This window comes from Hemiscyllium ocellatum, chromosome 47 (assembly GCF_020745735.1).
Source record: "Hemiscyllium ocellatum isolate sHemOce1 chromosome 47, sHemOce1.pat.X.cur, whole genome shotgun sequence".
In the NCBI taxonomy this organism is placed as follows: Eukaryota; Metazoa; Chordata; class Chondrichthyes; order Orectolobiformes; family Hemiscylliidae; genus Hemiscyllium; species Hemiscyllium ocellatum.
Genome location: NC_083447.1, coordinates 2,523,775 through 2,595,704, shown reverse-complemented (window position 1 = coordinate 2,595,704; position 71,930 = coordinate 2,523,775). Strand labels below are relative to the sequence as shown.

Below are 71,930 nucleotides of genomic sequence, written 5' to 3'. Positions count from 1 at the left end.
TGTGGCCACAAGGGCGCGCGCTACTCCTCGAGCCTGGCTCAGACCATTCACGGACTCAGGAGGAGGGGAGGATCAAGTACGGCTCTTTTCAATTATCCCGCTGTTCAATCCAGCATGCGCTTCGAATACATCTGCAATCGGGGAAGAAGCTGTCACATCCAACGTCGGCACCTCAAAAAGAACTAACTTCTTCACATTACGTGCGGCAATAGGTAAAAACGTCGTTTGCACACCCCCACCCTTTTGATGTGATAATGGAGAGGCTTGGCCGCGTGACGCTTCCACCGCGAGGAGGACGCGATAACCTTCCGCCATTTATCGACGTCTTTAATTCGCCACCACACCATCGCCCCTAGTGTTCCCCCTCCCCAATCCCACTTTCCCACCCACCCCCGGCCCCGAAACATACTGCCGGCTACTTCGAGATTCGACGCAGGTGCGATTGGAGAGGTTTGGGGGTCGATATTGGAAGCGCGGAGGGAGCGGGTGGCGGCGGTGGGCGCCAAAGTGTGAGGCGGCGCGGGCCGGAGGCGTCGAAAGAAAATCAGGAGGTGAGGCCCTTCACCCCCCCCCTTTCCCCCAGCCCCACATATTCACTCAAAATCATTTCACTATCCCCCCCCAAATCGCACCAATACACCCCAAACTTTCCCCAAATCACCCCAGTATCCCCAAACATTATCCCAGTGTCGCTTCAATACTCCCCCAAATCATTCCAATGTCCCCAAGTTGCCCCAATACTCGCCCAAACTTACACCAATCCTCTCCAGAATCATGCCAATACTCACCCCAATATTTCACCAAATCACTCAATACTCACCAAAACCATCCCAATACTCTCTGGAATATACACTAAGTTGCCCCAATATCCCCCCAAATTGCCTCAACACTTCAGATCGCTCCAATGTCCCCCAAATTGCCCCAATACTCTGCCAAAATCACTCCAAAGCCCTCCAAAATAGTGCTAGTGCCCCCCAAAATCATCCCAATAGCCTCTAAATCATCCCAATACTCTCCCAAAATAACATCAATATCTCCAAATCACCCCAATATGCCCTCCAAATTATCCCAGTGCCCCCCTCAAAGTCACTCCATACTCACCCCAATACCTCCAAAAATAACTCCAATATCCCCTAAAAGTCCCTCCAATACCCCCACAACCCCTCCCAATACCACACCCACATCCATACTTCCTCCAGCACCTCCTCATATCTACCCCCCCCCAAACAAATATCACCCCTACCTCCTGTGCCTCTCACACTGCAAAACTACTTGCATTCCCACTTAGAAATGGGAAAGGTGGAAGGGAAAAGAGAGACGGAGAATGGGGGGGGGAGATGCAGTGGTGAGTTTACAGAGAGAGAGTGATGAAAGTTATTTACAGTAATGGGAAGGAGGAGTGAGAAGAATGGAAGAGGAGATTTGGGTTGGGAGGAGGATATGGGAGGTGATATTGAGAGGTGGGAGATGTTAAAGGGGGGCAGAGAGGAATTGTAAGGACTGAAGGTGGGGAAGAAGGAATAAAAGGGGATGAATTGAAAGCAAAAAGAATGGAGAATGCATACAGTTGTAAAAAAATAATGTATTTTAGTTTCACTGAGTAACTTTGAAAGTTAAATGACTTGATTTTTCTGAATTTCTATTCAATATTTTTATAATTGGCTAACATTTTACTTTTTATGAGATGCGTACTGCATTCATGTGAGGATTGATTAGCTCAGTTGTCTACATGATTAATGCAGTTCAGAATAAAGCCAATAATGTGGGTTAAACTTGAGAAATTCAGCCAGCCACTTTAAAGGGGATTTAATATTAATCTCATTGGCCTGGGACTCACTGTGACATACGGGCCAAATGAAGCTTTCCTTCCCAAAAGGGCATTTGGCTAACATCTTGGATTTTTATGACAATCTTTAACTTTGTGAATCTTCACCGTTTACCAGCATTTTATTTTCTATTTAATTTTTTAAAGACTGAATTAATATTCTCAAACTGTGAAATTTGATTTGAACCTTCAATTTCTGAATTTGTCGATCTGACAATTGAAATTGCTTGATTTTATTTTTGATTTCTTGCTTGCATAGTTAGTCCATAGCTCTTGCCTTTTGGATTGGCCTTCTCCATCTTTCTCAATTCTCTTTTCTCCTCCCCTACCCCAATTGCCACATCTCCTCACCTCTAACCCTTTCTCAGTTTTCTTTCCTTATCTCTTAAGGTGCTAGTTCTTGGACAGCTAAATGGCTTACCATGATTAATATTTGGTCCTCATGATCTTAGTATCGTCCACATCTGATACCCATAAAATTGCTGTCACTCCGTCTGCAATAGAAATCTGAGTGGAGGCCAGGAGCTTCTTGCTGCCAAAGAATGAACAATATCAAAAGAAGCTCTTTTGCTAAATGGTCACCATGTGCGTTGTGTTTGGGCTCTTCCGTTGGTCAAGACTTTGACCTTTTTCTTATGTAAATTGTTATGTACATTAATCTTGTGAAAACCCCCAATATGTCATAAATGTGAGTTAAATAAGTGGATCAACAGAAAATATGATGAACAGACAGCTTCTCCCCGATGGTACTATGTTGAGGGAAGATCAGCAACAGAGTAATGAGTGAGACCTGTAAACTTAAGCATCAAGCGCCAGGATAATTGTAGTTTTCCTAGTATGGTTTGAGATTACGTGGCTGATAGTACTAAAATTGAAGCTTTCTGAGGTGTCAGTTTTAATTGGATCATTTTTGGGATATAAATATATAAATAAAAACTGCTAAAGAACAATCTTAAAATTAATGTTGTTCATTGAGATGATGGTGGAAGACAAATGAGGTAAAAGTACTTTGACAATGATGCTGTGTAAGGCTGGGCTTTTGATGAATTATGAAGAATTCAGAACTTGCTGCACCCCTAGTTGAGCTGTTCCAGTACAGCTGCAAAGGTGGGTCTACCTGACATGGTGGAAAATTGCCCAGGAATGTCTTGTACTAAAAAACAAAAACAATGAGTTTAGCCAGTCACCATGCCATCAATCTACTCTTGATCATTAGTAAAGTGATGGAAAATGTCATCGACTGTGCTATCAAGCAGCATTTGCTGGCTGGTTCAAACATTAGAAAGAGAGCTGAACTCCAGAGGTGAAGTGAGAGTAACAGCCCTTGACTCACGATAGCATTTGACCTAGTGTGGCATCAAGGAGTCCTAGCAAAGTGGAGTCAAAGGGAGTCAGGGTTGAAGTCATATTGAGCATAAAGGAAGATGGATGTCAGTTATCCAGGCTCCAGGACATCACTGCAAGAGTTCCTCATGGTACTGTCTTTGGCCCAGTTATCATCAGCTGTTTCATCAATGACCTTTTGCACAATTGGTGGGCGGCACGGTGGCACAGTGGTTAGCACTGTTGCCTCACAGTGCCAGAGACCCGGGTTCAATTCCCGCCTCAGGTGACTGACTGTGTGGAGTTTGCACGTTCTCCCTGTGTCTGCGCAGGTTTCCTCTGGGTGTTCTGGTTTCCCCCCAAAGTCCAAAGATGTGCACGTCAGGTGAATTGCCGTGCTAAATTGCCCATAGTGTTAGGTGAAGGGGTAAATGTAGGAGTATGGTGGGTTATGCTTCGGCGAGTCAGTGTGGACTTGTTGGGCCGAAAGGCCTGTTTCCACACTGTAATCTAATCTAACCTAATTTTCAACAGTTCTCATGACTCTTCCGCAATAAGGTGGGTGAACTTGCAGCATGGGGTTTTGATATTGTGCCCATTTAAGAGACATGGGTAGAGTAGGGACAGTAATGGTTGTTGCAGTTTCCGTGATATACATGTTTCAGTAAGAACAGAGAAGATGGTAAAAGAGGTGGGGGTGTGGCATTGTTAGTCAAGTACAGTATTATAGCTGCACAAAGGATATTTGAGGACATGTCAACTAAGGCAGTATGGGCTGAGATTAGAAATAGGAAAGGAGAGGTCAGCCTGTTGGGAGTTTTTTATAGGCCTCTGAATAGTTCCAGAGACATAGAGGAAAGGATAGCAAAGATGATTCTTGATAGGAACAAGAGTGACGGTAGTTGCTATGGGGGAACTTCAACTTTCCAAATATTGACTGGGAATACTATAGTTCAAGTATTTTAGATGGGTCAGTTTTTATCCATTGTGTGCTGGAGGTTTTTCTGACACAGTATGTAGAAAGGCCAACAAGGGGAGAGGCCACATTAGATTTCGTACTGGGTAATGAACCCGGTCAGGTGTTAGATTTGGAGGTAGGTGAGCACTTTGGTGATAATGACCACAATTTAGTTATGTTTACTTTAGTGGTGGAAAAGGATAGGTATACACTGGCGGACAAGAGTGACAGCTGTGGAAAAGGCAATTACGATGCCATCAGACAAGATTTAGGATGCATATGATACTGCAGGGGATGGGCACAATAGAAATGTGGAGCTTATTGTGTGTCCTTGATAAGTATGTATCTGTCAAACAGAAGGTTGTCGAGTGCAGGAGCCGTTGTTTACTAAGGAAGTTGAATCTCTTGTCAAGAGGAAGAAGCAGGTTTATGTTGGGATGAGATGTGAAGGCTCAGTTAGGGTGATTGGGAGTTACAGGGTAGCCAGGATCGACCTGAAGAAAGAGCTACGTCTAGCGAAGAGGGTACATGAGAAGTTGTTGGCAGATAGGATTAGGGAACATCCTAAAGCTTTCTATAGGTATATAAGGGATAAAAGAATGACTGGCCCTAATCTTAAGCTAATCAAGGACAGTGGGAAGTTGCACGTGGATTAAGAGGAAATGGGGAAGCACTAAATGAATGTCTTTGTCTTTTCCCAGTATGAATACTGAGGAAAACTAAAGTTGTCAAGGAGAATATGAGAAACAGATTACAAGATGAGATGGGATTGAGGTTCACAATGAGGAGGTGTTAGAAATTCTGGAAAGTGTGAAAATAGTTATATACCCTGGGCCAGATGAGATTTATCCTAGGATTCTGTGGGAAGCCAGGGAAGAGATTGCCGAGCCTTTGGCTTTGATCTTTATGTCGTCATTGTCTACAGGAATAGTACCAGAAGACTGGCGGATAGCAAGTTGTTCCCTTGTTTGAGAAGTGGCGTAGAGACAACCCTAGTAATTATAGACCAGGGAGTGCTACTTCGGTTGTGGGTGAAGTGGTGGACAAGGCTATATGAGATAGGACTTATAATCATCTTGCTAGGAATAAGTTGATTAGGGATAGTGAGTTCTTTGAGAAGGTGACCAAACAGGTGGATGTGGGTAAAGCAATTGATGTGGTGTATATGGATTTCAGTAAGGCGTTTGATAAGGTTCCCCAAGGTAGGCTATTGCACAAAATACAGAGGCATGGGATTGAGAGCGGTTTGGATCAGAAATTGGCTAGTTGAAAGAAGACAAAGGGTGGTGGTTGATGGGAAATGTTCATCCTGAAGTTCAGTTACTAGTGGTGTACTCATGGATCTATTTTGGGTCCACCGCTGTTTCTTATTTTTATAAACAACCTGGATGAGAGTGTAGGAGGATGGGTTAGTAAATTTGTGGGCGACACCAAGGTTGGGAGAGTTGTGGATAGTGCAGAAGGATGTTGCAGGTTACAGATGGACATAGATAAGCTGCAGAGCTGGGCTGAGAGGTGGCAGATGGAGTTTAATGAGGAAAACTGTGAGGTGATTCAGTTTAGGAGGAGTAACAGGAATACAGTACTGGACGAATGGTAAGATTCTTGGTCGTGTAGGTGAGCAGAGAGATCTCAGTTTCCATGAACATAAATCCCTCCCAGGTTGATAGAGTTGTTCAGAAGGCATATGATGTGTTTTTATTGGTGGAGGGAACCATAAGGTAATGCTGCAGCTGTACAAAACTCTGGTGTGGTGCACCTAGAGTATTGCGTGCAGTTCTGGCCATCACATTACAGGATGGATGTGAAAGCTTTAGGAAGGGTTCAGAGGAGATTAACTAGGATGTTGCCTGGTATGGAAGGAAGGTCTTACGAGGAAAGGTTGAGGGAATTGAAGCTGTTTTCATTGGAGAGAAGAATTAATTGAGATATATAGGATAATCAGAGGGTTAGTTCGGGTGGACAGTAAGAGTTTTTTTCCTTGGATGGTGATGGCTAGCACGAGGGGGCATAGCTTCAAATTGAGGGGTGATAGATATAGGACAGATGTCAGAAGAAGTTTCTTTACTGAGAGGTTGGTTGGGATGTGGAACGCACTGCCTGCAATAGTAGTAGAATTGCCAGCTGTAGGTGTATTTAAATGGTCAGTGGATAGGCATAAGGACTAGATAGGAATAGTGTCGGTTAGATGGATTTCAGATTGCTTTCACAGGATGGCACAACATCAAAGGTCCAAAGGGCCTGTACTGTGCTGTTATATTCTATGTTCTGATACAGGTTGTTTTCTTATAGCGGCGTTTCATCAATGTGATTTGGTTGTAATGCGATTGGTGAATTGGGAAACAATTTTTTAAAGGAGAAAGTGAGGACTGCAGATCCTGGAGATCAGAGCTGAAAATGTGTTGCTGGAAAAGCGCAGCAGGTCAGGCAGCATCCAAGGGGCAGGAGAATCGACATTTCGGGCATGAGCCCTTCTACAGGAATGAGCCTGAAGAAGGGCGCATGCCCGAAACATCGATTCTCCTGCTCCTTGGATGCTGCCTGACCTGCTGCGCCTTTCCAGCAACACATTTTCAACAATTTTCTTAAAAACAGGCTATTATGCGATTCCATCCCCGGTTACCTTAAGTTCACTCTAGGTATTTACTTCAGGTCAAGCAAAAGAGGTTGGATGATAGGGCAGTTTTTTTCTGATTGTATTGTTGATGTTTTCGAGGATGTTTTTAGAAATTATTACAGAAGAAAAGATTTCGATTTCAAGATTCTTCTCAATCTGGCTAATGCAGCATGCCTTCCCCCCACTATTGTTGAACTTTCTAAAAATGTCAAAGTGCTATTTCTACCTCCAAACACAATCTCTCTCTTCAACCCATGGAGTAGGATGCAATAGCAGTTTTTGAAGCTTATTATTTAAGGTGCACATTAAGGAATCTGATTGCAGCTATTGAAGGGGATAATGAAGACAGTATTCTTCACTTTTGGAAGAGCTTTAAGAATGCTATTGACATCATTGTGGAAGCCTGTGATGATGTCAGTGAGGACTGCTTGCATGCATTTTGGTGGAAGCTTCTCGCAAATTTTCTTCATGCTTTTAAAGGTGTTGAACCGTCAGACGAGCTTCCAGCAATCAAAGAACATTGTGTTGCTTTTGCTAAGCAAGTTGGATTTGAAGAAGTGGAGACTCATCTACAACAGCTTGTTGCAGTGGGGAAAGTTGAATGTCGAGATGAAGACAATGAAATCCAGGATGCTGCACCATGAGAACTTTCCACTTTTTTTTCCCCAGAGGGAAGTTGAGAAGCAGTTGCAGCGCTTATAAGACAATGATTACAATACAGAATGCAGCAGGATAGCAGTTTGTGGCTTTAAAGTCTTATCTGTCACCCTATGAACAGTTTCTTCATGAAAGGAGAAAGGTGGCAAAGCAGCAAAAACTAGATGCCTTTTTTAAGCCAACCCCAAAGAATCAGTTGGAAGACCATGAACTATAGCCATCCACTTCTGCATTAAATATTTTCTTTTGTTGTAACCCTGCCAAAACTGCACCTGAAAGTAATGCTGATGACCCTCAGCCCCTGCCTTATTACAGTACTGTAACTCAACAAAATCAGAAGTGTTAAATTTGTTGTATTATTTCATTAAAATATATGATACTAACATTTGCTTAGACTGTGCTGCTGTTTGTGTTGGCTAACTACTATTGCTTTTGTTTTGATTTTTACTGATATATTTGGTGGTTCGCCCCAACTCTGTTTTTCCCATAGCCCCTGTTATTACTGTTGCACAATTTTCTATAACATGAGGTCACACAAGAATGCAACTACTGCTTTAGAGCAAAACGGGTTGTACTGAACAGTCCATGGTCCAAATGCAGAAAGACCTGGACAATGTCCAGGTTTGGTGTGAAAAATGCCAAGTAACATTTGCTCCACATATGCCAGATTATGACCATCTCCAAGAAAAGAGTATGTAACCATTGACCTTTGAAATTCAGTGGCATAACCATCACACATTCCCCCATTATCAACATCCTGATGGTTATCAGAAACTGAACTGGACTAGCTATGTAAATACTGTGGTTACAAAAGCAGATCAGAGGCTTGGAATTGTGCAGTGAGTAACTCATCTCCTGACTCATCAAAACCTCTCCTCCCTATACAATGCACAAGTTGGGAGTGCAATGGAAAACTTACCATTTGTCTGGAAGAATGATGTTCCAGCAACACCACCGGATAAAGAAGCCCATTTGTTTGCCATCATGTTCACCAACATCCATACTCAGTAGCAGCAACAATGTGTACCATCTAGAGCATCAAAAAATTACCAATCCTTCTTTGCCACCTTTTTAAACCAACAAACATTTCTCTGTAGAAGGACAAGGGCAGCAGAACACCACATGCAAGTTACCTTCCAAGCCACTCATCATCCCGAATTGGAAATAAATTGCTGTTCCTTCAGTGTTGTTGAATCAGAATCCTAGAATACCCAATCAAGCAGGTGGTGAACCACAGCAGGTCAACATTGATGATTTGGAGCTGACTGACTGGAGGATGTGGTCTACCTACAGCACATAGACTGCAACAGTTCAAGAAGGCAGCTCACCATCTCAGTGGTAACTAGGGATGGGTGATAAATGCTATGTTGTTCTGTGACACGCATACCCAATGAGTTTTTTTTAAACCAGTGCATAGCATAGTTCGCTACTATTGGAACAGTCTGGGTTTGAAATTCACTTTGGAATGTTCTGTCAAGTGACAAGCTTCAAATGGCAAAACTAATGATGTTTAGATCATGTATACATTTTCCTGGAATGAAGCACAAGTAGATTGTGTCTGACTGATGTTAATGCAGTAGAATTGTTAATGCTCATGCAAAACTAAGTGAAAATCATATGTGAAGAAGGTGTCAAACAATTTATTGAATTATGTCTGCCTTCTAGGATGCACACATTTTCTAAGTAATGAGAATATTATTGAACACTAGTTTTGCTAATGGTTCTGCTATGTTTAGTTGAGAACTTTATTGAGTTTTTTGTATTACTGTTGTTAACCATTTCACTTGTTGGAAGTTGATAATTATAGCCATTAATTTATACTCTAGTTACAGCTCTACTTTTTAAAGTGCCATAATCTAAACCGAGTTTATAGTATAGTAATTATTTTAATTTTAACTACTACACATCTAACCATAGTGATATTTCTGTGGACCACAGATTAATAATTCTTGTGCTTTCTCTAGCACTTAATAGCATTAACAATTCAATCTATGTTATCCAGGATCCATGACCAGTAGCTTGAATATTTACACCCTTTTTCCTCAAGTGGTATTTTGTGTTCCTGGCTCTTGAGTTTTTGACAAATTGCTTATGCATTTCTTGACAGCTGGTTCAAAGCTGCATTTCTAGAAATTAGGTGTGGTTTAGATATGTGTCTTCTCAATAGCAGCTGATTCATGAAGGCTAAAGGAAGAATTTGGACTGGAGAAAAAAATGATATCCATAAGATTGTCTATAGTTGATTCTAATATAGCTCGATAGTTCCGTTCTCATACAATCTTGAGTTATAAGAAAATAATGGGTGTTGAGCTGTTATCGCCGACACAGGTAAGGAAAGTTCGTGTGCTACATTTAGCAGTCTAAATTCTTCAATCGCATTGAACAAACACTCGTTATAACAGAACTGACGTATCTTGAAAACAGTTAAAGATCATTGCTATTTAAGGAAGCTGCATTACAAACCGTTTTTATTTCATTTTCGTATTCTACATATATAAGTGCATCTGAAAGATAAGCTTAAAACATCTTTAGGAACAGGAAATGTGCATTAGTGTAATTATTTCCTTTGAGTGATCAAACCAAAATGCCTGCTTTTTCTGAATATATATCCATGTAGAAATATGTCAGAAATAAGTCAAATCGGAGCCAAGTGTGGGGTCTTGTTATACTAATAATAGCACCCTATACATTGCAAGTCCAGGTAACAAATACAGCTGACATTATGTTGTACTGCAAGGGCAGCTCATTTTATTCATTTGAATGCACTATCTTTGCAGGTGGGTCTCAATGGTGGCACAGTGGTTAGCACTGCTGCCTCACAGCGCCTGAGACCCAGGTTCAATTCCCGACTCAGGCGACTGACTGTGTGGAGTTTGCACGTTCTCCCCGTGTCTGCGTGGGTTTCCTCCGGGTGCTCCGGTTTCCTCCCACAGTCCAAAGATGTGCAGGTCAGGTGAATTGGCCATGCTAAATTGCCCGTAGTGTTAGGTAAGGGGTAAATGTAGGGGTATGGGTGGGTTTCGCTTCGGCGGGTCGGTGTGGACTTGTTGGGCCGAAGGGCCTGTTTCCACACTGTAAGTCTAATCTAGTCTAATCTATCTAAACACACTACAGTTGCAGGTTAAGATACATCCAGCAAAGTGATGGCTAGTTTCATACGTTCTTATTTTTCCCACGGATAGTGTGAAGCAGAAGAATATTTTCCGTCTCTCTCCCTCTTTCTCCCCATCCCTCATTCCTATTCCTGTAACCATCTTAATAGTTGGTTGTGTGCCGCAAGAGACTTTACAGGCTCTCATAGCTGGTATCATTGAAGGAATCACACATGCTACTGATGTGAATTTTAAGCTTGAATCTGAGATCTTGGTTTCAATCACCAAGAATATCTGGAGTGAGGCTCAAATTCTGTAACTTCTGTTTTGGGGATACTATGGTTGAATTAGTAACTAGTCCAACCAAGGGTTAAAACACTTGTAATTGACATTTTTGAAAATGTGGCTAATTAGGAATCCTGATGTAGCTAATTGCATTTCTCACTAAAGAATTATTATTATTAAATCAGGAGGAGTGGGAGCTGATCAAGGGTGAAGTAGTAAAGATACAGCAACAGAGCAGATTGTGGTCAGATGGAACGTAAGAAGAATTTGGAAGTGATGTCCAAGTCAGTGCAGAGAGGAAGGAACTGCAAAACGTGAGGGAACTAAAATTTGGTAGAGAGTTAAGGACTAAGGTAAGGATCTAAGCTTTTAAAGCAAATAGGACTTGTAAAAAATGGAGTGAAAATGGTATAGTTCTAGAGTTCAATTTCTAAAAGTTTAGTTGACACATAAAAGTTAGCATAGCAACCAACATTTGAAAGTCAAAGTTGAATTTTACCAAGGATTGACATTTGGCCCCTTGATTGTCATGGATGCCCTCACCAAGTAAATGAGAAAGGAAGTATCTTAATCAGTAATTGCAGTTGATATTGTCATGTTTTCATCTCCACCATATTACGCAGTATCTGGAGAAAAGTATTGCAGGACAGAAATATGAAGATCAGTTGATCAGTAAATCTGGACTATCAGTTTAAAAAGAGGGAAGAAGATCGTTGGGATTATCGGGAAAGTGAGTCCGTCCAAATACCTGGGGTAGGTGTTGCAGAAGATTGAAGTATGGGAATTAATTAATAGTTTACCTGTAGTTGGAATATTTGTAAGAGTGAGGATTGCAGATGCTGGGAATCAGAGCTTAGAAATGTGTTGCTAGAAAAGCACAGCAGGCCAGGCAGCATCAAAGGAGAAGGAAAATCGACGTTTCGGGCATAAGCCCTTCCTGAAGAAGGGCTTATGCCCGAAACGTCGATTCTTCTTCTCCTTTGATGCTGCCTGACCTGCTGCACTTTTCCAGCAACACATTTTTAAGCTTTAATATTTGTAAGAGTGCACTAAAGTGTGAGAGTGTGTGTGTGTTGCGCGTGCGTGTCAGAAAATCTTGTGATACTTGTGAGACTGACCTTGTTAGATTGTGCAGAAACTTGGCCAACATGAAGAGGAGACTGACTGGATACTTATGAGACGTGGAAGCTCAGATTGATGTGCAGGTGTCAAGAAAGAACAAGATATGGAACCAGTATATCAGATAGTCAGTAGAAATTGTGGAATATTAAAGGAAGTAGCCAAAAATAAATTCTGTTGTGTGGAGGGAGAGCACATAGTGAGATGAGTGTTAGACATGGTACTGTCAGGAAGAAGGAGAAAAGAAGGGTTAAGAACTAATGGGAGCATGGAGAGGCAAGAGACCTAAACAGCTCATCTGGAGATGACAGAAAAGTGATTAGATTAGATTACTTAGTGTGGAAACAGGCCTTTCGGCCCAACAAGTCCACACTGACCCGCTGAAGCGCAACCCACCCAGACCCAGTCCTCTAAACTTACCCCGTCACCTAACACTACGGGCAATTTAGCATGGCCAATTCACCTAACCTGCACATTTTTGGTTTGTGGGAGGAAACCGGAGCACCCGGCGGAAGCCCACGCAGACACGGGGAGAATGTGCAAACTTCACACAGTCAATCGCTTGAGGCGGGAATTGAACCTGGCGCTGTGAGGCAGCAGTGCTAACCACTGTGTGCCACCATGCCGCCCAGTGGGTGACTGACAGAAACTGGAAATGGTAACAACCAGTACCTTAGCAAAGCAGAGTAAACTGGGAGAAGCTGAATGAAAAAGTGTAGTTATTGGTCGCAAAACAAAGGGATGGCAGGGCAGCTCAATTTTGTAGAATGCTTATCTGTTCTATTTGTGAACTCCAGGGTGCTGCAGGAAGTGTCAACAGCTAGAGTCACAATGGTGAATCCATGAGAACGGATTTTGAGTAGTACATTTTTTAGAGAGGTGGCCACCCTTCAGCTGACTGGTATACACGCAAAGAAGCATTATATGACTGCCAAATAGGTACAAGAGATAATACAGGAAACCTTTCATGTGCATCTCATTCTGTAACCAGTTTCATTTCTGTATACCAATGAGAGTGATGGTTTCTTTGGTGAGTGCACCCAGAACCAGGTTCATGGCACCAACGGTAGCTCAATTGTACTCAATTGCTAGAAGATTGGACAAACAATTGTAATAGGGATTATGACCATTGAACAGACCATGCCGTGATTCTAAAAACGTCCAACTGTGGTACCTGCAGGGTAATCTCTCTGCTGTTGGGAAAGTCATCACCGAGATCCTCCTCAACAGTTGCTCCCTGTGACTGAGAAACTCCTCCCAGAGTCGAAGTGTGGCTTTCAGCCACAAAGGGACATACCAGATGTGATTTTCACTGTGACAACTGCAGGAGAAATGCAGAGGGAAGAACCTATCCCTGCACGTGGCCTCCTTTGACCTTACAAAGGCCTTTGACACTGTCAGTCGGGAAGTATTATGGAACATCCTTCTCCACTTTGGTTGCACCACAAAATTTGTCACCATCCTTCGCCTGATCCATGACAAAATGGAAGCTATAGTAATGAGAAATGGCTTCACTACAGACCCATTCCCAGTTCGGATCGGTGTCAAGCAGGGCTGTGTCATTGCTTCAACAATGTTCTTGATCTATCTCAGTGCAATGCTTCATCTCACCTCCGACAAGTTACCTGCTGGAGTGGAGCCAAATTACAGAACCTGAGTGAAATTGTTCAACCTCTGCTGCCTTCAAGTCAAAACCAGAATCACCCCAACCAATGTCATCGAGCAGCAATATGTAGATGATGCTTGTGTATGCGCAGTCTCTGAGGATGTACTCCAGACCATCGTCAGCACCTTTACGCAGGTGTCGAGCATGCACCTGACCCTGAAAATCCACAAAACGAGGGTCCTTCTTCAACCTGACATGGCATTATGGAGCAAATCCCTGATCTTCAAGGCCCATGAGCAGGCCTTAGAGAACGTTGACCACTTCCAATACCTTGGAAGTGTCCTGTTGGCCAGAGCAGCTATTGAAGAGCTCCAGCATTGCCTCCAGTGTGCTATTGCAGCCTTCTGCCACCTGAGGAAAAGGGTGTTCGAGAACAATAACATCAGGTCTGACACCAAGCTCATGGCAAAAATAGCTATGGTGGTTCCTGCCAGCCTATGTTGCTGTAAAACGCAGACTGTCTACAGCAGACACCTCAAAGCACCAGAGCAGCACCACCAATACTGCCCGTGCAAGATCCTGCAAATCCTGGGAAGAAAAATGCAACAACACCAGTGTCCTTGACCAGGTCAAAAAACATTCCCAGCATTGAGGCACTGACCATCCTTGATTGACTGCAAATGGGTTGGACATGTCATCTGCATGACTGACATGAGATTCCCCAAGCAAGTGCTATACTCCCAGCTTTGAAATGACAGGTGATCCCCAGGTAGACAGAGGAAGCGCTTCAATGATACCCTCAAGGTGTCACTGGTGAAGTGTGACACCTGGGAATCACTGACCCAAGGTTGTCCTGAGTGGAGGAGGAACACTCAAAAGTGCCAAGCACTTTGAGATTGCCATGGGAAAAAAATGGAAGCCAAGTGAAAACAGTGAAAGGAGTGTGCTGCCAAACCAATGCCCCACCCACCCCTTCATGTGACTACCACCTGCCCTGAGGATAACAGAACCTGTAGTAGCTGTATCAGCCTGTTCTTATCCTCGGAGAGAATATTTCTTGGCTGTGAGGGACTGCTGATGTTAATTCTAAATGTAAAAATTAGTAATAGACATTTGTAATTTGTATGATTTCAGTACTAATTTGCAATGTTTTGTAAGATTGGTAAACCGAAAAGCATAGTGTATCCTTTGTTAATTGGCGCAGGTGCTTCAGTCCCTTTTATTAATAAATGTTCAAAATAAATTATGAATGGAATACATTTATTTGGATGGCAGATATAGTTGATTTCTACTGAAATTAGAACTTCAATAAAAGGTGTAGCTGAAGCCACACCTGTGTTTCGTCACTGATTTTCTTCTGCGAATACTGGGTTATTATTAGCACTTGTAGAGCAGGATTGGTAAAATATACTACTAAATGATCTGCACCCTGTTAACTTTTACCTGAGCAATGTATGCTAGTGAAAATAAGACAATATTATATGAGTAAATTATAAAAATTAAACCTGTTATGCCATATTCCACTGCTCAATAAACATGTAGTAAATTCAGGGAAAAGCTACTCTTGTCCTGTTAAATACCTTTAATAGTTATCACAAACATACGCTTATGTGTAAGTGTATCACACACTTTCCAAAGCTATCAATTTGTTGATTTCTTGGAATATATTCATATCGTCACCTGATGTCAAATGATTAACTGAATAACTTTAAGAATAGTAAAATGATTGGATTCAGTGCTGTTTCAAAATTAATAAATTTTAACCATTGGAGAAGTTTTCGATAAAGTCTACTTAAGAAATAGAGCTTTCTACAAGAAAAATAGTCTGATTCTTCTTAATTAGGTTAGGATTAGGTCGATAAATCCACAAGGCATTTGGACTTCACCGATGTATGTGTTCATCGCCTTATGATGCATCATAAAGTTGAAGGATGAGGAAAGAAACTCAGACAGAAAATTGTGAGTGGAGTTCAAAGACTGTAATATCTAAATATATAACTTTACAGCAACTCCTACAACCAAGCTGATGCCTAACAAAGTCTCATGTTCCTTTTAGATCCAACCAGAAAGGTTAAGAACAGGACCATAACAGTTGTGGAGGCTGAAAAGTCCCCATAAATTTTGCTGAGACATGCAACCTGGAGTAGACACTCCAGCTTTTCAAGTGCTGGCAGTCATGGGTGATTAAACTCCACCTAACTGAGAGAATAGATGCCACCTGTTGACTCAGAGGTACCAAGCATTTGTTTGATCACTCACTGGCCTTTTTTTAATTCGCTTTTGGAATGTGGGTAATGCTGGCTAGCCAGCATTTGTACCCATCTGTCATTGCCCATGAGAAGGTGGTGATGACGGCAATCTTTTTATAATTTCAAAAATATACTTTTATTCATAGAAATCAAGGGAATCTAATCTCGAATCATTGGTACAGTTGATGATGCCATTTAGATGCATACTTTACATGTTTTACATTCAGAGAACAGATTGGAGTCATTGGTATTTATAATTCTGTATATTAACCATTTAGCCTCTTGGCATTTAGCTGTGGTGTCAGTGGAGCCTAATTACTGAATGGGCCCCTGTTATTCTTTGGCAGAAGTGCCTTACACAGTGGTCTTTCCCCACTGCGACTTGGTGGCAGCTGTAAGATTCAGTGCATCACTCAGCACGTAGTCCTGGACCTTGGAATGTGCCAGTCTGCAACATTGAGTCGGGGTCAGCTCCTTCAGCTGGAAGACCAGCAAGTTTTGGGCAGACCAAAGAGCATCTTTTACAGAGTTGATGATCCTCCAGGCACAGTTGATGTTTGTCTCCGTGTGCGTCCTGGGTAACAGACCATAGAGCACAGAGTCCCCTGTCACCGAGCTGCTTGGGACAAACCTCGACAAATACCACTGCGTTCCTCTCCAGACTTCCTTTGCATAGGTGCATTCCAGAAGAAGGTGTGTGACAGTCTTGTCCCCTCCACAGCCGCTTCGAGGGCAGTGCGCAGTGGCGCAGAGTGTCCAGGCATGCATAAAGAATCTCAGAGGCAGAGCCTTTCTCACCACCAGCCAAGCCATGTCATGGTGCTTGTTTGAAAGTTCTGGCGATGAGGCATTCTGCCAAATGACTTTGACAGTCTGCCCAGGGAACTGCTCAACAGGATCCACCCTCTCATTTTCTCGAAGGGTTTCCAAGGACACTGCTGACCGCTTCCTGATGGACTTGAGGTCAAAGATGTTTTTCTTCACAAATTTCTCCAGGAGGGACAGGTGATATGAAATGATCCAGCTACTTGTAATGTTCCCCAGCAGCAAGGCCAGGCCCATCCTTCGCAACACCGGGGACAGGTAGAACCTCAGTAGGTAGTAACACTTGGTGTTTGCATACCGGCAATCTATGCACAGCTTGCTGCAGCCATACACAAAGGCGGCCACCAGGGTGAGGGTAACTTTGGATGTGATTTTTATCTCTTTTTCCAGATCTTTGTACATGGTGTCCCTTCGGACCCGGTCCATCTTTGATCTCCACATGAAGTCCATAAGCTGTAGCTGAAAATGTGTTGCTGGAAAAGCGCAGCAGGTCAGGCAGCATCTCAGCAACAGGAAATTTCGACGTTTTGGGCATAAACCCTTCATCAGGATTCCTGAAGAAGGGCTTATGCCCGAAACGTCGAATTTCCTGTTCCTTGGATGCTGCCTGACCTGCTGCGCTTTTCCAGCAACATATTTTCAGCTCTGATCTCCAGCATCTGCAGACCTCACTTTCCCCATAAGCTGTAGCTAGACACAATGTCACCTCCAGTCAGACCACCCCAAATAGTAAATGCTGACCTGCCATAGTCCATCCACCTCTTGGTAGGGTGATTTAAAATGTTAAGTTTATACTCAATCATCAGAGTAAATCCTTTGCACTAGGTAGACAAGATGAAGAGAAAGAAAGAAGATGCTTACTCTGTTATTGGCAATCTGGAACATTCAATGTTCGTAAAAGTAATGGGTAACGTTCAATGATCAATAATACCTGTAGGCTGAATGTTGACTGCTTTCCTACAAGAAAATAAGTTCACTGAAAGTGGATCCTGTTCATCTGGCTGGGAAAGAGTTCAGAGAAAATGCATGAGTAGTGTGTATGCTTTGCTGTTAAGTTCAATAACCAGCTTCACACTGCTATGAACAGAATTGCTAAGTCCAAACATATTAACAGCAAACTTTGATTCAACCGGCACGCTTGATAAACTGCAAAAACGATAAACCTCAAATGCTGCAATATTCTGTGATATCAGAGTATTTATGCTGTAAATAAAGTGTAACTGTGATGTAAATAACCCCACAATTGCCTTGTGTTTTACATTGATCTTAGGAGATGTTTTGATGTTTTTACATTTTTTTTGAGAGGTGTTGATGTCCTAAAAATTTGTCTGGTCAGCAGTAATGCTTACCTCTTGATTATCCAGAATATTTGATCAACTAGCACAGTCCTGATCCCACAGGTGCTGCAAAATAAAAGTTTATTGTATTTACTTGATTTGAAACACGAGTGAATGTTGACCATGAGGCACAGTCCTCCTGCCTTGAAATTTGTATGGCTTAAGAAAGATCAATAAATGTTGTCAGATACTATTTGATCGTTAGTACTGCCATGAGGTTTGTGTAGCCAGTAGGACCTTTTTAGAACAATTCATGCTACAGGTGCCCTGAAGCCATCCAAGATCAGGATACTGGTACCAACTGAACCAGATCTTCACCAAATGTTACTTTGAATGGCATTCTTAACAAAGATACCACAGCTGTATGATAAAGATTACTCTTGGTACCAGACTTCGAATGCAATCCTTGCAGCTGTTTCATTCAATGCTGAAAGACTATTCTCCTATTAACTTCAGCCATATTGCCAATCTAATAAGAACTGACAATTCTGCAATTTGACTGAACAGATTCACTCCAACATTTATATGTAAAAGGGAACATGTTTTGAGACATCATTTATTAATACCATTCTGTCAAAATAGGAGAAGCAAAGCTGGAATTTGCTAACAGGTTTAAGACTTTCATCACTGTAATGGAGACAACATTCTGTAGTGATTGGAGCCAGGTGGACCGCGTTGACGACTAGGTCCTTGATTGGGATTGCTAATCTGGGCCAATCAGGAGGCACTAGCTGACCAGTATTAACAGAGGATTTAGGGTGTAGGTTTGCTCGCTGAGCTGTAGGTTTGATATCCAGACGTTTCATTACCTGGCTAGGTAACATCATCAATGGGGACCTCCAAGTGAAGCGAAGCTGTTGTCTCCTGCTTTCTATTTATATCTTTCTCCTGGATAGGGTTCCTGGGGTTTGTGGTGATGTCATTTCCTGTTCGTTTTCTGGAGGGTTGATAGATGGCATCTAGATCTATGTTTGTTTATGGCGTTGTGGTTGGAGTGCCACACCTCTAGGAATTCTCTGGCTTGCCTTTGCTTAGCCTGTCCCAGGATAGATGTGTTGACCCAGTCGAAGTGGTGGCTTTTTTCATTGGTGTGTAGGGCTACGAGGGAGAGAGTGTCGTGTCTTTTTGTGGCTAGCTGGTGTTCGTGTATCCTGGTGGCTAACTTTCTTCCTGTTTGTCCTATGTAGTGTTTGTAGCAGTCCTTGCATGGAATTTTGTAGATGTTGGTTTTGTCCATGGGATGTACTGGGTCTTTTAAGTTTGTTAGTTTTTTGTTTGAGAGTGTTGATGGGTTTGTATGCTGCTAGAATTCCGAGGGGAGTTAGTAGTCTGGCTGTCATTTCTGAGACTTCTTTGATGTATGGTAAGGTGGTTAGGGTTTCTGGCTGTGTTTGGTCTGCTTGTCGTGATTTGTTCTTGAGGAATCTGCACACTATTTTTTGAGTATCCGAGTTTGTTATCAGTTTCTTCCTCCTTGGTGAACGTTATGCCTGTGAGGGTGTTGTTGATGATGTTTCCTGGATGTCACAGTCGAAAGAAAGGACAACGGCGAACCACAAACCTGCGTATACGGAAAACCGACAAACACTGACCAAATACTTAACTACACCAGCAACCATGCCAACACACGCAACCGAAGCTGTATCAGAACACTATTCCAACGAGCCACCACACACTGCAGCACAGACAAACTACGCAGAACAGAGGAGAACCACCTATTCAACGTGTTCAAGAAGAACGGATACTCAAAAATACAGTGCGCAGATTCCTCAAGAACAAACCACGACAAGCACACCAAACACAGCCAGAAACCCTAACCACCTTACCATACATCAAAGACCCCTCGGAAATCTAGTAGCACACAAACCCACCAACACTCTCAAACATAAACTAACAAATTTAAAAGACCCAGTACAACCCATGGACAAAACCAACGTCATCTACAAAATTCCATGCAAGAACTACCACAAACACTACATAGGACAAACAGGAAGAAAGTTAGCCACCAGGATACATGAACACCAGCTAGCCACAAAAAGACACGACCCTCTCTCCCTTGTAGCCCTACACACCAATGAAAAAAGCCACCACTTTGACTGAGACAACACATCTATCGTAGGACAGGCTAAGCAAAGGCAAGCCAGAGAATTCCTAGAGGCCTGACACTCCAACCACAGTGCCATAAATAAACACATAGATCTAGATGCCATCTATCAACCCCTCAGAAAACGAATAGGAAATGATATCACCACAAACTCCAGGAACCCCATCCAGGAGAAAGATATAAGTAGAAAGCAGGAGACAACAGCTTCGCTTCACTTAGAGGGCGCCACTGATGATGTTACCTAGGCAGGTAATGATACGTCTGGATATCAAACCTACAGCTCACTGAGCAAAGCTACACCCTAAACCTCAATCTGAGCTACAAACCTTGCATTAACAGGATTTAGAATTGCTTCCATTTGGAAAACTGACTCTGAGCTGGTTGGCCACAGCCAGTGTGCTGTGCATTAGTAAATAAAGGCTGACTTGGTGATGGGATACTGGCTTCTATGCAGTTATTTAATATTCAGCACTGATGAAAGAGCATCATAACATGAAAAGTTTGTTCTTTTCTCCACAGATGCTGTCTGACCCGATGAGTATTTTCAGCATTTTAGTTTTTTCCAATTTTCCAGTATTGGCACTACTTTCTTTGTATCACCAAATTGGAATAATGCCCTTAATTGTCTGCTCTCACTTTTTATTATAAAAGAGATCCAGGAGAGATGAGTTATGAATGTACTAAAAGCAGTTCGAATCTAAATGTAACAGGTGCTGTGCCAATGATTACTGACTATTATTGCACTAGAATTTCCAGATACCATATGACACAAGGAATACTAATGGCATGACTGATGCGATCAAAAGGATGACAGATCCATCCGCAAAAATGTTGCACTGTAAACAAAGGAAGGATCATCCCTGACTACAATAAACGGACAGAGAGATGGGTGGAACACTATCTTGAATTGTGAATGTGGTTAGTGAAGCAGATTGACATGCTATTGAGAGCCTGCCTAACATTGAAGAATTGGATATTGAACCCACTTCAGAGGAACTTGATAAAGTCACTAATTTGTTGCTACAGACAAAGCACAAGTTGTGAATGCCATCTGAAATGATCAAACACAGAAATTTGACACTCCTGAAATATCTGCACAAATATGTCTCTGCTGGAGGGTGGAGAAGTGCCTTAGGGTATGCCATGGGAAAACTTATCTGCCCATGTTGCTCTTCTTAGATTGCAGATCCTGATTGAATACATCTATCCTGAATTTTGTGGTTCAAGGACTGGAAGATTCACAATTGACAAAATTGCTCACTCCAGCAGCTATAAGAGAAATGCTGTGAGCAGTGGCTGTGACTATAAATTCCCGCCATGGTTCTCATCAGAGCAAGCTACCTGGGTCAGTGCAGTCTCTATCATCAAAGAAATTTCCAGCAATAAGAAGCTTACTTGTTCAGCCAGGGTGAGTGACCCCATCTTCCCTCTGCTACTGCACTTGCCTCCCACCAAAATTCATAGTTTACTGTTCATACAAGAAGTTCTTCTATAACATGCATTTCACCAGGGTGGATTGGCTATAATGCAATTGATAAATTGTGATGTTTGCTTAACACAAACTTTCCGTTGAACGGGTATTGTATGTTATCTATAGTGCGACCTTCTACAGCTGGACATCTATATTGGTTTCCCATAGCATGATTTTCTATAGTGTGAGATTATACAGGAACACAACTGTTATGTTATAGCAGAATGACTTATACTATTGCATGCATCATCTTGCTTGCTCTCAACCATCCAATCCTCCTAAACTGCATGGCCATAGTGTTAACTATTCACTCACTGAAGACACCTCACCTCCTTTCTGGACCTATGTCAGCACTAATAGTTTGCCAGTCACTTTTATTTCTTGCAATCCTTCCCTTTCTCATTCCTGGAGGAAAAGGGCCATAATAGGGCAAAAAGAACCAAGGCATGTGGTGGGGTGTTGGCATTTGATTGCCCATCCCGTTGATAATTGGAGCCTGGTCCATTTCAGCAATGACTGAGATCTTTGACCATTACAGTGCTCATCTTCCATTGCTGCCATTGTGAATACATTCTTATCACGTCACAATCTGTTTCCTATACTTTTTTCTGTTTTTTTTCTTCAGGCATGAACTGCATCATCCTGGTCTCTGCTGCTAAGATGCCAGCTGTGCAGGACATTACCTCTTCCACCACTGAGGAAGAAAGTAAAGATGTCTCAGGAAATGTACTGGCAAGGATGCCCCCAATTACCACTACCCCTTGCCCTCCCCTAAAAAACAAAATAGCTTTGTTGACACTTCAGTGGGAACATTAGCTAGATTGCAGTCAGGAGCACATGTTAATGAACATATCAATGTCAGGTCTCCACATGGCCTAAGAAGAAATGCTGCTGCGCAGCCCCACGCAGGAGAGTATCTTGTAGTGCCAGCTATTTGTGACTTAATTGAGAATTATGTGCAGATGCAGGAGTAGAAGGCAGGTTTGTCAAGGGCAGTGGGTAACCTGACACAAAAGGTTGCAGGCCTGCAACCATGCCATTGGAATGGTGCTGCATCACGTGTGTGAGTGTCTGGCTCTCTGCATGAACAGGTTGGTGACTGCTATGGAAAGCCAGGTCCAGCATAGTATCTGCTGGACATATCTGCAGATTTACACTCCATCACTCCAGGGAGTATTTCTGGTAGGATTTTCTAAAGTGGACCAAGATAATGTTGAAAAATGTGCCAGAACCTCCTGACCAGTGAGAAACTGATGCTGTTTCAGCAAGAATTGGGTTGATCAGAGACAATGAAGAACAGGAAGAAGAATCACAAAACAACTAACACTGTCTGAGGCTTTCAAGCTCATTGGAGAACTAAAAATTTTCAAAGATCAACTTCTTTCCAAAGAAGAATTATTCTAAAGTTCAGCAGGGAGAATAAAAATGTTATTATTTGCTGCAGGGGTCTTTACCATGAAGAGCACAATGTTTAACAATTCATTCAAGCATCCTTTAAACATTCAGAAGTTAGAAGAAAGTCCACCTTGCTAATTGAGCCTATTAACTGTTCTTGTGAATTATGTTGTGTAACATAGGGAGTAGGAATAGCATTAGGCAACCAGCCCATCGAGTCTGCTCTGCCATTCAAACAGAGCATGGCCGATCATTTACTATTACACATTTTTTGCTGCAATCTCCATGTATGAACATGTTTGTTTATTACTAGTAAGTGATACACATTTCATATTTAGGCTATGTTTTGTGGCTGAAAAATCTTGATTTGGAAATGCACATCCTTTTTTTGTATATGGTACTAAATTAAGTGGGCAACCTTGCTTTGATTTGAATAGCAATTTTCAAGAATATATCTGTTAATTAAAAGATGTTATTGCTATAGATTGAAGACAAGAGCACCCTCTAGCGTAAGTTCATTGTCACTTAGCATACAAAAATAGCTAAATTAAACCATGTAGCAGAACATTCTTAAGTAAGCAAGGCAGGATAGTGTATTGTTTTAAAGCTTGTTTATTTCTTCTGCTTTCTTTGTAAACATTTACTGTGAAAACTAGTTATATTTAAAAAACATAACTAATTATTTATATAAATGCTTTCATTCTGACTACTTGTCACTGCTGTAGTCTAGAGAAATTGGCAGCCAACTTGCATGCAGCAAATGACAACCGAACAATGAGATAATGACCAGGTATTTGCTCTCTTTATTAATGTTGTTTGCTCTCGTAGGGAAATATTTATTTCTCAGACACAAAACTTCCCTACTCTGGGATTTACTTGGTTTTTATTTTCTCAGATGTACTGCTCTTAACTAGGATAGATGAAAGAGGGCATTCTTTTTACTACAAAGAATTTCTGTTGACTCTCTTGACTTCACCTTTCTCTGTTTTTTTCTGTTCCTTCCGCTAACAGAGCCTCTAAGTCATCTTGGTTCCCTGTCTGAGCTCCTTTTGTAAACTTTTGCATAATGTTTTCCATTTATGAGAACTCTTTAAAATTCATTGTGTTGACTTGGCTTTCGAGCCCCACCACCACCATTTCAGTGTCTATACATGTGATGTAACTTCGAAAATATCTCTCTACAAAAGATAAAATTTCATTGATCCTTCTAAAATCCTTCTCTCTCTCTCATTCCCTGACCTTCGTTGAGCACCTTTGAGGCAGAACCAATAGTAGGAATTCATTGTTGGGTCAGTATTGGACTTTGCTTTCTAAAAATACCCACAAGCCTATAAGTGAAATATAATGGGTTACAAACTCCTTTTTTTTTCGTCAAAATATAATGTATTTGTGCATTTTAATCAGTAATAAAAACAATAAATGATTAGCCATAACCATGATTATTGCAATTCATAGTACATAATAGCAGTATTTTAGTGACTGCTTAACTTTGAGTTTAGGGTTTTATCAGCAGTATTTCAGGGTATGAAGTTGTAGCTGCAATTCTTCACTCAGTTTTTGCTAATTTCACCTGTTAAAGGAGGTTGCCGAAGGGAGATATGGTAGTTCTCTGCTTGGGCAGGAGCAAAGAAAATGGAGGGCGTTTCATCCAACTCCCTCCTCCTTTCCCTCCCTTCAAAATTAAACAACTCCCTGCTGATCTTTTGCAGTAGTTTCTGCAGGAGAAAAAATGCCTGGCCTGGAAAAACTTAAATAGAACGGTATTGTGAGAAAAACTAGAAAATTAATTCTGTATAATAACACCTAACTGGCCTATCAACTTCCTGTAAATTAAATTTGTCTCTAAACTTTTTTTATATTTCTATTTTATTAAAGCTGCATCAATACACAGTAAAGAAGAGGATGTTTTTGCCAGATTCATGCTGTGAAAATTAGTTGCCTGCTGTTTAATTCTACAGAAGGACATTGCCAAATCAAGAGCTATGGATTGCTACAGTTTCACCGATGAAAGCTCTCTCCAAACCGAAATGCATCTGCCTTTGCTATCAGACAGTGAGTTGCCCATTGCAAGTAATATCCAGAGACGAGAATTCATCCCAGACCCTGATGATATTATTTATGCAGGAATGACAAGTATAGAACTTGATTATAACCTGGAGACTGCAGAAATTCCTGGCGATCCATTTGCTGACAATGTAGATCTATCCCTCTATACTGTAGATAAGGGATGTGACTCCCCAAAGATTCCCAGTGACTCCACGGACACAGATTCTCCACCCGTGTTGCTAGGTACTTGAATGTGCATGCATTTTTTTTTAAAGCGCAGCAGTGCTCTTATAACTATTTGCTGCTGGGATAAATTTGTTTTCCTGCTGGTTTAAAATAAATCCCCAGCCAAAATTACTTAGTAACATCCCACTTTTACAATTCCAATAAGATTTTATTAAAATTTGTATTAACATCCCTGATGGCCTCTTTGATAAGACTGCCTCATAACATGTTAGGCTGTTTGAATCCATAATCATTAAGTGTTAAGTTAGGTAGAGCAACAGCAGGAGCTACATTTGGCCTCGACCTCCCTAGCTATGAAGGTGAAGTTCTTCCAGTGTTCTCCACTTCAGTTTAATAAATCCTATTGATTGGAAAATAAAATGTGAATCGTGCATGCAGGAAGGAACAAGATGTGCTTGTGATTCCCTCCTCACTCAAATAGCTCGATCACTTCCATTGCCCAGTCTCATACACACACAATAATACCAGAGAGCTGCAACTGTATTTCACCATAAGTCAGTTCTTTCAGAAGAGCAGAAAAGGTTGTTAGAAAATAAAAAGGCGTCTGTAATCTCTGTGTTTTCTGAGCAATCTCTGTCTCACACTTTTGGCGGAAGCTACTGAGAAATGGTAGAAGTAGCCTTTGATCCTGATTTTCCAGAGTTTTCTGCAAAGATTATGACAGGAAATCATATTCTGTAAAGTTTAATGTTATATTTGCTGAATGGTTATCTGTTAGGTATGGATTTATAGCTAAATAGGCAGGTTTGTTCTCTGACTCTGAAAAGAAAAGGAATACTTGGAAAATTATGTACTGGTCCTCCATTTTAAAGTACGCAAGATGAATTGGATCCATATGTCTCATTCACCAGTTTTATTACTTTTCCCACTGGGAAGGTTTTCAAACTAACCTAGTCCATGATGAACCCACAGTAGTATCTCCTACTTTGAAAAAGCAACTTTGTGTGGTATCTACTGTACTGTATTATTTTTCTCGACTTATTTAGTCTTGCTTAGCCAGACACTCATATTTGTGGCTGTCAGAATTGTAGAGTGGAAATAAAAATTAGTATGATAGATAAGAGAGACTGTTACTCCCAAATATGCAAGTAGACCTTTAGTATAGTTGGGTCAACTTCCTGCCAGGATCCCGCTACCCTGATATTTATTAATTTGTTTTGTTACCTGAATGGTAGTTCTGATTTATGTGTTTTTGTTATAAAAGCAGCTAGCGTGGATGTTGTGATGTAGTTATATTATCGCTGCTACATGCTTCATGGAAATCAGTTTTGTAACAATATAATCAAAACTGTATGCATATGGATTTTGTTTTTATATTTGCATTGCCATTGTTTTTGCTATATATACTCTTTTGTTTACCTCTGTGTCTTTTCTAATGGCTAAGATTCAATTCCAGTAGCGGAAGTTAACTTGTGGTACCTCACCTGTCCAATCCTAATTGTCAGCAGCTTTTGTTCTGGTGAGCATTATATCAGAACCACATTTTGTCCCCTCCTAATGTCTACACAACAATTCAGTTTCACGGCATATGTGCAGTAACATTCCCCAAAGTGCTTCATGGGAGTATAACCGAAAACAGAATTTGATGCCACACACCATTATTTAGGTCAAATGACCAGTCTTGGTCAAATAGGCAGAGTTTAAGGCAAGTCTTAGGAGAGTGAAGCAGAGGAGTCTGAGAAGGTAACTTCAGAACATAGGGTATAGGCAGCTGAAGACTTGGTATTTAAAATTAGAGATACTCTGGTGACGAGAATTGGAAAGGCAGAGAGAACCCAGAGGGTTGTAAGGCTGAAGGAGGTTACAAAAGTAGGAAAGGGTAAGGCCACAAAAGGATTCAAGGAAGGGCAATGACAATTTTAAAATTGAGGCATTTAACTCAGGGCCGGTGTAGGTCAGCAAGCAGTGGATTCTGGAACTTCACTGTGAGTTATGGCATAAGCAGCGGGTTATTCTTTATTCTAAAAGTTTAAAGGTTGGGAGGCTGGTCAGGAATGTATTAAAATATTCTGTTTCAGCAACAAATGAACTATTGAAAGTTGAAAAATGATATGAAGGTGGAATTAAACTGTCTTATTAAACATATCAATGTGCTTCATGAGAAAGTGATCACATGTTGTAGTGCTGACTCATTTTTCCCTGTTTAGTCAAATATAATACTGGATTGTATCTTCGTGAGTGCTGGGGCATTGTGATGGTACCATCAATAGAAAGCATTCTGAAACCAGTAGAATGTTTGGGAATACTTTGCTAGGTGATTAATGGCTGAGGACTCTAAGGAAATTTTATGTACATTGCTGATTAGAAAGTTGCTTTTTGGAAAGAAAAAGGCATATACCATCCTGACATTGAACTGTATTTGTAATATCGTAACATGCTGGAGCTGCAACCTTTAAGAATCATCAGTTCACAACTGGTTTTCTAAATGAGATCATTGTTAAATATAGATGCCCAGCTTCTTTTTGGGGCATTTTGGCAGATAAAATAAGCCTTGTAACACAACACACAAATAGCCTGATCAGAAAATTATGTTTGTAACAGGCAAGAGCATTGCAATTGTAATGAAGTGATAATATCTGTCATGTCCTTTTCTCGAGACATTGCCTGACAGATACCTACACTGAAAACCACCTAGTGAAACAAGACATTCGAGGCTGTGATGCTATCACTTCAGGTAGAATTGTAAAAGGTAGTTGGTAATCTGAGATCTTGGGTTTAATGTTGGTTTCTTGTGTGCAATGGTCATTTAGACAGACTTAGATTTTCATAAACTGAAAAAGACTGCCCAAATTATGATGGAATAAGGCAAACAATAAGTTGCACTATTTGGAAATTAAGTTTTCACTCTGCCCGTTCTTAACAAATGGTTTATAAACAAAGGATGGTTTAATGATATAGAAATAGTAACACAGAAACTGGTCTTCAGTCCAACTCATCTGACTTAAAATCCGAATGTGTGTTTAACAAAAAAAGAACTGAAATATTGCTGGTTTTTCCTATTGACTTTTTTGTTATAGATATTAGTCCTGTACCTCAAAAAAATAGCCCTGAGAAAAGTGGAGGTAAAAGTGAAGGGAAATATGGAGGGCTGCAGAAGAGAAGGCGTCTCTCCACACGGCATTCTCCGCAGCAAGCATTCCAGGTTAGCACTGCATCCAGTTGTTCATCCAGTCTGTGGTTTTAGAGTACTTTTTAAAAAAAACCCTGTAACAAGAGGTTTCTAATCTACAGTATACACGACTGAGCTGTTCTAAAAAAAACCATCAAGCCCAAGAACATAAACCAGTTTTGTCAAAAATAATAAGTTCTGGTTTGTTCAGTAATGGAATATATTAGGGAAATCAGTAGTAATTTAAATATTAACTGTTAGAGTTGTTTTACATTTATATTGAAATCAATATGAGGCAAAAATAGATAATTCATTTGTTTTTTTTAGGAATGTAGCCAATGCGGAAAGTCATTCAGCAGTGCCAGTGCCCTGAGCAAACACTACCTGACGCACAGTCATGAACGTCGGCATGTCTGCAGGATCTGTAATAAGGCCTTTAAGAGACAGGACCACTTGTGTGTGAACATTATGTAACTCAGGAATTTCTATTATTTTTCACACACAATAGATTTGCTTTGTCCACCTGGAATGAAACTAAATGCCAGATTTAGTTTTATTCATTTCAAGTTGGATGTGAGTTTGATCTGTGGGATTAAATTCCATTCCTCGTGTTCATATAATTAACAGGCTACAATCCTGTAACCGTAATAGTGCCTGTCCAGCAGCATCCCACAAACTACTGCATGAGATAAACAATCACTTAATTTGATTTACAAGTCTTGTTTGATTATTGACCTGGAAAACAGAACAAAAAATACTCAAAAGAGTATCCCAAAAACCAACCGTTTACAAGTCTACGAGGTGCCAGATTTAAAAGTGACATTAACCATACCCAAAGTATTTACTTAACATTTGAGTGGCAGGTTCAGTAGTAATTTGCAAGAAACAGTAGAATAAATACTTGAAATGATGATGAAAGAACAGGGTGTGTGTGACTAATTGGAAAGCTCTTTCAGAGCTGACACAAGCTTGATGGGCCAGATGGCGTCCATCTGTATTGCATCCTTCCATGATTCAAAGTTAAATCTATTGATGTGTGTCAAAATATCAAATTGCCTGGAAGAAAATGTTACTCAGACAGGACTTGATTGTTTAAAAATATTCGTATTAGTTAAAGTTTGAGAGAATTAACTTACAGAATGTTTCTTAAAGTTTATTTTTAAATTATTAGTTTCAAGTTGCTTGATCATGAGCTAAGATTCCAAATTCTCAGTGGAGACCAGACAAATTGATTGCCTTCTATATATACTGATTCCACTGATGCTAATATAGTTATCACCTGCATATGAGGCTAGCAAAGCATTTAACTTCTGGAATCGGTGCTTAGTTTTAGGTAAAATTGAAAGGATCACAGTTCTTGCTCTGGTGGCTATAAGAATTTTGCCTGAGATTTGTTTGATACTTTCTGGTCAGAGATGCTTATGTCACAATTTAACTGGGAAGAGAGCACTGATAATCGTTTCAGATCATTCCACAAACCAAATGTATAAAATCCCAATTAAATACCAAGATAATCAACTTGTCTAACTGACTGCTGTTCAGGATGAAGACAGTTCTGATGAAGTTTTGTCAGAAGCATAAAATAACTATTTATTGTAACACATTTTAACAAATAATGGAGAAAAGATTCCTACTGTATGATTGTATGAGTTGAATTGTGCCCTTTGAAAAACCGCAAATAAGGCACCCACATTCACAGTTAAAGCAGACAGAAGAAATACGGTATGACAGATGATGTAGTGGGAGTAAAAATGTATAGAAAGGGTAAGCACAGATGAAAAGTGTGCTGGAAAAGCACAACCGGTCAGGCAGCATCTGGGGAGCAGGAGAATTGACGTTTCGAGCATAAACTTTTCATCAGGAATGAAGAGCTTATGCTTGAAACTTCGACTCTCCTGCTCCTTGATGCTGCCTGACTGGCTGTGCTTTCCCAGCACCACATTCTTTGACTCTGTTCTCCAGCGTCTGCAGTCCTCACTTTTTTTCAGGGTAAACACAGACACTTGGTACCACTCGGTCTCAAATAATAATCTGACTGCATCAAAAAGCAATATTGTCTTACACAGATAGAAATCAGCATAACTTGATTTTTCCCAAATTGCAAAACTCTCCTGTATTTCAGCTATACAGCATTGTCTGACTTACACTTCGGTTTGAAATGCAAGAAAAAAAAATATGATCGCTTACACTTGTAGGTGAGGCCCATAGTTGAAATCTACAAAAAATAAGAATTTTTCAAGAATGGGATCAAAGATACTGTAAGGTTTCTCATAGTTGAGCTTGGTGAATAAATGAGGGAGGTGGGTAAGAAACTAAATGCATTTTATGCTAATTTCATCAAAGAATACAAGGAGAAGGAAGATTGAAGTAGATACATGTGATTGTTCCCAATCATCTGTCAAATTATTATTAATACAGGTCAGTTCTATGAAGAACGATGATGACCTTCCAAAGCAATATCCCATCATTTAGTAAATGTTAGGAGCGAAATGTTTTGAGATGAACTTAATGAGGCATTTTATTCTGCATTCTCTCCTTAGATCTGGGCACTTGTTAACACACCAAAAAAATAAACCTTATGTTTGTATGGAACATGGATGCGACAAGAGCTATTGTGACTCCCGGTCTTTGCGACGTCACTATGAGGTTCAGCATGGCTTGTATTGTCAGAGGGAGCCTTTTGCTGACAACAGCTCGAAAGAAGTGGACTCAACAGAGGGTGTGCTGTACCCCCAGAGTGGACAAACTCAGACCCTTCAGTGTGAAGTGGGAGTGGCTCAGAGGCCGACAACACAGGTTGAGTCTCTTTCTCAAAGATCTTGTCTGCCTAACCGAGACATGCTGAGGCCCCTAACGAGCAGTGTAAGCCAAAAAATACCATGTGAAACTGGTGCTACTGGAAGCAAAATTACATTGCACTATCCCACACAAACCCATGCTACAGCAAGTGTGCTTACTAGTCCAAATATTTGTTTGTCAGAGAGGTCAAGCACTGTTAGACACGCCAAATTTGGCATAATGCAAAGAGAGCATTCTTCTTCTGGTTTAAACTGTAACATAACTGATCCATATAGCAGAGTAAACTCTTCTCACTTTTCTGTAGCAGATCCCAGTGTCTCCGGTGTAGAAAATCTAGATTCTTATCTTTTGGATTCAATGATTCCAGGTAGACCTTCGCAGCCTGCACAATATACTTTGGAATCATCAAGACCAGCAAGTTGGCCACAAGATGTGAACACAAATCATACATTATCAAGAAATGAAACTGGATCCACCAGACAACAACCCAGTCAAGATCTTGTGTGGACCAATAACTTGGCAACTTACAGTGGTAGCAAAGGAAGTTACTCTTATATTGTTCCCAATTCCCAGCCTCCTGAAGAAGTTTCTGCCACTTTTTCAAGTGGTGCTTTGCATAAGCTGGACTCATTTGCTCAAGCCTTTACAAGGCAGAATTTGGATATTCAGTCAAATTCCTCTGTTGTGAAGAATCAGAGTGAAAACTCATCAATGTCTGAATTTGATACTTGTGGAAATGTCTTCAGACAACTTTTGAGTTACAAAACAAATTTGAATCAGTGGCAAGCCTATCCTGAACAGAAACGTGAAATACTGCAGGAGCAGTACTCTCTGCACCAGCAACATCAACAGCAGATAGCAACTTCACTGTTTACGCAAGTCTACATGGGAGATCAAGAGGCCTCCCCGATGCAAAACCAAGACCAGTTTCAAAACCATATGCTCCACCTGATTTCTGATACCCAGTACAATCTGTCTCAATCCCAAAATTCGGTAAGCCAGTCACAAGTGCTAGTTACCCAGTCCCAGCATGTACTTGCCCAGAAAATTCCATCCCAGATCCAAAATAATGGAACCCAATCTCATCATCCCTCAGAACTATTACAAGACTTCCAGCATTCCTTGAGACAGGAAACCACTTCTCCATTTTTACAGTTTCAAGCAACAAAACAGTGCCAACTCTCCAAGAATATTCTCTCTTGCTATCCACAAGAGACAGAATGTACAGACCAGCAGACAGGAACTGGTTTACAGCCTGTGTTAAGGGGAATCTCAGAATGTCACAAGAAATCCAAGAAGAGTCCATTCAAAGGACAATGTCCTCCTCAGTCAATGTGTGAAGAAGTTGTTGTTCAGAATCAGCTTCAGTCACAGTCAGAGCAGTTGGAAGGTTGGTCACTTCCACCCTGTAGCAACAAAAGAGGCAGGATCTCTAATAAAGATGTGTGTGTGAAGCATTACAATATTGCAGGTAAATCCAGTAAGAGTGTGTCAATTTCTCGAAAGGAACGACAGAAATTAGATCCCAATTGCACTGCTCCTCCTAGTCAGGTGGCTATGAACTCCTTTCCTGTTCAGAATTCTTTAACGAGGAATATGGAAGACTGTCTTCAGAAACCATCTTTTTATGCTAGTGTACAGGTAATTACCTTAATTTCCATTTAGGCTTTCCATTTATACATGCCTTTTTTCACATGTCTCAAAGCGCTGACTCTCGCAACAGTACAGTTCTACAGCTGGTTGTGGCTGCCCAGTACCTTGTGACAGTTTTTTGAAGAGAATATTGATAGGCATATTGGTTATGAGATCATCGAATTTGAGCCCATCTTTCTTTCTACATGATGGACAGGAACAGGAATTTAGACTGATATTTCCTCTTCCTAACCCAGGGCAATTGCAGAGCTCCAAATGTAACTCAAGATGAGTAGGAAGTAGATTTAAAATCTAGTTTAGTACTCATCCCCGCTGGTACATTGCGTGTTATATTGACACTGGGGGATTTTCTAGCATTTGAGATGATGTTGACTGTCAACCAGGGGAAAATGCAGTTTGTGGCTGCTTATGGATGCAGTGCTATTATGAGTACCTCTACAATGCTGATGCACTGAAGGGCACTTCCCACTGTTTCCTCTTCTGCCTGGTATCAGTGCAATGCTTTACAACTTTTGGGAGTACACAGGTCTGGGAGTTATATATCCTGGGCAAGAGCAAAAGCTTACAGGCACTGCTGGTGGTGACAAAGTTTGGAATAGGGCATTCTCCATTTTTTTTGTGGAGGGGTCAATAGGGCAGCCTTACTTGGGTGAAGTGTCGTGAATGACACCAGTACAAAAGAAGCATATTGATCTGAACCAAAGAAATGAATAATGATACTGAAAAATACCTGCACAAAAATAAAAGCTGATCTCCCCAGACAAGAAGTTTTACAACTGTTGCTGGTAGATGTGTGCCATTATGAATATGCTTTGTTGCAACTTTTAAAGCACACAGCAGCAACCTCCTGCCAGTGGAACAACGCATTACAATTCGTGAAGAGCTAGGGCACGTACAAAGGATCCGATAAAAGCAGCTCCAGTTCATGTCCATGAGAAGACTCAAGATTTGTAAAATGTAATGGCAAGTAAAGCTGAGCGAACAGAGCCAAACCTGCTCTGAATCCAGACCATGAGTTGAATTGCAAGTCTCTGGCTCTAATCGGATTGTGTTTCTAAAATAAATTCTTAATAACTTCACAGGTTGGAGTCTCTAACTGGGATGGGTAGAAACTAATACTCCGGCCATCCTAAACGGGCATGAGATGACTGGCCTTTGTCTTGTCATCCCTGTCAGACAAGTTAAATATTTTTTATGTGTGTGAAAATTGACAACAAACCGACTCTGTCAGAGCAAACCTACACTGTGTTTTTGCTTAGCATTACATTATAAAATGCTTTCCTTTTTGTTTAAGTCTTAACTATGGAAAGTGTTTCAAAACAGTTTTGAAGCCTTTATGTAGGGAGCCCATAAAAATATTGACATGCTCAGGGGCCTTCCTGTAAATTTTGCCATGTTTTCTGCCATCCGCAGCCCTAAGTTCCAGAAGACTGTTAGCTGCCTGAAGGAAACCATGCAAGGGAGCACAGTGTGTTTTGAAGTCAACAAATACAAAAATTGATAAAATACAGAATTCTCAACACACTCCCTGCTGGGTGTAGCATAGCTGCCTCTACATAGGCAGAAATGTGTTAATTCTCATCTTTTAGGGACCATAAATAATACCTTGACATCTTAAATATTTATTCGTATAACATCAAATATCTGGGCAGCATTTAAGGTTCAGCAATGTAAACCTTTTTTTAATCACACATCCTGCATATGTTCCTAAATTTGAAACATTCCAGCCTAAAGAACTTTTATAACTCTTGTTGTCTTGTTTGTAATGAGCTTTGACTTTTCAGGATGAAGATATTTACAGTCTTTCCAGCGTACCACAAGAGGGAGATGGATCATCATCAGTGCTGTGGTATGAAATTTTCCTTTAGTAAAAGACATGTAGAGAGGCTGAACATCATCTGACCTTGGTTCCATTAATATGGGGAGAGGGAGAGTTTAGCACTGTTGAGTAGCGCATACAGGTTTCCACTCATGTCCCTAAATAATAAATTGTCAATTTTACTGTGATCACTCTTGATCTTTTTGATTAAAGGGCAGTTGACTCTCTAGGGGACTGTCTGTCAAATGTAAAATGGGACACTTGGAAGCAGATCATCGATCTTGTCCTATAGTCAGAAATGTTATGTGGTGAGATTAGAAAATAAAAGGAATGCAGAGAAGGATGTCAAGAATTCAACATGTGTGGGATACTTTGCTTGCTGCAAAAGCAGGATTTAGCATGTGCCTTCAATGTAGCAACAACACTAAAGGCACTGGTATGGAAAGATCCCAGCACTATTCCATTTCTACTAATCTTCAGAATTTGTGCAGAAAGCCACAAATTTGACAAACAAAGTGAGAAAATCTAGTTCTTAATATAGCAAAAGCAAGGCAATAGAGCATAAATACTGATTTGATTTTTGCATTTCAAACCTTGTATTTGGGGCTTCCAGTGTTGAGTCTTTTTTTTAACTTGATCTGATTTTATAATCTTCAATCAACAGCAGGGACTTGGTGAGTAGCAGCAGTTCCCATAATTTGGACGAAAATGAAGAAAACTTCAGGTGTGAAAGGTGTCAAGGTGTTTTCCATTTTCTAAAAGGACTAAACTGTCACACTTGTCCACGAGAAGGAATGGGAAAACAGCTTTCATTGGAAGATGGTGTTAAGGCACAAAAGGTTAGGAAAATTATTCTACTTTGGAAAGTCAGAATGAAGCAAATTACCCTCAATGCATTAGTGTTGCTGTACATATAAATCTGTGTATCAGTAGCTACTGAAAATACTGAAATCCTCTTGACTTTAGAAGAGTGCTGCTGCAGCTGTTATTGTGTCACAGAATTACTGTTGAGGAAGCAATGCCTCTTGTCAATTAGTCACAAGAAACACAATGCATTGATTTAATAGCATAATAGATACTGCATAGAAACTATGATTGAGAGTTTGACCAAAGGAGAACTTGGTAACAGGAAAAAATGTCATGAAAGCTGACCAGGGTATTATTTTATAAACTCGACTGGTTAATCGACCTTTCCCCAACCCTGTACAAAAAAAAATTGTCTTCTGTTACTGGGGTTCACATCTCCCCTCTAAGAAACTTGTGCAGCTGTGCATTTTTTTATTCGTGTGTTTGAGTGTGGTTGTCACTGGCTGAGGAATCTTTGACCTGCTCAATTGGAACACTAATTTGAAATATTATGAGTATTGTTAGATATTCGGAGACATTATAGCAAAATGCGTATGTTGCTGGACAGATACTTTAGGGACGTGGACTAAACTTGAATGTTTGAAAAACCAATTAAAATCTAACCAAAGATCTGGAAAATTTAAATCGAAAGGTCAGAATAAGAATCCCATGTTTTCTCAAAGAGTAATGCTGCCCCTATATTCACAAGATTGTGATTTAAAAAAAAATTCTGATCTCATGTCCTTTAGGGAAGAAAGTCAGCTGTCATTACTGAACTGGCCTCTATTTGACCACAGACACACTGCATTTTGATTGACTTTTGCCTCCCTTTTTAAATGGGCTAGAAAGCCTCTGTGGGTTGTCAATCATTATTAAACAGTCACTGCAGTGGTTCAAGAAAATAGCTGACCAGCACCTCTTGGGTCAGTTAGGGATGGATGTTCTGTGCTGTCCTGCCAGAGGCACCTAAGTCTATATACACACCATCATCATCATCATCAACTTGGAATATTTTAGTGGGTTATTGCTAAGAAATTTGACAAATACCATTATGAAATTCTAATTTTAGGTGACTGATAATGGAATTGAGAAAATGGAACATGGTGGATTGTTCTTTCAGTATCTGGAGGATAAACTCAGTGCTCTTCTGCTAAAGAAGCCACTTGAGGAAAATGTGGCAGTGCCGTTAGTGATTCCAGTGTCAGTGCCTGTAAAATCCAAGAAAGATGGCACATCTGTTAAATCTGAAAATTCACCAGTTACACCAAGGAAGTCGGTCACAACAAAATTGACTGATGTAATAGTGTCCTCGAATGACAGCTCTGCCCAGGTGAGAAAGGTCTTGGCTTGTCTAATTGTTTGGTGCCATAAGTCATACTAATAAATTTGCATGATAACCCAAGCAGCACTTAATGAAAATAGAAGAAGCTGGACATGAACAGCAAGTTATTGGTTGAAAAGTTCCTTCTGAAATGTAGTCCTTTCTTTGGATTTGTTGAAGGAAGTTCTGCTTTGGTTTCAGTTTGCCAGCATTTATGTTCTTTTTCATCTCTCAGTGACATAGAACATAGAAGGATACAGCACAGTACAGGCCCTTCGGCCCTCGATGTTGCGCCGACCGAATCCTACCTAACCTATACTAGCCCAATAACTTCCAAATGCCTATCCAATGCCCGCTTAAATGACCATAAAGAAGGAGAGTTCACCACTGATACGGGCAGGGCATTCCATGAACTCACAACCCGCTGTGTGAAGAATCTACCCCTAACATCTGTCCTATACCTACCACCCCTTAATTTAAAGCTATGTCCCCTAGTAACACCTGACTCCATTAGCGGTAAAAGGTTCTTAGTATCTACCCTATCTAAACCCCTAATCATCTTATACACTTCTATCAGATCTCCCCTAAACCTTCTCTTCTCCAATGAGAACAGCCCCAAGTGCCTCAGCCTTTCCTCATAAGATTTTCCTACCATTCCAGGCAACATCCTGGTAAACCTCCTCTGCACTCGTTCTAAAGCTTCCACATCCTTCCTATAGTATGGCGACCAAAACTGCACACAATACTCCAGATGAGGCCTCACCAGAGTCTTATACAACTGCAACATGACCTCAGGACTCCGGAACTCAATTCCTCTGCCAATAAAGCCCAGTACACCATATGCCTTCCTCACAGCACTATTTACCTGGGTGGCAACTTTCAGAGATCTGTGTACATAGACACCAAGATCCCTCTGCTCATCCACACTACCAAGTAGCCTCCCATTAGCCCAGTAATCCATCATCTTGTTATTCCTACCAAAGTGAACGACTTCGCACTTAGCTACATTGAATTCCATTTGCCACATTTCCGCCCAGCTCTGCAACTTATCTATATCCCGCTGTAACCTACCACTTCCTTCCTCACTATCCACAACTCCACTGACTTTTGTGTCATCCGCAAACTTGCTTACCCAGCTTTCAAGTCCTTCCTTTAGATCATTTATAAAGATAACAAAAAGCAATGGTCCCAAAACAGATCCTTGTGGTACACCGCTAGTAACTGCGCTCCAAGATGAACATAATCCATCAACTACTACCCTCTGTCTCCTTCCAGCCAGCCAATTCCTAATCCAAACCTCTAATGTATCCTCAATGCCATACCTCCGAAGTTTTAGCATTAGCCTACCATGGGGAACCTTATCGAACGCCTTACTAAAATCCATATACACAACATCTACTGCTTTACCCTCATCCACTTCCTTAGTCACCTTCTCAAAGAACTCAATAAGGTTTGTGAGGCACGACCTGCCCTTCACAAAACCATGCTGGCTATCCCTGATCACGTTATTCCTACCCAGATGTTCATAAATCTTATCCCTTACCATTCTCTCTAAGACTTTGCCCACCACTGAAGTCAGACTCACTGGCCTATAGTTACCAGGGCTATCCCTACTCCCTTTCTTGAACAATGGGACCACATTCGCTATCCTCCAGTCCTCTGGTACTATTCCCGTTGACAATGACGACATAAAAATCCAGGCCAATGGCTCTGCTATCTCCTCCCTAGCTTCCCATAGGATCCTGGGGTAAATGCCATCAGGCCCAGGAGACTTATCTATATTCATCCTTTCCAATATTCCCAAAACCTCTTCCCTGCATATTTCCAGGGCATCCATTCTAATTATTTGTGATTCCATATTCACATCAGCAACAGTGTCCTGTTCCTGAGTGAATACTGATGAAAAGTACTGATTTAATGTCTCTCCAATCTCCTCCGCCTCCACACACAACTTCCCACTACTATCCTTGACTGGACCGATACCTACCCTAGTCATCCTTTTATTCTTGACATACCTATAGAAAGCCTTTGGGTTTTCCCTAATCCTACCAGCTAAAGACTTTTCATGTCCCCTTCTCGCTTCTCTTAGCTCCCTCTTTAGCTCCTTCCTGGCTACCTTATAACTCTCAATCGCCCCAACTGAACCTTCACGCCTCATCTTTACATATGCCGCCTTCTTCCCTTTCACAAGGGACTCCAATTCCTTACTAAACCACGGCTGCCTCACAAGGCCCTTTACACCATGCCTAACTGGTACATACCTATCGAGGACACGCAGTAGCTGCTCCTTGAACAATCCCCACATCTCATTAGTGTTCTTCTCTTGAAGCCTGTTTTTCCAATCCACACATCCTAAGTCATGCCTCACTGCATCATAATTTCCCTGCCCCCAGCTATAGCTCTTGCCCTGCGGCTTGCGATTGTACTATGAAACAGGTGTTTTATCACTGCACAATCCACGGGGACAGTAAGGACTGCAGATGCTGGAAGCCAGAGTCAATAGACGTGAAGCTGGAAAAGTATTGCCTTAAACGTTGACTTTCCTGCTCTTTGGATGCTGTCTGACCTGCTTTGTTTTTCCAGCTTCACATCTATTGACACAGTAAAAGTCATAATTTCTCTTCTATTATGAGCCAGTAAATTATGTTGTGATGCATTACTGTTTTTGTAGTGACGTCAGTCAACATTCAGACAGTGTTGTACTAACGTGAATAATTTGGAAATTTATAATTTTAAATGCCTGTTACTTTTTAAAGAATTGTCTGTTGCAGGTCACTGAAACAGGCAAACAAGCAAATGTAAATTGTAGAGGCAATTCCAAAAAGCAACGTAAGAAGCGATCTCGTCCAGACCCCCTCTTTATCCCATCACCAGCATCAAATCAGACTGGGGTGCTGCCAGGGATGGTACTGTACCAGAGCCATATGCGTTCCCCCGTTTGCTTAGCAGATCACCTTCTAGAGAAAAACTTTCAACCTCCGCCATACACACCTCCCCCGATGTTGAGTCCCATCCGTCATGGCTCAGGACTTTACTTCAACAGGATCTGTTCTTTGTCTGGGAGTAAGGCATCACACAATACATACCCTCCTAAAGGAATTCTGGCCAGTGTTGTAGGTAAACATTTTTTCCAGTTATGCTATTATAAAGGTTTTGTTGATTATACATTATTAAGAATTTAGTGTAAACCTAATTTATACAATTTTAATTGAGTTGATTTGTTTAAGTTTGCTCACTGAGCTGGAAAGTTCATTTTCAGACATTTCATCACCATACTCGGTAACATCTTCAGTGAGCCTCCGGGCTAAGGGCTTCGTCCAGAGGCTCACTAAAGATGTTATCTAGTATGATGACGAAACATCTGAAAATGAACCTTTCAGCTCTGCGAGCAAACCTACATCCAGAACCTCAACCTGTGCAAATCTTCTCAAAACTCGTTAATTTGTTTAAATTTGTGAGGAATGTCTTAAGTGTTAACTATTGTAAAATAGGCGAAAATTAATTTTACATAAAGCGGTCTCAAATATTCCATTAACTCATTGAGGAAAATAAAAACCATCCAAGGTGTTATTTTTGCAAAAAAAAATTACACCTCTTAAATTTATTTTAGAAATGCTATGTGAAAGAGAGTAATGGGGAATGGAATACTTCAGATATCCATGGTCAACTTTAAACATTTCAAGTTTAAAGTTGGACAGGTTAAGGATAGCATATAATAATGCTCTCTGTTTTATCACTCAGTTCTTTTAGCTCAACATGAGAACACTCCCTACTGCCCCCGGTGGGACATTATCATAATCCATAATTTATGAGTACCATTTTCTGTTAATTATCAACAGATTGCAAGCAGCTTTGTGCCATGTCGTGTCTCTGGTTTTATATTGATGCTAATTAAGTGTGTTAAATGGAATTAATCTTTGCAGGCTCACTTCAGTTCCTACAGAGCTTGGTGAGAAAAAGGACTGAACAGGTCAACATTAAATTGACTGTTCCATCCAAGAAATTACATGATGTTCTGTTTAAGAAATGAACTAATGTTGCACTGGTAGTGATGGTTCTGGGTGAGGAGGTGGACATTTAATAATGTTAGGGCTGTGTCACTTTGGGGCAAGATGGAGGGAACTTTACATCACATTGTAGCTAGCAGACTACCACAGGGATCAGTGTTGAGGCTCCACTTATTTACAATATATGTTAATGACTTGGATGAGGAAAGTGGATTTACCTCCCTAACTTTACAGATGACAAAAGTAGTTGGGAAGGCAAGTAGTGAGGATGACGCAGTCTACAGAGGGTATAGGCAGATTGAATGAATGGGCAGAAATACTTGACAGATGAAATATAATGTGAGAGGTGTAAGGTTATGTTCTGTGGCATAGTTAAATATTACTTAAATGGGGAATGACTGCAGAAGCAGATCTAGGGGTCCCAATGCATGAATAGTATCCATGTTCAGTGGTAATGGGAAAGGCCAATAGACCACAACTGGAATACTGTAAACAATTTTGTTCCCCTTATCTAAAGATAGATATAATGGCATTAGAAGCAGGCCAGAGATGGTTCACTAGGCTGATTCTGGATTTGGAAAGATTTTCTTATGAGGGGAGGTGGAAAAAGTTTGGCTTGTTCTCATTGAAGAATAAGAGGAGATCTTGTTGAAATATAAAGGATTCTTAGGCGGCTTGCTAGGACAGAGATGCAGTTTCCATTTGTGGGAGAGTCTAGGTTGTGTAGTTAAATGCAACAACAGCTAGCTCGATGGGCCAAATGGCATACTTCTGCTTCTACTTATATGGACTTGATTCTCCCATATTAAAACAAAAATTGCTATAATTGAGCCTTTTTCCTAAGGCTGGTATTGCAAGCCAGGAAATTTCCCAACTCCAAGCTTGGTAGCAAAAGACTGGGCCCAGCCTTTAGACATTTTTGGATATTAGTAATGAGTACACACATCTGTTGATTTTGTTTTTGTGTGTGAAGATTTAAACTTGTTATTATTTATTAAATAATTCTGTCCTTTACAGATGGTGTAGATGGAATTTGTGGTATCTCTGTGGTTAAAGATGACTCTATAGTCACCATAGAACCGTAAGTTAGTTTTTCAATTTCAGACTATTTTACTAGCATTGACTCTCCAGAACATGGAACTATCAGCCTTATAGTGATTTGTATCTTTGGAGTGAAGACTTTATTTTTTGCTTGTTGTTAAACACTAGCAGAGATGTTGTAAAAGGTTGTCTCCTATCAACAAGTGTTCCAATTTCCATCAGACCTTGGTTAGAAAATGTGTTTGTAGATGATGGGTGAGAGGGTTACCTTCAGTGGATGGTCAAGCTCAAAGTGCTTTCCTACCACCTACAGCTCAATTGATCACTAACATGCACTACCCTAATTTACAAAGACAGTTAGCTATTCTGTTGCTCCTTTATCCAATGTGGGCTTCATTGTAAATGTCAGAATTTACTGTTCATCCTGAATTTACCATCAGGAGATTAGATTATGATGCTGAATGATCAGGCTAGGATTAAAAGAACATTGTTTGAAAATTAGGGCTGGCTCTCTCAGCAGTGAAATTCGGAAACATTGACGATTTGTGTCATGACACACAGGGGCAGTACATTCGAAATCAAGCCTCTTATTCCCGGAGTTAAAAATCACACAACACCAGGTTATAGTCCAACAGGTTTATTTGGAAGCACTAGCTTTCGGGGCACTGCTCCTACTGCAGGTTATTGTGGAGAATAAGATTGTAAGACACAGAATTTATAGCAAAAATCTACAGTGTGATGTAACTGAAATTATATATTGAATAAAACCCGGATTGTTTGTTAAGTCTCTCATCTTTTAGAATGACCATGTTGGTTTCAGTTCTTTCATATGTAAATTTCAAAACTGTTTTTAAAAATTACATTCTCTTGCACTTGAACAATTGGTGTCATGTCGACCAGATAAGGTTTTGAAGGTGTTACTCTCTGTGAGGCTGTCTGTGCCACAATGGTCAGACTGATTCTAATCTAAAAAACAGATTTGCAGAATCTTACATGGATTCATGCAGTTTTTGAACAAAGTAAAATGTAATTCTGCAATTACAAATTCACTCCCCAAACTTATATGTGTATGAGAGGGGAAGAGAGAGAGATGTTTTCTCCTTCACTAGGCTGGATATTTCTGACCCAGGAAACTCAGAAACTAGGAGCAGAAGTAGGTCCTTTGATCCTTTCAAGTCTGCACCCATAAAGTATGATCATGGCTGATCCTCCAGCTCAGTATCCTAGTCCAGCTTTCTCACCATACCCTTTGATCCCTTTAGCCCGAAAAACTATATTTAACTCCTTCACAAAAACATTTGATATTTTGGCCTCAGTGCTGGCAGAGAGTTCCATAGGGTCACCATCCTCTGGGTGAAGATACTTCTTCTCTTAGTCCCAAGTGGTTTACCCCATATTCTTAGATTGTGACCCCTGGTTCTATGTTCCCCGATCGTTGAAAATATCCTTCCTACATCCTGTCTAGGCCTGTTAGAATTGTTTGGTTTCTATGAGATTCCTCTCCTTATTCTTATAAACTCCTGATTAAAATCCTCACCAATCCAGTCTCTCTCCATTCGTCAGTCCTGCAATCCTAGGAATTAGTCTGGTAAAGCTTCATCGCACACCATCCCAGCTAACATCATTCCTCAGATAAGGAGACCAAAACTATACAGTACTCCAGGGCGTCTCACTAGGGCCCTTTACAATTGAGCAAAACATCCCTGCTGCTGTACTTGAATCCTTTTGCTCTGAAGGCCAACATTCCACTGCCCACCTTTACTGCTTACGTGCTTACTTTCAGCAGCTGGTAGACAAGGACATCCGGTTGTTGTTGCACCTCTCTCTTTTCTAATCCATCACCATTACGATAACCTGCTTTCCTGTTTGGTACCGAAGTAGATGACCTAACATTTCTCCAAATTATATTTCATCTGACATGCATTTGTCCACTCACTCAACTTGTCTAAATCGCACTGAATCATCTTTGTATCCTCCTCATAGTTCACCCTTCCACTCAGCTTTGTGCTGTCTACAAATCTGAAGATAGTACATTTAATTCCATCATCTAAATCATTAATATATGATGTGAATAGCTAACTAATCAAGAAATTGTTACTGTGCAATTGGACCTAGTTGAAAAGCCAACCAGAAGTCTTTCGTTGGACATAAATTGTCCCTAATGAAGCAAGATTATATACACAACTCACAATGAGTTCCAGTGATTTCCTTTTAAAATGGCAACATAGTCTTCTACATTCGTTGGTTTAAAACAGTATCTCCTCCCATTTTTAAATCACAGTTCAATAAAAGGGAATATTAGCAGTGGTAGAAGTTCTGCACTCTTTCCACAAATGGCAACTAATGCTCGATCAGTTTTAAGTCTGAGCTTGATAGTTTTTTGTTAACAGTATTAAGGTTATGGGACAGAAATTAATATGCAAAATTAGATGGCAGACCAAGTATGATCTCATGGAGTGACAGAACAGCCTGAACGGTTAGGTGGCCTGCTATGCTTGTGCAACTAAATGGCTAGTAAGTTTATATCAGAGACAGATGCAAATCTGTAAGTCTAGAGTTGCATATCAGTCAGGATGACAGACTTCCTTTTCAGTAGACATTGATGATGGATTTTTATAAAAGATCAGTGGTTTCCCATTACCCTATGTTTTTAGAATTAGAATCAGAATCTGTACAGGCCTTTGGAAGCAGGCCTTCAGCCCATCAAGTCCACAGCGACCATCTGAACAATATCCCACCCAAACCCATTCCCATTACTCTACATTTATTTCTGACTAAAGCACCTAACTGATATATCCCTGAACACTATGGGCAATTTAGCATGGCCAAGTCACCTAACCTGCACATCTTTGGATTGTGGAGGAAACTGGAGCACCTGGAGGAAACACATGCAGACGCTGGGAGAACGTGCAAACTCTACATAGTCACCCGAGGCTAGAATTGAACCTGGGTCCCTGGTGCTTTGAGGTTGCAGTGCTAAACACTGAGCCACCATGCTGCCCCCAATTAATCTTTAGTGCAGATTAATTTCATAACTAAGTTTCAAAGGATATGGAAGATATAGACTGGAGGGAAATAGATGGTGACATCTTGCAAAATGTCCAGATTACAGAGGAGGAAGTGCTGGATGTCTTGAAATGGTTAAAAGTGGATAAATCCCCAGGACATGATCAGGTGTACCCGAGAACTCTGTGGGAAGCTAGGGAAGTGATTGCTGGGTCTCTTGCTGAGATATTTGTATCATCGATAGTCACAGGTGAGGTGCCGGAAGACTGGAGGTTGGCAAATGTGGTGCCACTGTTTAAGAAGGGCGGTAAAGACAAGCCAGGGAACTATAGACCAGTGAGCCTGACCTCGGTGGTGGGCAGGTTGTTGGAGGGAATCCTGAGGGACAGGATGTACATGTATTTGGAAAGGCAAGGACTGATTCGGGATAGTCAACATGGCTTTGTGTGTGGGAAATCATGCCTCACAAACTTGATTGAGTTTTTTTGAAGAAGTAACAAAGAAGATTGATGAGGGCAGAGCAGTAGATATGATCTATATGGACTTCAGTAAGGCATTCGACAAGGTTCCCCATAAGAGACTGATTAGCAAGGTTAGATCTCATGGAATACAGGGAGAACTAGCCATTTGGATACAGAACTGGCTCAAAGGTAGAAGACAGAGGGTGGTGGTGGAGTGATTTTCAGACTGGAGGCCTGTGACCAATGGAGTGCCACAAGGATCGGTGCTGGGCCCTCTACTTTTTGTCATTTACATAAATGATTTGGATGCGAGCATAAGAGGTAAAGTTAGTAAGTTTGCAGATGACACCAACGTTGGAGGTGTAGTGGACAGCGAAAAGGGTTACTTCGGATTACAACAGGATCTGAACCAGATGGGCCAATGGGCTGAGAAGTGGCAGATGGAGTTTAATTCGGATAAATGTGAGATGCTGCATTTTGGGAAAGCAAACCTTAGCAGGACTTATACACTTAATGGTAAAGTCCTCAGGAGTGTGGCTGAACAAAGAGACCTTGGAGTGCAGGTTCATAGCTCCTTGAAAGTGGAGTTGCAGGTAGATAGGATAGTGAAGGAGGCGTTTGGCATTCTTTCCTTTATTGGTCAGAGTACTGAGTACAGGAGTTGGGAGGTCATGTTGCGGCTGTACAGGACATTGGTTAGGCCACTGTTGGAATATTGCGTGCAATTCTGGTCTCCTTCCTATCGGAAAGATGTTGTGAAACTTGAAAGGGTTCAGAAAAGATTTACAAGGATGTTGCCAAGGTTGGAGGATCTGAGCTACAGGGAGAGGCTGAACAGGCTGGGCTGTTTTCCCTGGAGCATCAGAGGCTGAGGGGTGACCTTAAAGAGATTTGCAAAATTATGAGGGGCATGGATAGGATAAATAGACAAAGTCTTTTCCCTGGGATGGGGGAGTCCAGAACTAGAGGGCATAGGTTTAGAGTGAGAGGGGAAAGATATAAAAGAGACCTAAGGGGCAACTTTTTCACACAGAAGGGGGTACGTGTATGGAATGAGCTGCCAGAGGATGTGGTGGAGGTTGGTACAATTGCAACATTTAAGAGGCGTTTGGATGGGTATATGAATAGAAAGGGTTTGGAGGGATATGGGCCGGGTGCTGGCAGGTGGGAGTAGATTGGGTTGGGATATCTGTTCGGCATGGACGGATTGGACCGTACATTCTGGTTCCATGCTGTGCATGTCTATGACTTAACTTCCTCTGCAGGCCTATGGGATTTATTTTACTAGATCATTAATTCAGACCTTTGGTTCCTTTAGCCTCTGGATAATGAATCTACTGACACAGTCAACATAGTACCACAGCTACTACAATATCCATTAATTGATAGAGGAAAACAATATACTAACCTTCGTAATGAATTCTGAGATTTCTTTGCTTGCTTTGGTGTCTCCTCATTGGCAAGCTAGTTGAGGTTAAGATTTTTGCATATGAAGGATTGAGAGTTCTCCATTCTCTCAAATTGGCCATTTCATTCACTTATGATACAGCATAATTGTCATTTCATCCTGTATAACTTGCTTTAGGCATATTAACATTGGAACACGGTTCCAGGCAGAGATTCCGTTACTGCAAGACAAGTCGTTACTTGATGATAGTGTTCATCAAGCAGATCTAGTATGGAAACCATGGGATGACATTGAAACTAATAAAATCACTCAGACGAGAGGTAAGTTTGAGATTTCTTTTCTTTTGAAAAATTATAATTTTGTATTTCCTTAAAATTTCTTGAGCTCATCGGGTGATTGGAAGCTAGAGTTCTGGCAGCATAAGTAAATGTTGTGATCATGCGTTTCAAGCTAGCTGCCTTAATCTGTTTGTCGTGAAATCTCTGCTAGATGTAGTTAGCTTATTTGATATAAATACGAAAATCCTATCCTGTATTGTTGCAGATCAGAAAGTTTTGACTTATAACTGCTATAAATTATTCTTTTACAATTGAGTAGTCATGTGAGGAACTCAAACTGTGAGTACATAATTTAACAAATTATTTCTGAGAAAAGTTGCATTTTGTGCAAACCTTTCATCTTGCACTTACCAATACAATGTATGAAATAACAATGTATGGGGAAAATTTGATATTCTTATGAATTGTCATGATGAGTATAAGATGAAAAGCTTTGACAAATTTGTTTTAGCAATACTCAAAAGTTCTTTATTCCCAAACTACAAACTGAAAATTAGTAAATGTCGGCCAAGAAAAGTCTTATGGAATATTCTTGCAATTTTTAACCATTCAGAGAGTGTGAATTTCTCTCCTCATATTTTTAAAAAATAAAACTTACTGTTTATTGTTTGTTTTTTACTTACTGTTTGTCCATCTGATTTAAGTCTTGAAATGTGAATTCTGAGTAGCTTCAAAGATCTGCTTTGTTTAAAACTGAATTTTATTCTCTGCCACAAGCACGCGCACACACACACACACACACACACACACACACACACACACACACACCCCGCCCCTCAAAATGTTTAAGGTATTTGAATTTTTAAAACTGTGGGCTGAATCTTTATGTTGCTCCCCATTGACAATATTTTGATGGGGGAGAATGTGGAATGGGATGGGTGTGGGAAGGTTCATTTGAAGCCTCTTCATAATCGTCTCCACACAACAGTCCAACCGCACTCCCCCAAAATTTCACTTGTGCCCGTTTTGTTTACTAATGTCCACACAAAGGATACTTGGGGAAGAGTTAGAAAATCAGATCTCGCTCCTGGTCATTATTCAATAGAGGGTGCACATGTGTTTGTGGATGTTGGACTTAGCATCTTTTGATAGGGGGTGGAGAGGGAAGAAACTACAGGTGACGCTGTTGCATTTTCTACTCAAATTGCTCAGTTTCTTATGGTGATTTTCTCTAACTTTTCTGCAGTGACAGATCTGTTGAATTTAGCTTGTTCGAGTGTGCTGCCTGGAGGAGGTACCAACTTGGAATTAGCTCTGCATTGTCTACACGACACCCGGGGAGATATTTTGGTAACCAGTCATGTTCATTTCTTTGAAAATGCATAGTGCTTGTTCTGAACCATCATAATTGGAATCTTATTCCTTGCTCTTCACTAACTACCTTTACCATTATTTATCATCACCCTGTTGAATATAGTGGAAATGAGGGTTTTACTTGTAATATAGATTAAGGAGAACCAGAGATGTGTTGGGACTTTTGGAAGGCTTTCAGTAAGTCCCACAGAGGATGTTAGTAAACAAAATTTAAGCAGATGGGACTGGGGAGTACATACTGCTATGGATTACGAATTGCTTAACAAACAGAAAAATCAGTATTCTAAAGATGGCAGGCTGATTGTCATGAGGTGCTGTATGGATCAACAGTTGGATGACAATTGTTCGTAATCTGTACAGATAATTTGGATATGAGTTTGAAATGTCGTATTTCCAAGTTTTCTGGTGACACAAAACTGCATTGTTCAATGTGTGCAGGAGGGTATTCTGACACAGTATGTAGACAGGCCAACAAGGGGCAATGCCATTTTGGATTTAGTACTGGGGAATGAACCCTGCCATGTGTTAGATTTGGAGTTAGGTGACCATAATTCGATTATGTTTACAATAGCAATGGGCAGGGATAGGTATGTACCACAAGGAAAGAGGTAGAACTCGGGGAAAGGCAATTATGATGCGATTAGGCAAGATTTAGCCTGCAGAGGATGGACACACTTGAAATGTGATGAAGGGCTTATGCTCGAAACGTCGAATTCTCTATTCCTGAGATGCTGCCTGGCCTGCTGTGCTTTGACCAGCAACACATTTTCAGCTTATTCAAGGAACAGCTACTGCGGGTCCTTGATAAGTATATACCTACCAGGCAGGGAGGTAGTTGTCGAGAGAGGGAGCCATGGTTTACTAAAGAAGATGAAGCTCTTGTCAAGAAGAAGAGAAAGGCTTCTGTGAGGATGAGGCATGAAGGCTCAGTTAGGGGGTTTGAGAGTTATAAATTAGCCAGAAAAGATCTAAAGAGATGGCTAGGAAGAGCTAGGAGGGAACATGAGAAGTTGGATAGGATAGTATCAAGGAAAACTCTAAACCCTTGTGTAGGTATATCAGGAAAAAAAGAATGACTGAAGTAAGATTAGGACCAATCAAAGATAGTAGTGGAAAGTTGAGTATGGAATCTGAGGGCATAGGGGAAGTGCTTAATTAATACTTTTCGTCAGTATTCACATTGGAAAAGGGCAATTTTTGAGAACACGGAGATACAGGCTACAAGATTGGATGGGATTGAGGTTGATAAAGAGGAGTTTTTAGCAATTTTGGAAGATCTGAAAATAGTTAAGACCCCAGGGCTGAATGGGAATTTATCTTTGGATTCTCTGGGAAGCCAGGGAAGGCTGAGCCTTTGGCTTCGATCTTTATGTCATCGTTGTCGACAGGAGTAGTGCCAGAAGACTGGAGAATAGCAAATGTTCTGTTGTTTAAGAAGGGGAGTCGAGACAATCCTGGTAATTATAGGCCCCAGTGAGTCTTACTTTGATTGTAGGTAAGGTGTTGGAAAGATTTATAAAAAATAGTATTTATAATCATGTGGAGAGAAATAGTTTGATTAGGGACAGTCAACATGGTTTTGTGAAGGGTAGGTCGTGTCTCCCAAACTTTTATTGAGTTCTTTGAGAAGGTGACCAAACAGGTGGATGAGGGTAAAGCGGTTGATGAGGTGTATATGGACTTCAGTAAGGCGTTTGATAAGGTTCCACACGGTAGGCTTGCACAAAATAAGGAGGTTTGGCATTGAAGGTGATTTAGCAGTTTGAATCAGAAATTAGCCAGCTGAAATAAGACAGAGGGTGGTGGTTGATGGGAAATGTTCATCCTGGAGCTCAGTTACCAGTGGTGTGCCGCAAGGATCTGTTTTGGAGCCACTGCTGTATATCATTTCTATAAATGATCTGGAGGTGGGCGTAGAAGGATGGGCTAGTAAATTTGCAGATGACACTAATGTAGGCAGAGTTGTGGATAGTGTCGAAGGATGGTGTGGGTTATCGAGGGACATAGATACGATGCAGAGCTGGGCTGAGAAGTGGCAAATTAAGTTTAATGTGGAAAAGTGTAGGTAGTTAATTTTGTATGAAATAACAGGAATGCAGAGTACTGGGCAAATGGTAAAATTCTTGGTAGTGTAGATGAACAGGGAGGTCTGTGTCCAGGTGCATAAATCTCGGAAAGTTGCCACCCAGGTCAGTAGGGTTGTTAAGAAGGCATATGGCGTGTTGGTGTTTATTGGTAAGGGGATTGAGTTTCAGAGCCACAAGATCATGCTTCAGCTGTACAAGACACTGGAAAGACTGGACCTGGAGTGTCGTGTGCAGTTCTGGTCACCGCATTATAGGAAGGATGTGGAAGCTTTGGAAAGGGTTCAGAGGAGCTTTATTAGGATGTTGATATGGAAGGAAGGTCTTACGAGGAAACGCTCAGGGAATTGAAGCCTGTTTTCATTGGCGAGAAGAAAGTGTTGAGGTGACTTAATTGAGACACATAAGATAATCAGAAGGTTAGATCAGGTGGACAGTGAGAACCTTTTTCCTCGGAAGGTGAAGGCTAACATGAGGGGACATGCTTTAAATTGAGGGGTGATAGATTCAGGACAGATATCAGGGGTGGTTTCTTTACTCAAGAGTATTAGGGGCGTCGAATGGCCTGCCTGCAACAGTAGGAGACTCGCCGATGTTAAGGGCATTTAAATGGGTATTCGACATACATCTGGATAATAATGGAACAGTGTAGGTTAGATGGGCATCAGATTAATTTTGCAGGTTGGCGCAACATCGAGGACCGAAGGGCCTGTACTGTACTGTAACGTTCTATAAAATTGGAGATGTGAGCTGGATCCAAGGAGGCTCCGAATGGATTTGGACAGGCTGTGTATGGGCAAGAACAGGACAGTTGGAATACAATGTGAATAAATGAGAGATTATCCAGTAAGGTAGAAAAAAAATCAGAAGGGCATGGTATTTCTTAAATGGTGGGAGGTTGGGAAGCGTTGGTTTCCAAAGAGACTTGAATTTCTTTAGAATGGGTCACTAAAAGCTAGTGTGCAAGAGCAGCAAGCAGCTAGAAAGGCAAGTGGTATGCTGCTGTTCATTCAGAGATAAAATACAGGAGTAAAAATGTCTTGCTGAACTTGTACAGAACCTAGGTGCACTGCACCTTGAGTATTATGAGCAGATTCTGTTTCGTTATCTAACGAAGGATATACTTGTTATAGAGGGAGTGAAACAGAGATACATCAGACTACTCCCTGGTAGAAGACATAGGATGTGGAAATCACTGGCTGGGCCAGGATTTATTGTCCATCCTTCATTACTCTTGAAGATGGCAGTAAGCTGCTTCCTTTAATCACTAGAGTCCACTTGCAATGTTGTTAGGAATGGAATTCCAGGATTCTCACCCATCGTCACAGGAGGAATGGTGATATATTTCCAAGTCAGGATGTGAGGGTCTTGAAGGGGAACATGTAGGTGATGGTGTTGCTATGTATTTGCTGCCTTTGTTCTTCCTGATTGTAGTGATTGTGGGTTTGGAAGCTGCTAAGTAGCTTTGGGGAATTTCTGCAATGTAGCTTGTAGATAGTACTCACTGCTGTTACTGAGTATTGGTGGCAGAGAAGAGAAGGAGTGAATGCTTGCTAATGTGGTGTCTATCAAGTGGACTGCTTTGTGTTGGAGTTCCACTCATCCAAGCAAGTGGGAAGTATTCAATCACACTCCTGACATCTACCTTATAGATGTTTGACAGGCTCTGGGAAGTCAGGAGGTGAGTTGCTTGCTGCAAGAGTCCTACTCAGTTAGCTGTTTTTGTACCCACCATACTGATGTTGTTAGTCCTGTTCAGTTTCTGGTCAGTGGTAAAGCACAGGATGTTAATAGTGGGGAATTATGAGCCAGGAGTGCCATTGAATGTCAAGGGATGACATTCAGTGGATGGTTATAATTTTCTCTTATTGGAGATGGTCATTGTTATGACATTTTTGTGGCACAAATATCAGCTGATTTACTTTGAGATCCTGGATTTGTATTCTGTGGAGTTTTGAAGAATGAAAGGTGACATAATTTAAACTACCAGAGTTCTTGCAGGCTGTGACAGGGTGGATGTAACAGGGAGCATATTTTCCCTGGCTGGAGAGGGACATGAGGGCAGTTTCAAAATAGGGGAAAGGATGTTTAAGCCGAGGAGGAATTACTTCATTCTGAGGATGTTTGCATATTTGGAATTCTCATAAAATCCCTACAGTGCTGCAGATAGAGGTCATTCTGCCCATCGAGTCTGAACTAACCTTCCAAAGAGCATTCCACCCAGACTCTCAACCCTTCTAATCCACCTAGCTTCCACATCCCTGGAACTATAGAGCAATTTAGCGTGGCCAATCCAATGGCACATCACTGGAATGTGGGAGGAACCCAGAGCACCTGAGAAAACACATGCTGACACAGAGAATGTGCAAACTCCACACTGTCACCCGAGGCTGGAATTGAACCTGAGTCCCCAGCATTGTGAGACAATAGTGGTAGCCACTGTGCTACCCTCTGAGAATTACCCTCGGAGCTCAATAATGGAGCATATTTAAGTCTGAAGTCTCTAGATTCATGGATATTAATGACATCAAGTAATTTGGCAATAGTTGGGGGAGAAATGCGGTAGAGATCGAATGATCAGCTGTGATCTGTTTGAATAGTGAAGCAAGCTTGATGGGCTGAATGGTCTACTCCTATTTCCTTTGTTTTTAGAAGTCTGACAAGTGAAGGAGTAAACATAACGCATAATGCTGTGGTTCTGTTCGCGGGGCTGGGAATTTGTGTTGCAGACGTGTTAGGCCAGAATCTCGGGATTCCGGTCTTTGCGAGTTCTTTGGAAGGAGAGACCGCACCAGCTTCTTTAGTTTAAAGCAGAGCACCGTTTATTCTACAGAATCACAACTGGCAAACTATACAACGAATTCTACAGCATGCAATTCGTTGGAGAAGGCGTTCTATTCTCCCCTTCGGACTTGGCTCAATTATACTTCGCGCCGCCAGGAGTTCCCGGTCAGTTCTCCCTCGTTCGTCCCCCTCATTGGTCGGTACACCTGAGAGCGAGGGGGTCTGCGCCCCCATTGGCCGTATCGAGGTGCCTGTCCAGCTCCCGCTGTGCCGGACAATGGTACAGCCATCCTGGGGTCGGCAGTTCCGACCCTGTAATCAATGGTCCGTTGTTCAGAGTATCGATCTCATTACTATGTGTCTGACAGAGTCAATGGTTTTCCGCAAGCGAATTAACAAACATTATCATTTATCATGGGTTTCGATGGGAATCTATTCTGGTAGGTACATTAACAGACGCTTTAGTAATCATGTACTCCGATAGCGCAATTCACACCGTTCGACAGTTACCGGTTCCTTTATTAGTCATGAGTTCTCAATGGGGCAGTCTGATACTGGCTGACATGATCTAATCAGCGAGGAATGTTACTTCAGACAGGTAGCCCTGCAGTTGCTAGGTTCTCCCCCATGGCTGTGATTAACTGTTTGGGGACTGGAACTGGTAATGTCTGGTGTAGCAATAGTGCTACCCTGCCTAGCCCCACTCTAGGCAATCTGGTGGTTATTCTCCCCAACAGACGTTTCATCCCCTGTCTAAGTGACATCCTCAGTGCTTGGGAGCCTCCTGTGAAGCACTTCTGTGATCTTTCCTCCGGCATTTGTAGTGGTTTGAATCTGCCGCTTCCAGTTGTTAGTTCCAGCTGTCCGTTGCAGTGGTCGGTATATTGAGTCCAGGTCGATGTGCTTGTTGGTTGAATCTGTGGATGAGTGCTATGCCTCTAGGAATTCCCTGGCTGTTCTCTGTTTGGCTTGTCCTATAATAGTAGTGTTGTCCCAGTCGAACTCCTATTGCTTGTCATCTGCGTGTGTGGCTGGTCGTGTTGTTTCGTGGCTAGTTGGTGTTCATGGATGTGGATCGTTAGCTCTCTTCCTGTTTGTCCTATGTAGTGTTTTGTGCAGTCCTTGCATGGGATTTTGTATGAGGCATGGCACTCATCCACAGATTCAATCAATAAGCACATTGACCTGGACCCAATATACCTACCACTGCAGCAGGCAGCTGGAACTGACAACTGGAAGCAGCAGATTCAAACCACTACAAATGCCGGAGGAAAGATCACAGAAGTGCTTCACAGGAGGCTCCCAAGCACTGAGGATGTCACCGAGACAGGGGACGAAATGTCTGTAACACAAATTCCCAGCTCGGCGAGTAGAACCACAACAATGAGCACTCGAGCTACAAATCTTCTCACAAACTTTGAATAACGCATAATATTACTTTTGCATGTTTTAATAGTTTGTGGTCAGTCAAGGTAGAGTTAGGGCACCTAATTCTCAGAGATGAAGGAGGTGCAGTGGAAGTATTTGTTAGATGTAATCAACCCAAGTATGCTGTAACTGGACATAAATGTTATGCACTTACATTGCCACTTGCCAATTCTGGCCACAAGGAATGCAATGATTCTGCAATAGTTAAAAATCATACAACACCAGGTTATAGTCCAACAGTTTTTTTTTGGAAGCACTAGCTTTCGGAGCACTGCTTCTTCAACAGGCATGTGTGAAGCATAAGACACAGAATTTATAGCAAAAGATTACAGTATCATGCAACTGAAATGATATATTAAACAAACCTAGATTATTGCTAAATCTTGCCTCTTTTAGAATGGGTTGCAAGTTTCGGTTCATTAATATGTAAATCCCAGAACTACTTTTAAGTCACATTCTCAAGATAGCTTAAGGTTTGATAAAATAATGGTGACAGCGCAGACAATGCATTTAAGGTGTGAGGTTAAAGTCTGTCTGTATTCCAGTCTTGAGTCAGACTGGTTGTATTTCCAAAGTGGAATTTACAAAATATTACATGGATTGACTGCCTGCATTGACGCCTATAAGGCGGACTTTGGGACAGGCAACAACGCAAGTGGCTGAGGAGAGGCTAACAGCCAAGTTCGGTACCCATAAGGATGGCCTCACCCGAGACTTTTGGGTTCATGTCACACTACAGGTGACTCCAGGAGAAAGTGAGGACTGCAGATGCTAGAGATCAGAGCTGAAAATGTGTTTCTGGAAAAGCGCAGTAGATCAGCCAGTATCCAAGGAGCAGGAGAATCGACGTTTTGGGCTCATGCCCAAAACGTCGATTCTCCTGCTCCTTGGATGCTGACTGACCTGCGCTTTTCCAGCAACACATTTTCAGTACAGGTGACTCCACTACACTATACTTTCTCTTCCCTCTCTGTCCCTGTCCCTTTCTCTCTCTCACACACACACACACCCTCTCTTGTATACACACTCTCTATCTCATACACACATACACCCCCAGACTCTCACCCATGCATGCACCCTCTCACAGGCTTGTACCTCATCTCACACACACACACACACACACACACACACACACACACACACACACTTGACCAAGCTTGCGCACACGCAAACACACACTCTCACGTGCACTCCCACTCTCATACACACATGCACACATCATTCTCTCTCCTGCACTCGCACACAGTTATAAGTATTTATAACTGAATTTGTATTTGCAGATACATTCTATTTTGCTGAAAAAGTGCATAATCTGCAGGCAGTCAATCCATGTAATATTTTGGAAATAGAACCATTCTGACTCAAGATTGGGTACGACTCTAACCTCACACCTTTAATGCATTGTCTGAGCTGAGATGTCACATTTTTATAAAACCTTAAGAATGTGACTTAAAGAAGTTCTGGGATTTACATATTAATGAACCGAACCCTGTAACCCATTCTAAAAGAGGAAAGACTTCACAACAATCTGGTTTTATTTGATATAAATTCTGTCTCTTATGGTCCTACTCCACATGTACCTGATGATGAAGCAGCGCTCCAAAAGCTAATGCTTCCAAATAAACCTGTTGGGATTATAACCTGCTGTTGTGTGATTTTTAACTTTGTCCACCCGAGCCCAATATCACCTCCTCCACGTCATGGATTCTGCAATCGTCCCACCCACTTATCTCTCTTTGGCCTCTCGGCTGTGGAGTGTGTGGCTTGCCATTAGGTATCTTTCGGCACCTTCTCCCCCTGTCTCTTGAGTTTTTGCTGGGTGCTTTGGTTCTTCCCACAGTCCAGAGATATGCATGTTGGTGGATTGTCAGGTGGACTTAGAGTCTGCACTGGAATTGGCCAAGACTAATTTCTGTTGCAGTTTGTTTAAAATCACAAGTTGCAAATCACAATTCACATCTCTGTAAATAAAGCCCCTGCTTTGTGTTATATAGCAAATTGTGTGGATTTAGAATTCAGTTACATTATGGAATGACAGCTTGGAATTAGCATGTCAGACTTTTACATCAGATTTCTTCACTTGATATTTTGAAATGCATTAACTTTCATAGAATGGCTTCAGATCAAGTTTATTCAAATGTGTTAATTCAGATTCATCTTATTTCCGGCTCCTCTTGATATTTGTTTTTGTAGGCTGCCCTGGATATGTTACTAATGAAAGGTGTAAGGCGAGACCCTTGTCACCCCTTGGGAGATTACCACTACACTGGTAAGAGCATAGCCACTTACATGAAAGAGAGATTCAATGTTCAGTTGGTTCAGTAGCTTCACTGTCTTCAGCACTAAACTCTCTGCTTTGACGGATGTTGAACCCAACCTCATTTGGTTGGACAAGCTAGCTGGCACTGCTGTATGGCAAGAGTAAACACTTAATTTTGGACTGCAGAAAGCCTGTGTCAATAAATTTGATTAATACCTGTTGGAAGGGAATTAATTTGTAAATGTAATCAGCAGGTTTTATGTTTGGGAATAGAGTCCCTATTTGGATAAAACAGCTGTCTTTATTGCCTAAGTTTTCATTTCTCACTCTCAAGCTTTCTGATGTTCAGCTCCTCACCTGGCTGGAATTTATCTCCCACCTGGGTGTTCTTAATTGAACTGGAAGCATTTTAGTGGACTTAGAAACAGAATGTACCGGGAAGACTCAGTAGGTCTGGCAGCACCTTTGAAATGGTGGAGCAGAAAGGAAAGGTGCCCCGGAGCAAAAGGCAAAGAGAATGCAATGGTGGTCAAAAAAAGATGTAGAGTAGATATTAATGAGAGGTGTTAATAACAGAAAATAGGTCAGTTCTGTTGAGATCAAATCCATGCAAACAAAACACTTGATTGGGGATTTGGAGAATGAAAGAATCAAAACGGAGGACAGAGTTCATTGAGTCAAGAACTTAAGGACATGTTGACCCCTGAAGGTTGTAAAGTATCTTAGTGGAAAATGAGGTGCTATTCCTTCAGCTTGTGTTGAGCTTTGCTTGAACACTGCAGCAGGCTGAGGATGGAAATGTTAGCATGAGAGTGAAACTGTTTATTGGAATTACACACAACCTAATCTGCATTTTTTTTTCTTGCCACTGCAGAGGGAACACATTGTGAGCAAAGAATATGGTAGATTGAAAGAAGTACAAGTAAATTGCTAATTCACCAGAGAGGTTTGTTTGGGACCTTGGATTTGCAAAGGGAAATGTTGAAAAAGAAATGTTGCGTATGTAATTACTATAGCGATAGTTTTAGTATCAACTCTTTAAATGTTGGGTACAAGACTAATTCATCCAAGGTTAAAAATATCGTAAGTCATTATCTTCTCTGTGTTGGTGGACGATGTACAGGACAATTTGCTGTCTCATCTAAATGGTTGTCTTTCTTGCCTATGCTTGCTTGTTTGTAGGATATTGTGCTGGTAATGGGCTGAGTTCAGATCTGTCCTTGTCCGTACCCCACATGTGCTATGCAGATGGATAGCCAGGAGTAGGAATGCTGGCTGATTGTTTTCTTTCTCTCTCTATCCCTGGCCTTCAGCACAAATTGAGCATCGAACCTGAGGCTTTCCTGCTGTTTACGACTAACTAATTTTTGCTGAGTGGGTTTAACCATGGAGCTTTCACTTTTTATATAGCAAGGATAAGAATGGAAAGTAAATAAGGTTATTATCTTTCAGCAAACATCCTGTTTTATATTGGAAGAGACCATTTCAATTTGAACAGCACCTCTACTGTCTCTCTCTTTGTTTTTAAGCAGTTTCTTCTTAACCTCGTGTATAGCATTAATTTATGACTCACTGATTCCCTGGTGAAGAAGCAAACAGATTGTTGGGCTGGAGCTCCATTATTATGTTGTTCCAAATCACCGTGTGCTGGAATTACAATGTTCAGGCCAGTATTGATCATTCTGTCAACATCACAAAAACAGATTATTGTGGGAGCTTGTTTAATGCATGTTTGCTGCTTCGTTTCTAGCATTTTAACAGTGACTGCATATCAAAAATAAAAGTACTTCATTGGCTGTAATGTGCTTTGCGACACCCTGCAATCCTGACAGGAACCATTGAAATGCAAGTTATTTTACCACTACTTGTCACTGTGTACAGATGTTTTGCTACTGCTCTTCAGCACCTTGTCTTGGAGCTCCATGATCCTATTACTCCAAAGCTGTGTGCCAGAACTTCAGTGTGTTTTGGCACCTTATGGCAATCATCAACAAATTAGTGAACCTAGAAACCATGCATTTCTTTTGACTGACAGGTTGAGTGGGACCGCTTTCTGTGTGCGTTCCTTTTCCATTTCGCCAAGTGATGTGGTTCAGCACTGATGTCATTAGTAATAGCCAAGCTATTACAGAGGTGAAATAGATATATCTTATACACTTCATAAATAAACAGCTAAAAAAAAATGAAAAGTGACTTGAAGAAATCTGTGGTGAGACCAGAAAATGATGCAAAGAACAGATCAGTCAGTATTGAAAAGAGACTGTTCCATTTGAACATTTCTTGATTTAGATGTTTGACTGGAATTTAATGAGTTTTCTCTTTCATGTGCTGAATAGCCTGGGGTGTAATTCCAGCACATCCTGTACCCTTTTCAAACTTTTGACAGTTGCTGTTTGTCATTTCACCTGTACATTGTTAATTCTTCAGGGTTTTCTTTTGAATTTAGGTACTGAGAAGTGGACTACGGCAGAGAAAAGGTTGTTTAATAGGGCAATTTGCCTTAACAACAAGGATTTCTTCCTGATGCAGAAGATGGTAAGAGATAATTAAATGGCAAAATTAGCATGTTAAGTCAGTTAAGATGCACCGTTCTTCAACTTGTATGAAATTGAGCCTGTGTAGTATGTTAAATTTATTGTAGGCAGTTCATACCTTCACTTGGGTGGTAAACTGATGTAGCAGGATGCTGAGTGTGTTGCTGGAAAAGCCCTTCATCAGGAATGAGGCTTGTGGGCCAGGGCTGAGAGATAAATGGGAGGGGGGGTGGGATTTGTAGCTGAGAAAGTGATAGGCGGATGTAGGTACGGGAGAAGGTGACAGGCCGGGGGGGGGGAGTGATGGACAGGTCTGGAGGGTGGTGCTGAGTTGGAGGCTTGGGAGCGGGGTAATGTGGGGGGAGGGGAAATGAGGAAGCTGTTGAAATCCACATTTACCCTGTTGCAGGGTCCCAAGGCGGAATATGAGGCATTCTTCCTCCAGACATCAGGTGGTAACGGTTTGACAGTGGAGGAGGCCCAAGACCTGCATGTCCTTGACGGAGTGGGAGGCGGAGTTGAAGTATTCAGCCACAGGGCAGTGGGGTTGGTGGGTACGGGTGTCCCAGAGATGTTCTCAGAAACTGTCCACAAGAAGGCGTCATTTCTCCCTGATTTAGAGGAGTGCACATCGTGTGCAACAGATGCAGCAGATGACATTACTAGAGGAACAGGTAAAATTCAGACGGAGGTGGAAGGATCCCTTGTGGCCTTGGACGGAAGTGAGGGGAATGGTGTGGGCACAGGTTTTGCACTTCTTGCGACAGGGAAAGGTGCCAGGAGTGGGGTGGGGCTGATGGGCGGTGTGGACCTGACGAGGGAGTCATGGAGGGAATGGTCTTTCCAGAGCGCTGATTGGGGTGGTGAGGGAAATAAATCTTTGGTGGTGGGGTCCTTTTGGAAGTGGCGGAGAATGATGCGATGTATGCGGAGGTTGGTGGGATGGAAGGTGAAGACCAAGGGGTTTCTGTCCTTGTTGCATTTGGGGGGGGGGGGGGGGGGTTAAACTGCAGTAGTGCGTGAAGTGGAGGAGATGTGCTGTAGGCCATCGTCAACCATGTGGGAAGGGAAGTTGCGATCATGGAAGAAGGAGGCCATCTGTGACTTTGAGGTGGAATTGGCCATCCTGGGAACAGCTGTGACAGAAGCAGAAGAATTGGGAATAAGGTGGGCTTGTAGTAGATGTCTGTGGTTAGTCGGTCGCCGGAGACGGTGATGGAGAGGTCCAGCATGGGGAGGAAGGTGTCCGAGATGGTCCAGGTGAATTTGAGGTCAGGGTGGAAGGTTTTGGTAAAGTTGATGAACTGTTCAACCTGCTCGTGGGAGCATGAGGAGGTGCTGATACAGTCATCAATGTAGCAGCGGAACAGGCGGGGAGTGGTGCCAGTGTAACAGTGGACCATGTATCCGACAAACAAGCAGGCATAGCTGGGTCAAACGTGGGTGCCCATGGCTACCCCTTTGGGTTGAGGAAGTGGGAGGAGAAGTTGTTGAGAGTGAGGACCAGTTCAGCCAGGCGGATGAGGGTGTTGGTGGAAGGATATTGGCTGGTATGGCAAGAGAGGAAGAAATGGAGGGCTTGGACACCTTTGTCGCCATGGATTGATGTGTACAGGGACTGGATGTCCATGTTGAAGATGACACCTAGGGGCTGGGGAAATGAAAATCTTGGAGGAGATGAAGGGCATGAGTGGTGTCATGAATGTAAGTGGGGAGTTCCTGGACTAAGGGGGACAGGACAGTGTCGAGGTGGGAAGAGATGAGTTCAGTGGGACAGATGCAGGCTGAGACAATGGGTCGACCGGAGCAATCAGGTTTGTGAATCTTCAACAGGAGGTAGAATCGGGCAGTGAGGGATTCACAGACCGTGACGTTGGAAGCTGTGGGTGGGAATTCCCCAGAGGGTGATGAGGTTGTGGATGGTCTGGGAGATGATGGTTTGGTATTGGGAGGTGGGCTCATGATCAAGGGGGCAGTAGGATGAGGTGTCTGTGAGTTGGCGCCTGGCTTAGAGGTGTAGAGGTTGGTGCATCACACAACTACTGCGCCCCCCCCCCCCCCCCCCCCCCCCCCCCCCCCCCGCCCCCCCGGCTGGGGTTTGATGGTGAGATTGGGCTTGGAGCGGAGGGCTGCGCATTGTGAGGGTGGGAGGTTGGAGTGGGTGAGGACGGTGGACACATTGAGGTGGTCGATGTCCCTGTACCCAGCTCTTATTCCCAATTCTTCCATTTCTGCTATAACTGTTCCCAGAATGTTCTGGATGCTGCATGTTTTACATTGCTTGTGCCATTAGTCTATGGGTTTCCTAGGTTACACTGCCATCTTGATCTCAGTAGTATTGAATATTGGGGTCCTGTCCAAAGTAGTTTTGGACATATACAGAGGGAGCTTTCACCTAGACAGTCTGAACCTCCAGCATTCAGAGCAAATTCGTCTCTGACTGCATTGTATCATCCAGTATTTAATCAGCTAACACTAACAGCACATTGCTAGTGCATGATCTATTTATAACTTGACCATAGAATTTGTAAGAATTTAATAAAAGATGATGTAGCCTGGGTTAGCAGGATGCAGTGGCTCCAAAATAAAATGTAGTATTAACTCTGTCTAGAAACATTTCACAGTCAAACATCTCGGGCACCCTTGGTAAAACAATCACAAAACTATAATTGATTAAATATTTGTGTATTAATAATAATACTGCATTATGAAGTTGTATTGTAATTTTAGATTGTTTGTTCCATTGAGAATTCCCTGCTATATTTCGTAGTTTGCTGCTACCACCTAGTGATAAGAGAAAATGACTGCATCTGTTAGGATTTTAAGTGATGATTTGGAGATGCCGGTATTAAACTGGGTTGTACAAAGTTAAAAATCACACAACACCAGGTTATAGTTCAACAGGTTTAATTGGAAGCACAAGTTTTCGGAACGATGCTTCTTCATCAGGTGATTGTGGAGGGCCCGATCGTAACACAGAATTTATAGCAAAAATTTGCAGTGTGATGTAACTGAAATTATACATTGAAAAATTGATTGTCTGTTAAGCCTTTCATCTGTTAGAATACAGTGATAGTTTCACTTCTTTCATGTGTAAATCACAAAACCCTTTTTTGTGAAGCCTCGGACCTTCGGGTCACCATCCTCCAAGGTGGACTTCAGGACCGGTAGCAGAGGAAAGTGGCTGAGCAGAGGCTGATAGCTAAGTTCGGTACCCATAGGGAGGGCCTCAACCGGGAACTTGGGTTCATGTCACATTACAGATGATCACCATTGCACTATACACACACACATTCCTACACATACACACGGACACAGGTACGCACAGACGCTCACACAGACACTCACACACCCTTATAGACACACACTCCCACACTCAGACATGCACCCCCTCACAGACTTAAGACACTCTGCACTCACTACACACACACACACTTTCTCACACTCACAACCCCCACCCCAGACAGACACACACACACAGACAAAGACCCACATGCACACATATGTTTTGTGGGGTGAATTTGTACTTGCAGAGTTACATTGCACTTTGCTCAAAAACTGCATACATTCATGTAGAACTCTGAGCTCAAAAACTGCAGGAATTTATGTAAAACTCTGTTATCTCACTTTTTAGATTAGAATCAATCTAAACATCAGGTCATAGACAGAGAACACAGGGGCTAATACCTTCAACATATTGTCCAGCTATCTCCATTGTTAACAGCTAAACCGAGAATGCAACTTTTTAAAAAAGGGTTTTGTGATTTACACATGAAAGAAGTGAAACTATCACTGTATTCTAACAGATGAAAGGTGTAACAGACAATCAATTTTTCAATGTATAATTTCAGTTACATCACACTGCAAATTTTTGCTATAAATTCTGTGTTACGATCGAGCCCTCCACAATCACCTGATGAAGGAGCGTCGCTCCGAAAACTAGTGTGCTTCCAGTTAAACCTGTTGGACTATAACCTGGTGTTGTGTGATATTTGATTTTAAGTGATGTTTCAAAATGATAACTGGCTGATGCCATTAAAAGAATTACTTTATATTTGTGTAGCTTGGGGTTGAATCCAGTGCAGAGAATAAAACTCTCTCTACAAAAAAACGGTTTGGACATAGAAAGCCTTTCAGCTTATCTTTCTATATTCCTATTCCAAATTGTAACTGTTACTTAAATCAGTCTTTCCTAGCTTACTAAGCTGAAGGAACTTGAATGAAATAAAGGGGACTGTGACCACCTCTATGAGCTCACAGCATATACCACTATTTTCCACAAAGAGGTCATTGTAAGGGGTGTTTTATTTCGTTCATGGCACATGGACATCACTGGCCAGGGCAATATTTAATTCCCATCCCTAATTTGAAAGTCAATCATTGCTGTGGGTCTGGAGTCACACGTAGGCCAGAGCAGGTAAGGACAACTGTTTCCTTGCCTAAAGGACATCAATGAACCAGATGGGGTTTTCCTGACAATCAACAATGGATTAATGGTCATCATTAGATCAGAGTTTTATTGAATTTAGATTCCACCATCTGTCATGCTGGGATTTGAACCTTGGGTACCCAGAACATTGGTCGTGTCTCTGGATTAATAGTTTAGTGACATTACTACTAGGTTGTTGCTTCCCCTCTGTGTCAGTGGAACTATTAGAAGTTGCTGTTTTGCAGTGGAACTGTACAGCAGTTTAATTCTAAAATTGAGAACTTTTAGTTGTGAGCATCGGTAAGTATTGAGACAGAGCAGCTGATGAATATAGGACAGACTATGAATTATTACAATTATTCTATATCAAAAAAACCCACCAGACTGGACTGTCTGTCCAGTTTAAAACTCTACAAATGCCCATGTTACCTTTAAGACTGTTCAACCAGCTGAATCAAAACATATTTTTCAAAAAAGGGATGATTTAAACACAGTAGTAGGATGCAACCTTAGTAAAGATTACAGAGCAGATTTTATGAATGACCACAACCAATGACACCTCACTCTGCACTTTAAAAAAATTATAGAGCTCTGGATCCACAATGTGCGCACGTTTATTCCTCCAAGTGAGACTCCCCACTATTAGCACAAACACAGAAAATCAACCCTGAAAAACAGGATTATTGCTTTCATGGGTCCCGCTGTTTTACAGATAAAACACAAGACCGTGGCACAGTGTGTTGAATATTACTACACCTGGAAGAAACAGCTAAAGTTTGAGTGGAAGCGAACACACTTGCTTGAGGAAGACGAGATAAAGCCTGAGGCAGAGAGTCCCGCTGATGGAAAAGAAATAAAAAAGCTGGTTAGAAATGCTGCTATTTATGCTCAGGTTAGTGAGGGGACAAGATGCAAACAGGTAAGAGGACCCCAGCTGCAGTACTCCAGGTGACTTGGTCTTTGCTGTCTGCATGGATGAAGCAGTCTGCAGACTGGATGATAAGGTACCTTGCAACAATGGTGCATGAGGCCATACACATAGAAAGCTTGAAAAGGAATGGGGTTGTACGAGGAAACAGTAGTCGGAGAAAGGTACTTTTTCCACTTTGACCAGGAGTTCTGAAGGTTGCGTTGCCTGTCCAGTGCCAAGGTCTAGGACACATTGTTGTGTCTGGAAAAGGAGAGAGAGGAATAGTGGCACAGCTACATTGGGAAGTGTAAGCAAGAAGTCTCATTTGATGAGTACCTCGGTAGGTAGGGGCTAGCAGCTCCTACAGTAACCAGGGGCTAAAGTAGAGAACAGGACCTCAGATTTTAACCTCAGGCATCAAGATAAATCGATTAGGAACATACTGAAAAACGGAGTACAATTTCATGGAGTACTGGCAGAGTGAGCAGCTTGGATTGGCTCTACGTGACATGGGCTGTGAGACCATCATCCTATTGGAGAGGATAAATAGGACAAGAAGTGTAATCTTGAAAGAGAGTGGGGGAAGGAGCAGCTGTTTCAGGGCAAGATAGTTGAGAAACAAACAAAGAGAAACTCGGTAGACATTGACATTTCGATACTGTAGAAGCGAGCAAAATGAAAAGGTTTAAATGAATTAAGCAAGTGAAAAGAGTGAAACTTGCTATCAATACAACACTAGAGAAGAACAACATATGGATGATAATGGAATAGTGTAGGTTAGATTGGCTTCAGATTGGTTTCACAGGTCATTGAGGGCCTGTACTGCGCTGTAATGGTCTAAGTAAGTATGTTTGACCCAAATACATATTCATTGTGCACATCTATGGTGTATAAGGAACAAATTGAATTTGCATTGTCAATGCATTAAATGTGGAGATTTAGGATCCATCAGAGATGTAGCTACAAGATGGTCAAGATTGGGAACTAAATATAGCAGATTTGCGAGGTCTCTGGGATAGATGGAAAATGGTTGAACAGGTTTACTCATTAAGATGAAATCATTGAACTTCCTTTGATAGGATATAGCAAAAAGGTAAAAACATAGTGGATACTTTATGGGTATAATTAAAAAATTGAAAACAATTTAAGACTTTAATAGGATTTGTACATAAACCCCCTGTAATGAGTGTGAAGTTACAGCCTGTATAAATACAAAAATTAGTCAAGGATCTTGCAGTGAGAGGTTAGTTGTAAGAGAATTTTAACTTTCAATATAGATTGGAAGGTCAGGGTAGCACGTATCAGCAAGATGGTGAATTATTTGAGTCTGTCTAGCAGACATTCTAGCCTAGCCACTCACCTCTAGATCTTAAGCTTTGCACCAGATTGGGAGTTTATAAACAACAGATTGATATTTCTGTGCAGTACTGATGAAGTCTGACATTGTTAGAGCTGGGAAAAATGATTAAACAGTTGATGAATTAGCTTTAGGCAAAGCATGATGAAAAAGTGATAAGGACAACTAACCAGAGAGGCAGAGCAGGCAAGTCATCTGAGAACATTAAGAGAAGCTGAAATATACTTTCGGCAATAAGTAGTATGAAAGGGATTTGATTCTTAAGACTGACTAGGTGGCTTATAGTATCCTTGAACTCCCTTTCTGTGCAGGAAACACATTTAGTAACAGCAACCGCAAATATAATCACTTGTAATATTTTCAGAGACCGGTGTGAGTAAATATTTTCAACTTTTTTTCCTTTCCACCCCTTAGTCATGCTCAGAGAGTACAAGCATTCCTTCCCAGACAAGCGTGAGCAGAGAAAAACTAAAGAAGAAAATTGTACGGGCTAAGCCTAACCCTTCTCCATCAGTTCACTGTCAGACAGGAGTCCAAGACAAGAATGAGAAAAAGTTTACTGTGGGAAACTTCCCATGTAAAGAATGCACAAAGTAGGTTGGATTGTGAATGATGGGTTTAGGTGAAATTTCAGTCTGATATTGCAATGTTACTATTTTTCTGGTTAAACATTATTGAGGTGCTCAAGAAGTAACTTTTATTTTTATAGAGCCTGTTACCACTCGCTGACACAAAACACTTCACAGTACTTTAATTCCTTTTGAAATACAGTGACTGTTGCATTGTAGGGAATTGCAGCAAACCAGCTGAAGTTTGTGCCTCTTGAGCTGGAGACTTTTGTTCTGGGGAGTCCCAGATGCCAGGTAATTGTGCTTCAGATGTTTATGCTTCCAAAAGTCCCCCCCCATGTACAACTTCTATTTAGACCTCTGCAGACTGACTTCCTAATGGAAGGTCTGAGTCATATAATGTTGCTCTACATTCTTAGGTGAGTATCAAGGAGTTGTGTGTTCTGCTTTTCACTCCAAAGCCATGAGCAGCCTTCTCTTTAGACTGTGCACAGGAAAGTTGTGTGACCTCACGTTTCCTATCAGCCTCTCTCGTTTCTGCTCCTTTTGTGGTGAAACAGCAAGACTGAAAAGATGGACAGGAAGAGACCAGCTTGGTCTGTTGAACATATTCAAGACAAACAACAACTTGGACTTGCAGATTGCCTTTAACACAGTAAAACCCTCCCAGATTCTTTACAGTGGAGTTATTTAACAAAGCATTAGTCAGGATGTAATTAATCATGGCTCCCACATCTCCTCCCCACCCCCCCTCTCTCCAACAGATGTAATTGCCTGAGAGAATAAAACAGATGAAAAGCCTTTAGCAAATTTAGGGAAAAAAATCTGGTGATCTTGGCAACATGGCCCTCAACTCACCACCCCCACAGTGAGAGAACATAACCTTATTTCAGGTAACCTCCCCCTTTTTGAAGTAAAACAAGAGGATTTTGTGTTCTGCACGCTATTAATTGATGTTCAGAGAAATTTGTGTGAAGATGTTAATATTCCATTTAGTTAACTATACAACTCCAAGTTTTACAGTGTGTAGAACTACTGCAGCTTTCAGCCATAACACTTCTTTCATAGGCATTTCTTTTTAGAGCTGGGTATAACTTCTGTCTATGGAGAAACATTCTTGGAAGATTACTGAGAGATCAGCATCTGGCTTTGATGAGACCACTTTCTGCTGTGCTTTCGATTCAGAGTTGAACTCTTTTCTCTTTTCTATCAGCAGTGTTTTTATCATTTCTGTTGGCAAGTAACCATAATAATGTTTACAAACTAATAACACATCGTATTGCACGTTTATGTTTCAGAGTATTTGACAAAGTGAAAAGTCGAAATGCTCACATGAAATGTCATAGGCAGCAGGAGGAGCAAGAAAGGCAGGCAGAGATGAAACGATCGAGGATACGTGTGAAAGCTGAGCCAAAGGAGGAACCAGAGGAGACAGTCTTGGTCTTCACCTCCAACAATACGTCAAACATTACCACATCATAAAGACATTACCAGCATCTAGTAATTAGCAGAAGTAGTATAGGCTATAGGTGGAGAACAGTGACCTAAGTTTCTGATTGTTCACAACAGTTGGCACAACATGAAGCTATATGTGCCCATGCTGTAAAAATGTGATTTTAGGTATTTTGATTTGGTTTGTCCGAAGGTGGGGCAGGAATGCACATTATTACATGGGACACCTTCTTAGTCTAAACTGCCAGATGCATAGAAACATGCTTGAGCCTGCAGATGATAATGAGGTTTTTTTTTAAACATCTTACATTGGATTGCAATCTTCAAAATGAAAACCAGTCCTGATTTATGTTCTTAGTGTAATCTATATGATTTGCTGATGAGATGGAGAAAGCCTCGATCAGTAATAACGTTAGACCTATAATGTCAAATCTGTGCTATCTTACTCAATATGCTTGCAGTTAACCATATCTCCTCATAATCTTGCTGAGATAAAGAATGTTCTGTGCTGCCCCATGAACCATTTGATGGATAGATAAAAATTGGGGGTGTCTTGGATTCTAAAGTAAAATTCACTGAAATATGATCAGCAAAACTGTAGGGACCTGGACCATATTCAGAACAGGCACAAATATAGAGGTTAAAGATTCCTTCTCCCAAAATAAAATGGAATGTGATTTAATTGATGTTAGCTTCTGCTATAATGCAAAATGCTAACACCAGGAACAGTTTATAAACAGTTATTCAATCACCATCTCTAAATTCCCATTGGAACTGAGAGACAAGTAGGGAAGTCAATGTGGAGAGTAGGTAGCATGTAAAATGCTACCCAGTTCAATGTCTAAACTGTAACAGTGTGGTATGAAAACAATTATCTTTGCCAGCCTTGAGTTGAGTTCTTGCACAGGGAAGATAAGTAGCTGAGTTACTGGTAGGCTTTGATCAGTGTTGTTTGTAACCAGCCAAAAGAGAAAACAAGCCTTAGACCTTTCTTTTTTTCTATCCAAAGTTCTTCCCCTCTGGCAGAGGACATGGACCTGATCTTCCATTTCAGCACCATGTCTTTTGTTTTCCCTCCTTTTAATTGAAGAGTAGTTCCCTCGGTTTCTACTCTCTGGTCTCTATCAGTAGTTGTGCACTAAAGGCAATCACAAGAGGAAGGGTTTGTGGGAACTACTTGGTAAACTTGTGTACTCAATGCCACAAGGAGATGCACAAGTTTGAGGGGCAAGTCTCCCTTTTGAGAAAAGAGCCTGGACTTCATTTGGCAGGTACCTGCTCAGCAGTACAGGGCTAGAAAGCTGTATCATGTTACTTTGAAGACATTGCTCTTGTTCCTGTAACAGCCAGCTGTTCAGAGCATACGTTCCAGCAGGAGTGACTAAATAGCGAGCATGCAAGTCAGCCAAAATAGTTAATTCTCCAACTCCAAGGTGCTGAGGGTAACTGCAGAATTTCAGTTGTTGCCCTGCCCTGAAATGATTAATATTTTTAATCCTCTTGCTTTGTATTTTTAACAATGGTGATTTTTCACTGCCTGTGGCAATGTAAATATAATTGCTTCAGTCTTATATTTTATACTGTGCTGAAAGAATTTTGCAGTATGTTTTAGCTGTTTTAAGCAGGAATGCTGGGCCCTCTTAACCCCAAAATTCTGGTCAACATTCACTTCAGGCAGGAGCAGCAGTTTTTTTAAATACTAAGGACAATCACAGATGTCTTTTTGCCAAATCTCTAGGTAGGATACACATGGACTATTTTTTAAGTTGGCTGGACCTGAAAAGCATCAAACTTTATACACTAGCATTGGGTTTACCTGTCAGAAAGACTCATCATTCAGCCGTCTGAAAACCAATGTGTCATTAATTTTCATTTGGGAAAGATCGCAGCTAACAAATTTATAAATTTCTTTAAAATATTTTACATTAATATGACTACGAAGTGGGGGCAGAATTTTCTCAAGGGAAATTTATTTTCAGTTTATGGGAGGGGCACGTACTTCAATTGAAAGTAACCTGCACATTTTGAACTTAAAGTGCCTGCTACTGGAGTTATCTTAGTCTTTCCTCAGCCCATTCATGTCACCTGTGAGGCTACAGAATCTTTCAGATTGCTATATGCCACAACCTGGCAACCTAAGAATTCAACAGTCCCAAAATGCATTCGATTAAACAAAAAGTTAAAATGTCACACAAGAGTGGAAATAAGATCAGTATGTTTCAGAAACATTCAGCAGATATTGTCTTCATACCAAGGAACAAGTTAAACAGGGTGTAAACCTCTAGGGCCTGATAACACTACACATCTTGGCTAGAGGTACTATACCAGCCTAGTATTATCTGTAAATTGAGCCATAATAGACTTGTATCCTATTAATCCAAACTAGAATAATATGCAGATTTTACTTGTTGAATGGACGTAGAGAAATGCATTAGGCAACAGAGCAACTATTTCAGTTCTCTTTCATTTCTTTCAGTTACAGTCAGTTTATCATAAAATGTGGAGAGTCTTTAAAATGAATGCTGAAACAATTGACTCAGGCTCCAAAAGGTATCCGAACATTATTTTAGTTTGACAGGGGAGATGAGTAATGTGGCAATCCCTCACAAATTCATCCAAACATTTTTTTTTAAAAAAACAAGAGTCTAAACTCATTTTTTTTCACACTTTCTCATAACCTGAAAGATACAAAATTGAACAGGTTTTGCTTTACATGAGTTGTGTTTTTCATTGTACATTGCTGGATATTTCCTTATCATACAAATCCAAAAAGGAATTCATAGATTACTAGAAAATTAAAGTAGGAATGGATGTATTTTTACTTTTGCCTGAAATGCAGTTTCATTTGTATATATTTTTACAAATACTGCATATGCAAGTGTTTAATGCATTTCTGTTGGAGAAGTGGTAAGAGGAGGAACAGAATGGACATAGCCTCTTGATCCAATTACCTCAATTCCTCCTCAGACCAGTGTGCTGTCTGTGTAATTCAGCAGCACAAGGTGTTTCAGTTTCATTGATTGGGGACTTTGTGCAAAATAGAATCTGTTAAAGAATTAAGTACACCAATGCTGTAAACACAAGGTCCTGTGGAGTTAACTTGCTTTACAAATATGCAGGATTGTTTCAATAAATGCAATGTTGACTGTTGAGTATTTTTTGGCTTGTGCATAAGCAGCAGGAACAAACATTTCGGGAAATTGAAAGGATGCATCATGTTCTTTTTTTAACCTCCTTAACGAACATAAATATCTTGACCTCTACAAACACAATTAGCCAGGTCTAAAACCAGAAAATACAGTTAGAGATATAATACATTGTAGTGTTGAGATTGCAGGTGAAAGGAAGTAAGGCTTCCTTACATATTGACTGACGGGATAAAGGGTTTGTTGTTTGAAATTATTGAATAAAGTTCCACATTCCCATGCGTTTGTTACCACACTTGTATACCTCCAAAATGGTATTCTTGCTAATTTGAGCAGGACTAAATGATAACTAAATGTTACTGTGGAAGTAACAAAGCTCAACACCATTTCAGATTTGCTGGGAAGAGTTTACAGCATGCAGTTTACTCCATTATGACTCCTGGCAGTGACTGCAAGCAGGTGATAAACGATTGTGAACCCTCCCTTACCTGATGTCTGAAGCCAGCCACAGATGTGAATGTGTGTAAGTCTAAAACCAGAACGTTCTCAAATATGATACTGGGGATTTTCCTGAATTTCAGTCAGCATCATCTCCTAAAAAGCAGCAGCCAGATTTACTTTTTATACTGCTCTATCACTCATAGATTTCCTTAATTTCCTACTCCAGTGATAACCATTTCCAATGTAAAGCAGTCTTTGC

At 41.2% G+C, this 71,930-nt stretch overlaps 1 protein-coding gene across 1 annotated transcript; it reads left to right on the top strand.

The window, feature by feature from the left end:
• Positions 1 to 24,845: 24,845 nt before the first annotated feature.
• Positions 24,846 to 68,114, top strand: LOC132836614 (zinc finger protein 541-like). The gene is made up of 17 exons (XM_060856006.1): positions 24,846 to 25,152; positions 28,173 to 28,297; positions 28,592 to 28,719; positions 30,805 to 31,126; positions 31,637 to 32,056; positions 32,219 to 32,453; positions 32,535 to 32,704; positions 36,451 to 36,711; positions 39,474 to 39,810; positions 41,727 to 41,790; positions 46,803 to 46,945; positions 48,150 to 48,253; positions 56,767 to 56,842; positions 59,280 to 59,368; positions 64,509 to 64,688; positions 66,478 to 66,656; positions 67,931 to 68,114. The coding sequence occupies exons 1-17, from the start codon at positions 24,846 to 24,848 to the stop codon at positions 68,112 to 68,114; spliced, it is 3,324 nt and encodes a 1,107-aa protein (XP_060711989.1).
• The last annotated feature ends 3,816 nt before the right edge of the window (positions 68,115 to 71,930 follow it).

Excerpts from the sequence above, each read along its gene's own strand:
- LOC132836614 (XM_060856006.1), top strand. The coding sequence starts at position 24,846 with ATGGATTGCTACAGTTTCACCGATGAAAGCTCTCTCCAAACCGAAATG. Across the intron at positions 28,720-30,804 it reads TTTAAGAGACAGGACCACTT|ATCTGGGCACTTGTTAACAC; the intron begins GTGTGTGAACAT and ends TTCTCTCCTTAG. Across the intron at positions 31,127-31,636 it reads TGAGGCCCCTAACGAGCAGT|CCTCCTGAAGAAGTTTCTGC; the intron begins GTAAGCCAAAAA and ends CCCAATTCCCAG.